We start from the raw sequence: 71,710 nt of genomic DNA, 5'->3' as shown, positions 1-71,710 counted from the left end.
TGGATGTTGTCAGCACATGTGTTCTGTGTATCTGGAATGCATTTATTGACAGCCTACCCAACCCACTGAGGAGTTGAGGGAAACTTTTTTTTCTAATTTTTCTGATAAAAAATATAGGGTTTATGCAATAAAATGGCCACATCTTTTTTTCGCGATATTTCCGCCAGAGCAGACCCTCCAATTATTGGTTCTTAGGGTCAAAGTTTACAGAAAAAGCACAAATAAAAAGTATGGCAGACCATGTCAGGTTCAACCCATTTTATTGAGCTTTTGAGACTTTGGCTCCCCGACTACTGGCTGTGTCCCAATTCCTAGGACGCATCCTTCGAAGGCTGCATTCGAAGGATGCGTCGACGCCGATTGCGTCACAGCGACGCGCCAAGTGCTGTCCCAATTCCAAGGGTCCTTCAAATGCGTCCTACGAATGCAGCCTTCTTTTCCCGGATTTGAAGGATGCATCGGCTGTATCCTTCACGGCCCAACGTATCCCAAGATCCTTCACGGCCCAACGTATCCCTCCCAAGATTCATTGCGCATTCAATCAAAACAATAAGAAACAATGGCGGAGAATGTAGATTTGAGTTTTGCATTTAAATGTAAGTATTTGGTTTCCAGTCACTCGATTATTTTACGATACAAATGTTAAAATACTAATTTGTATCGTTAAAAACACAAATAAGTTATCCTTAAAACTTATTTCATTAAAGTAATAGGCAATATAAGTAAGGTAACGTTACAGTTAGTGACGCTGTAACGGTAATCTAGAACACCCGTTAAGCCCTATAGTTTCACATTTAAGAGGTCAAAATGGTTATATTTACCGAAATTGGGGCGATTATATAGATAATTTGCTATTCTGTAACGTTAGATAACTGGACCAACGCGAACACAGGTTGTGGACCCTGGTTTCCAGACCCTAACGTTAGAGACGTTGGGATTGATTACGCAGCTAACTTGGTTATTTTGCTATTTAAGCTGCTTTTGTTTGTTAGTGTAGTAAAACTAATTCTAACATTTGATTTTGCTTTAGGGAGCCAGCAGCATACTGCTCAATTTATCAAACTGAGGGGGGAGAATGACGAGCTCTTCACCGGGGTGGAACATTCTGCGAGTGTGGCTTGGGGGTAAGGAAACAATCGTTTATTTATGTCGTAAGTTAGTTTATAAAAATTATTATAGGCCATTTATATATCTAAATTTGACCATCTTGTAAAGGTTAGTTAAATTAGCCCTCATTAAATAGCAGGACGGATACAACATCCCCAGAAATCGTTTACTACGATGTCCTATTTTGGGTTATTAAAGAAAGAAAGACAAAAAAGTCACAGCTCGCATCAGTACTAGACAGCACTAGAAAAACACAAAAAGAAAAGGGTGTTTTGACTTCTACTGGTTGTCTTATTATTATGGGCTTCATATAGGATGAGGGCTAATTTAAATGTAACCTTTACAAGATGGTCAAATGTATATATTATAAATGGCCTATTGTCAACATGGGCTATTAACATGATTGATAAATGTGTCTCTTGTTTTCTCTGATTAATAATGTCTCTGTGTTTAGGACAATTCTGGAGAAAATAGGCCTGCAGGGGAAGGTGACTCCCCTGCAGGCAAAGAAAAAATGGGATAATTTAAAAAATATATATAAAGTATGTACAGGTCATTTTAAATATACATTATTTGTTTTAACCATGCAAGTTAATAAACACTTTTGCTGAAATTTGTTTTGATACTGCTGTTGTTGTTAACTGCCATGATTGATTTCCTCTGCTTTAGGATTGCAAGTATCCAGGGTCAGGAGAGGGGGTAGGTGGGAAACCCACTGCTGCCACTTGGCCCTGGTTTGTCCTCATGGATGAGGTATTGGGACAGAGGCATTCCACCAACCCCCCTGTCCTAATTGCCTCCATCCATGAGAACACACCAGGGCCAAGTACAGCAGTGGTGGATCAGGAGGTGGAGGACCAGGATGAGGAGGAAAGACGGCGTCCAAGGTCCAGAAAGAGGGACAGAGAGGAAGAGATGTTCCAATTAATTAAAGAGTACATGAGGCTAAATAGGGAGGCAGAGGAGAGAAGAGCACAGGAGAGCCGGGAGAGAATGGATCGTTTGTTCTCAATTTTGGAGCGTTTGGTTGACAAATAATTTATGTTCTGTTATATTATATATACGTGTTTACATTTATTTATTTATTTATTTATTTATATATATGTATTTATTTATTTATTTATATTAATCCTCTATACATTTCTCTACATTTATCTTTTTTTTTCTATTTTTTACTACTTTTTTTAACTATTAAAATCCTGATTAACTTTTTTATATTAACTAATTTATTTGTATCAAACTTATAAAACAATAAAACTATTTACAACAAAAAACATTCATGTGACTATTTACAACAATTATTATAAAACATAATGATTCAGCAGAGCAGGGAGCCCCTGGTGGTGCTGCTGGATCCGGATGGGCTGCCACATTAAAGACCCTGGTGTCTCTCCTGTCAGTGGGACATCCAGGGGTGGTCTCCAGAGTGTGCTGGATATGCCTCTCGCCACTGTCCACCGCACCGAATGGGTTTGCAGGGCTGACTCAATCGACGGCTGCCATGTCACTAAAATATTTTTGGAAAAGGGCAAGAATAAGAGTGCATACTAAATACTACACAACCTTATTTTGACAAAAGAAATCTTGCCACAAATTATTTGTACGGGTAAAACTATTCTACAAAACATTTTAAATAAATAGAAATAGCTTTTCTCCAGGGGCCTCCTCCAGGGCAGACACCTCTGCAGACAGCTGGTCCCGCCAGGGAGCACCACTGGCTGCCTCCAAACCATCGCCCCCCTCCTCCTCTACATCTTCCTCAGGCTCATCCTCCTCCTCTGGGGCCATGATGTCATCGGCCCCAAGGCAGATGTTGTGGAGGATGGCACATGCTGTTATGACCTGAAATGGTAAAGAAAAGAAATGAAAAAATTATATATACCTCCTGAGAAAATAATACATGTTTTTTGATTTACTCTTAGTATTCTAAAAAATCCTGTTGAGTGATTACTTACGTGAGGTACGAAGGTGTGGTGCACCTCCAGCGCTTGCAGGAAGATGGCCCTGAACCTGGTCTTCATCATTCCAAAAGCACGCTCTATAATGGAGCGTGCCCTGGAATGATGCCAGTTGAAGCGCTGGGCTCCCACACCTCGCACTGGCCTCTTGTAGGGAGTGATGAGGGGTAGTGGGTGTTGGAGGCAAGGGTACCCGCCGTCTGCAAGGATGAAGTGCCCTGGAGGAGGGTAGAGTGAACTATACAGTGGGCTGTGGAGTCATGGACTGACCCAGGCCAGCCAACGTACGTATCAATGAAGCGGCCCTGATGGTCACAAACAGCCTGCAGAATTATGGAGGAAAACAGTTTCCTGTTCCTGTAGCAGTGACCATCAGGGCCGCTCGGTGGCTTGATACGGACATGGCAGCCGTCGATTGCTCCCGCTGCTTTCCCAAAAGCGCGGTGTCTTGCCAGCCCTGCAAACCCATGGGTCACTGCCGCCAGGTCTTCAGGGGTCTTCGGGAGGTGGATGACCTTAAGATAGGATAGGATAAGATCAACTTTATTATCCCACACAGGACATTTACTTGTTACAGCAACTCAAGAGTCAAAGATAGAGGAAATTTGTGATAAAATAAATATAAATATACTTTGTGGCGAATGGCCACCACCTCCTAAGTGACCCTGTGGACGATGCGGTGGACAGTGGAACGAGGCATCCCGAACACTCTGGAGACCACCCTGTATGATGTCCCACTAGCCAGCCAGAATAGAAACACCAGGGTCTCAATGGTGGCACCCCATCCATGGCTCCGCTCCGGGCCGAGAAGGTCCAGCAGCACTGCCAGGGCCTCCCTGCCCCATCTGAAATCAATTTTGGTGTCCTGGCCATTAAAATAACGGTCCAGGACAGGAACCGTTGGATTGATCCTGCAGTACACGGGTCTGGGCTGTTTAGGGAAAGAATGAGAAGAAAAACTGTTGAACAATAGCTGGATATTAAGTGTGGAGAGTTAAGATAGATAATGCTTAAATATATATATATATATCTATCGTTATCTATCTATGCAATAGTTATGTATCACTATATATATATATATATATATATTAGAGCTGTCAGTTAAACGCGTTATTAACGGCGTTAACGCAAACCAATTTTAACGGCGTTAAAAAAATTATCGCGCGATTAACGCAATTCTTTTATTTAAAAAAAAAATATATATATATATTTTTTTTTCCTTTGTCTCAAAACAAAGAAGCAGTAGCCTGACTGCTATGTTCAAATGACATTTGTTCAAAGCAGTCGTTTAATTGCACTATAGGCTCTTTTTTTGTATCGTCCTGTTTTGATCAGTACATGCCAATGTTGTTATCAATAAAAAATCATTTGCGCAAGGCAAGCCGATGCACTTCACCATGTTGATAAGAGAATTAAAATGAGAAGAATTATGGGACAAAGAAATCAAGGGATATTTAGCATGGAAAAATAATTTGCGATTAAACGCGATTAATCGTGAGTTAACTATGACATTAATGCGATTAATCACGATTAAATATTTTAATCGCTTGACAGCTCTAATATATATATATATAGTTAATAGTTATATATCAATCTAAGTTACTCAACCTTTATTTAGCAGATTAATGACAGAAACATTTTTTTATATTAATGTAAGGTTGAGACTATTTTAAATATGTAATTATATTGTCAAAGTTCAATGACATTTACGCTAGCCATATAACACGATAATGTTAACAATACTGCTGGTTAAAAGTAAGGTAACACAGCTTTACCAGTCTGTGGTCTTCTCTTTCTCGGAGCCGAAGATATATACCCCGTCGGCTCCGGCGGTGAGTATTCTCCAACTCCTCCAATAAAAGATAAAAGATAAAAAATAAAATTATAATTTCTGGCTCCATTTTTGTTAGTTTCTTTGTTGGTTTATTTGGTTTATTTGTTCTTTTTTCACCGCGCTGTCCGGTATAAATTCTGTTTACCGTCAGGGTTGCGGCGACAGGAGCAGCGCGTGGGGGTCACGCAAGGTAAAGGGCGGTAACGGTTTGTTACGTAAACCGGAAATGCTCCGTAGGCTAGACCGTCCCATTTCTTCGGTCTTCGGTCTTCGGAGTGTCCTTCGCGGTCTACGTAGACCGCATCCTTCGAAGGACGCGGTCTACGAAGGATGCGTCCTAGGAATTGGGACACAGCCTCTGTGTTCGTCAATCTACTTATCGAGTCTTAAAAACAAGATGGCGTCGCCGTTGAACTACTGATGGTATTGTGTGCATAAAATGTCCTTTTTAATAAACAATTTGTACACTTGCAAAGTAATCAATGCCTCGTTTTATATGTTAAGACCCTGATTATACTACCAAAGAAGTGTCAGGCTACTTCTAGCCTTTTAAATGGTTTAAAATAGCGATTTAGTTTTTACCATAACACATGCCCCTATCGTTCCAAGTTTATAGCGTTTTTGATATAATCTGCTAAAAAAAGCCAACTGAAGGCTTTTTGCTCCAAAACAAACAGTCCAACTCTTTATCATACCAACGATATCCCAAATCCATTTTATACTGGATTTCTCCTTTAAGGAGGAGAGTTAAGTTTGAGCAATAAAGTATAAAGACATTTCGGGAGGCTCGAGGAGGAAACAAACCCAAAGTGTAGTCTTGTGGTGGACTTTATAGACATAATTCACCATACTGTGTTATTGACAGGTTTTCGCTGTGTTATAGGGACACTGTCTCTATAAGATCACGTCACTTATGTGTTGATAAGCCAGTCGGCGCGATGTTTGAATTTAACGGTTTTTATATGACAAAATGAACGACCTGCCGTTGCTTGTCAAGGGGAGAAATTGTCTCTTCCCTTCTTTTATCGCAATTTCTACAGTCTATAGACAGAACGTCTGACCTGGGAGAATTTGTAGACGGCAGAGCCGTTATGTTTAAAAACTAGAGCTGTCAAGCGATTAAAATATTTAATCGTGATTAATCGCATTAATGTCATAGTTAACTCTAATTAATCGCGATTAATCGCAAATTATTTTTCTATGCTAAATATCCCTTGATTTTTTGTCCCATAATTCTTCTCATTTTAATTATCTTATCGACATGGTGAAGTGCATCGGCTTGCCTTGTGCGAATTATTTTTTATTGATAACAACATTGGCATATACACTGATCAAAACAGGACGATACAAAAAAAGAGCCTATAGTGCAATTAAATGACTGCTTTGAACAAATGTAATTTGAACATAGCAGTCAGGCTACTGCTTCTTTGTTTTGAGCCAAAGAAAAAAAAAAAATGTTTTTTTTTTTTTTTATATAAAATAATTGCGTTAATCGCGCGATAAAAAATTTAACGCCGTTAAATTTGGTTTGCGTTAACGCCGTTAATAACGCGTTTAACTGACAGCTCTATTAAAAACATAATGTCTTACATGGGCGAGTTTGTCGCTGCGGTGGGTCCGTTCGTGTCCGTACCTGGGCACGTGTGTCGATGGCTGAGCCGTTATGTATTAATACATGCCGTCTTACCTGGGCGAGTGTCGCTGCGGTGTGTGCGCCTGGGACCAACCGTCACACCAGTGGGCAAAGGAAACATCTGGCACAACACTGGCCCTTACCAAAGCTTTCTTTGTGGGCCCCTTCTTCCCTGGATCCATGGATCTCACACATCTTTACAAAAAATTCAAATAATTTGCTCATCCATTGTACAAATGGATCTGAAATGGATAGGCACTAATGACCTTTTCATACCACATTGAAAAAAGTTATAATATAAGAATATTAATAATAATTAATAATCTGTGATATGTGTTTGTGTAAGTCTGCACAGTTTGAACCCTCACCACATTTTAACCCTTTCTCAACATACTGTAGCATACAATTACTCTCATGGTCAATGAGGTTGGCTTGGAGCATCATGTTTATTTAAGTTTCAGTCTCAAGTGCTAAAAGTAATTGTTTTGTGGCAATTTCTTTTATTAGTTAGATCATAGGTCATTTTTGGTACAATGATCATCATTGTACCTGCCCCCCTCATCTTCCTCATCACACATCTTCCTCCTCTAACCGCATCCCTCATCTTCCTCATCCCACATCTTCCCTATCACTAATTTCATCATCGCTCATCATCATCTATCATCTTCCTCACCCCTCATCTTCCTCCTTTAACATCACCCCTCATCTTCCTCACCACTCATCTTCTTCTACCCTCATCTTCCTCCTCTAACCTCACCCCTCCTCTTCCTCCTCAGCCTACTCTTCGTTCCTTCATACGACGTCTGTGGAATGTTCTCTGGAATGAGGGCCGTATTTTCCATGTCTGGCTGCAAAACGCTTGGGACGGATTGTAACGAGCACTACTGCTGGATATTAACGAGCAGTAGTGGAAAAATTCAGAGAGCGAGTTCAGTAGTGAGAGCCTAGCCTTTCAGGAGCAGACCTCTAGGCAGGAGATGGATCCACTTTTCTTCCTTTCTGTCTTCATATCCATCTTATTTGTCCTTATTTTCCTTTCTCTTTGCTTGATTCCCGTCCCCCTTTCATCTTTGGTTTTGCAGGTTGTTTACTCAATGGAAATGGATCAATGTAAACTGTGGATAATGGGATGCAGATGCTGTCGTTGTCTGGGATTCACTTATTTTCTGTCTAAATGGACTCAGCTATTGTGTCTTAACTTGTTGCAGGACTTCAGTGTACGTCATTGGGGACATTATTAGTATAGCCTCTGATTACTTCCTTTAACGGTGAGTGATGCACAAGGTCTTATGAATGGGGCCAGAACAGGATTTGTGGAATATTCCACTCAACGGCGCCCCTCCATTGATTGGGAATGTATGACATCTGTGTTAGTCATGCACTGTGTTTTATTTTTCCTGGCAGTGCATTGCTTGACAGTATCATGGCGAACTCTCTGTGTCTTAAACCCCTCAACTAAAGCACCCACCCACACTGGGGACACCCACACACACTGAGGACACCCACACACAATGAAGACACCCACCCGCACTGGGGACACCCACACACAATGAAGACACCCACCCGCACTGGGGACACCCACACACAATGAAGACACCCACCCGCACTGGGGACACCCACACACAATGAAGACACCCACCCGCACTGGGGACACCCACACACAATGAAGACACCCACACACAGTGGGGACAACCCACATTGAGGACACCCCACACTGAGGACACCCCCCCACCCACACTGAGGACACCCCCCCACCCACACTGAGGACACCCCCCCACCCACATTGAGGACACCCCACACTGAGGACACCCCCCCACCCACATTGAGGACACCCCACATTGAGGACACCCCCCCACCAACACTAAGGACACCCCACATTGAGGACACCCCCCCACCCACACTGAGGACACCCCCCCACCCACACTGAGGACACCCCCCCACCCACACTGAGGACACCCCACCCTGAAGACACCCACCCACCCACACTGAGGACACCCACCCACACTGAGGACACCCCACACTGAGGACACCCCACACTGAGGACACCCACCCACACTGAGGACACCCACCCACACTGAGGACACCCACCCACACTGAGGACACCCCACACTGAGGACACCCCACACTGAGGACACCCCACACTGAGGACACCCCACACTGAGGACACCCACCCACACTGAGGACACCCGCCCACACTGAGGACACCCCCCCTATTCCCCGCTGACACACCCACAACCTCTGAGCACATGTGAGCCGAGATGTTTTGGAAGCCCTCTCTTGCCTGTAGGAGTTTAGTAGAACTAGAGTTTTTGCACTCAAACTCTAGTTGTAATTAATCCCATAGCAATAATGTGGAAACCCGATAATGTCGATAATGTAGAAAATTTCTGAGTGCATAATACAATAACATTTTGCCTATAATGTTAGAAGAACATATAACATTTGTTCACCACAAATGACTCTTAAAAGAAGTGCCAACATTTAAATATTTTTTAACCATTCTGCGAAAAAAAGGCAACAGGCTGATTATCATTTAGGAAGCCACTCATTGACATGCAGAAGGATCATCAACATGCCCACTCAAGTGGTCTGAGAAATACAGACTTTCTACTCTTCAATCAAATATAAGGTAGTTTACATTTCCTACGGAGAAAATACTACCTCAGGGGTAGTATTATTCAGGAGATTTTCAGGGTACAAATGTCAGGATATGTTGTTCACAAATACGGCCCCTCAGGAGAATATCAGGACTTACACGTGTGTCTGAAAGCAGCTAGTGTGTGAGCATTTGATTACATTATAAAATTAGTCAATTTATGATAACAGGGGTAATTGTTCAATGGAAAGTGTAGTATACTATGTATGCAAATCAATAGCTTTTACTGTTATTCAGGGCTGAAAAGTGCAGAGACATTTTTAAATGCAAGGCAACTACCATTGGTCCTATCGTTCCAAGTTTATAGCGTTTTGATAGAATCTGCTAAAAAAAGCCAACGGAAGAATGCGTCTGCATGCGTTTTTTTGCTCCAAAACGAACATTCCAATTCGTTATCATACGAAACATATCCCAAATCCATTTTACACCGGATTTCTCCTTTAAGGAGGAGAGCTAAGTTTGGGCAATAAAGTATAAAGACATTTCGGGAGGCTCAAGGAGGAGAATAATATTACATTTGAGCAACAAAGTGTAGTCTTGTGGTGGACTTTATAGACATAATTCACCAAACTGTGTTATTGAAAACACATATGTTTTCGTTCTGTGTTATAGGCACCCTTTCTCTATAAGGTCATGTCACTTATGTGTTGATATGCCGGTCGGTGGATGTTTGAATTTAACGGTTTTTATATGAAAAAATGAACAACCCGCCTTTGCTTGTTAAGGTGAGAAATTGTCTCTTCCCTTCTTTTATCGCAATTTCTACAGTCTATAGACAGAATGTGTTACATGGGAGAGTTTGTCAACGGCGGAGCCGTTATGTTTAAAAACATAACGTCTTACCTGGGCGAGTGTGTCGCTGCAGTGTGTGAGTATGTGTTCTTACCTGGGCGCGTGTGTCGATGGCGGAGCAATTATGTTTAAAAACATAACGTCTTACCTGGGCGAGTGTCGCTGCAGTGAGTGCGCGTGTGTGTGTTCTTACCTGCGCGTGTGTCGATGGCAGAGCCGTTATGTTTAAAACATAACGTTTTAAACATAACGGATCCTTGTTTAAGGGTGAGTGTCGCTGCGGTGTGTCTGCGTGCGTGTGTGTTCTTACCTGCGCGTGTGTCGATGGCGGAGGCGTTATTTTAAAAACATAACGTCTTACCTGGGCGAGTGTTGCTGCGGTGTGTGCGCTTGCGTGTGTGTTCTTACCTGTGGGTGTGTCAAAGGCGGAGCCGTTGTGTTTAAAAACATAGCGTCTTAGCTCGGCGAGTGTGTCGCTGCCTTTTTCTTGACGTTCGGTGTGTGCGTGTGCGTGTGTGTGCTTCCGTGTATGTGTCGCTGCCTTTGTCTTGACGTACCGTGTGTGCTTGTGCGTGTATGTGTGTGTGCGTGTCTGCAGTGTATGTATGCGTTCACGCTGCTGTGTGTGTGTGTGTGCGCTGCAGGCTGCTTGGCACATGCTCAAATGAGTAACTTGAGTAACTGGTGCGACAGGCCTGCTATTATAGTAGTAAGATGTTTGACAGCCCAGTGTTGTGCAATGGGTGCATATAGTGGGGTAGACTTTAGGAAGGTCTTCAAACTGACAGGGACAGTGTCTGTCCCTGTCAGTTTGAAGACAGGGACAGACACTGTCCCTGTCAGTTGTACAGAATTATTTTGATGAAAGAACTCAAGAGCCGAGGCATCAGAGCAGGAGCTGATGTGGGGTTATTCTGTTTAGTTATTTAGCAACGTTTTCTCTCCATAATTGAACCATATGGGCTGTGGGGGTCCGCTCGGCCTGCAGGCTTCTACCCATGACCAGCTGGGCGGGGGTCCAGCAGCCCTCCCCAGGGACAGAACGTTGTCATCTGGTCCAAACGCTACCTCACTGCCTGCGTCACATGAGGGATCAAGATACTGTGATCCCTTTTATCCACTTAAGGAGATTCATACAAACACTTGACTGGTTCAGCAGCTACATACACAAGGAGCAGTGGAACTCACTTAACGCGTTGAGCCATGACATCTCACTATAAAACCACAACATCATCGTTGGCTGCAAGTTAAGATTTATTTAAATTAAATTTGACACAAAAAAGGCTTTATAACAGCAGGACTGTTATAAAGACCAAGCAGACAACACTGCTAGAATCACAAGGTGTGTTCTCCTTGTAACACTGCTAGTACCACAAGGTGTGTTCCCCTTGTAATACTAGCAGTATTACAAGGGAAATACACCTAGTAATACTAGCAGCGTTACAAGGTGTGTTCCCCTTGTAATATACACTCCGTAATGAGATCCAGTTAATGACACTCAATACAACAAACTGATGTTTATTCTCTTTTTTGTTTTTACAACATATAATGTGCAGGTCTCGTTACTATCTGGGAACTTTCAACAAAACTCTTGAAACTAACAGCTTGAAATACAGTATTAAAGTCACAAAATACAACATCTGTCTCATAGCAGGTTGCAGTCCAGTAACCTACAGTAAAAAGAATATGCAATATAGTACGTTTTGTGTATAACTGCACATCAAGACACTCACAAAGTGAAGACTACCAATCACAACCCTGCATGCCCCCACGCACACACACACACACACACACACACACACACACACACACACACACACACACACACACACACACACACACACACACACACACACACACACACACACCCTCCTGTTCACATTAATCAAGAAGATCCAAAGATGGCATACTCATTTTAACAGCAACCATAATACAAAACTCACCCAAAAAATATATTTATATATATATATATTTGTACTCGTGAAGAGCTAGTTTTTTTTTCTTAGCAAATTTAAATATGAAGTGGAAAAAATCATCAATCAAATGTACACCAAAAAGGCATGTACTGTATATAATCAAGATATCACAAAACATTGCACAGAAAAATAGCTACTTACAGAAATTAAAAAACATGCTTGAAGAACAAAAGAAGGTGATGAAGACATCTAGGAATAAGGCCATGACAGAACATCAGGAAGGGGTTGCCCATGGAGGCAGCAGAACATGCTCTCCAATTCATAGAATCATATGAACATGCAACTTGACAATGGAAGGGCGTATTGGGAGAGAACCAGCTGTTTGCTAGATAAGCTTGATTTCACAGATTGATTGGGATCCTTGCCTCTTTTTCTTCAGCTTTCCTTAAGTCATTGATTTACACAAAATTACACTTTTTTCAAGCACAAAATATCCTTTTCGACACTTGTCAAATTATTGCACACTAGGTTCACAAAAATACTTTGGGCACTTTCGCTTTTTTTTGACAAAGAGCAGCATTTCATAATCAAAAAACATGTTTGAACACTGCACAAGACAACATTAAAAAAGTTCAGAACATTCAAATGGAGAACAGAAAGAAAATACTTCTTAAAAGTTTGACTGTGCAACTCGACTTGAATAGGTCCATTTTGTAAGGCTAGCCTCGTAAATGCACAATATCAGACAGTGTTAAGGGGCAATAAAAGCACAGCCCCTCTGCTAAGCAGCATGGACCTTATACACGATTATCTTTAATTGGTTATGTGCAATTACTGATTGCCGTGGCATCTTCTCGAATGAGGCGAGATCATTTGGTCCAAAATTCGGGAGTGGAGTGGGAGGAAGTTGATTTCAGCGCAATCGTCACGGGGAGTTGAACCTCCCAAAGAATCTGACAATATAGCATATGATGGGGATCTCTTTTCATTAAGACAGATGTCCATAGAAGTTATACCAATGACAGAATTTTCTGAAATACTTCCACACAGCTCGACTCCGTGTTCATCTTTAAAAGGGTAAACGCTCAAGCCTTTGTTTGAAGAGAAAGGAGACAGGAAAAAACGCAATTACAATCTATTTGACTGATTGGATGGAATTGTTGAAGACACCTAACTGGGCCAATTAGAAAAAAACACTGTAAACCATTATAGACCAGAGATCCTGCGTTTTTTTCGATTACATTTTTAACTTTTGCTCTTGAGCTGTGCTCGGGGGATGGGGCATATTAAAGATGAGCACCTCAATTTTCTAAAACCAGTAATACATATCAGTAGTATTCAAATGATGGAAATTACCACAGGTATCATTATCTTTACCAGACACAATAAAGACATAGTACAGAATGCCTACTACACCGACTACAAGAAATCAACCAAATGCTTCTGCCAGAACAAAAAAAGCAACAAAGGCCTTGTCAGAGCTCTGATTATCAACAGATGTTGATGAGTGGAAATACTGCCTCTTTAGCATAAATCATTGATAGTGATACACTCACAGTAAAAACATTCACACGCATAGCCGTGACTTTGCAAAGGTATGGTATAAGCTAGGCCTATATTGTTTTCTATGAACAGCTGTCATAATACATATTATAAAACAGTGGCTTTGCACAGAGGTCTGCCACAGATATGGCCACGTATTTCAATGTTGATCATATCAAACCTCAATGCTTCTGATAGATTTGGGTGGCAGCCGTAACAGGGATCCATGCATGTCCCAAAATGATTCCACAGAAAATTGGATTTGTAAAAACAAAAAAGGGTATAAATGAGACACCAACGCTAACCATAGGTGAGTGTGGTGGAAGAACTACCTTACTGCAAGTCTTTCAGCCATATAGAATCGCCATAGAAAACATTGCTGGTCATGACTACTGCTGTTCTCCATTTAGATCTGGTTGATCAATTACAAAGTTGAGAAAGTAGCTCAGATCAACTTCTGCTCAAGTAGACTTTTCTAAAATGCCTGACCATATTATGGACATATCAGGGTCCAATTCTTTTTTCAGAAGTTGTACAACTCTGTTAAAGGCCGTACATGGAGTCAATTCATATTTCTATACAAGCATCAATCAAATGTTGATCTTAATGAAAAGCTGAAAGGTTCCATACCTCCTCATATTGTCTTTACAAACTAAAATCCACATACATAAAAACACAACCACACACCTTACGACACCCAACAGACATAGCATTCAGATATAAAAATTACAGTACAAGCTCTTGCAACATTAACAATTAACAGTTTGCCTATAACGATGACCCTAGAGGAGAAGGTCTCTGTTCATACAAACTAGCATGGGAACTATAAATGCTGAACTATTATTTGCCCAAACAGACTTGATTAGTCAGCATTGGCAAGTGAAGACCTCTCTTCCCACTCTCTACAGTACTTCACAGAATCTCAGGCACTTTTTCTTTTTTTTCCAAAAGTAGGGTATAGGGGCTGGAAAAGGTTAGCGGCTAAAAGGGCGTAAGCGCAGGAAGAGTGTAGGGGCTGGAAGGGTGTAGGGGCTAGAAGGGTGTAGGGGCTGGAAGGGTGTAGGGGCTGGAAGGGTGTAGGGGCTAGAAGGGTGTAGGGGCTGTAAGGGGTAATGTGCTGGGGGATCCTCAATCTACGCTCATGGAGGCCAGCTCCTGGACTTGGGCGTGCTGCTGCAGCTCCTCCATGGAGACACCCCCTCCTCCGTCAGCCCCCTGCCCCGCCGCGGGGCCATTCACAAGGGCCACCATCCCACCGTCGACATCCGTCTCGATGGAGGGGGAGGGGGGCCCCGGCGGCTCCTGGGGCGGCTCGTGAGACAGGAAGCCCGGCGGGGAACCATCACAGGGCTGGGTGGAGGACGACACCTGGGAGATGACCGGCAGCTGGATGGAGGAGGAGCAGGAGGAGGTGGCAGCGGTGCCGGAGGCCGTAGTGGGAGAAGTGCTGTCGCTGGGATAGATTGGATTAAGGTGGTGGAGGTGGGGGGAGGGGTCCTCAAGCTGGTACTGGACCCCCAGTGCCACCGCTGCAGCCGCCTCCTCCTCCTCCTGCACTTTGCTCAGGTAGTCGGGCACGAGGAAATCACTGCATAGAGGGGGAGGGTGGGGAGGGGTAGGGCGGGGTGGGAGTGGGTTTGGAAATTAGGGAAGCGTCACCAGTCTGCTGTTAATAGAGTTAACAGTATAACAAAGTCAACAGTATAACAGAGTTAACAGTATAACAGATATATAAAAGTAATCAGTGTCAATAAGGTTGATAGCAATTTTTAAATAATAAAAGAATAATGAATAAGCCAACAAATAGAAGGTTGGAAAGGGGAGGTGTCACGGAGCTGATCAAATATTGGTACTGAAAAGACATCCGTACATTCAATGCAGTGTTTCTATATGAACTCTGAAGAAGGGGGCGAGAGTGTGTGGATGGGGTGAAGAAGCCTTTCCCCTGAGGTCTGACATCTGGACCGGCTACTGTGAACCTCCAGAAGGAGTGGTGCCCTGCTGTGAGGCTTGTGATGATTAAGAAGTGGAAAGGTGTGGGAGTAAGGAGCACCAGACTACTCTGGAAATACCAGCAGTGAGGCCTTCATACGCCTACAAATACAAACATCCTTACATACATACATGTGCAAGTTAGGAAATATATGTTGGTCTAAATGTACAGCTCGACTAACACACATTTATATTTAGCCAAGTCCTTAAACTGATGTCCCAGCTATAGTATCCTGTATATGAACAGTCTGAATGGCTGGATTATTCCACTATCTTTTTTGAAATGTACCTAAATGAGAAGTGCTTTACAAGTCACCTCATCATCCCCAAAAGTGATCAGAAAATAATGTATTTCATTAGGTCCGATATACAGACCCAACTTCATACATTTTCATACAGCAGGTACATCACATAACAGCCACAACCTAGGGGACAAGAAACCTTGTTCCACTGGGGTTAGCAGAGGTTAGAATCTGCCCCAGGTGTGATTTGAATACATGATGTGGGAGGGAGAGGTGGTGGTGGTGGTGGTGGTGGAAGGAAGGGATGGAGGAAAGGGGTGGGGGGGGAGGGGGTGTGCCTTGACACCCTCCAGGACTCCTCACCTGCTCTGGAAGTAGTTTGCTAGTTCGGACGCCTCATGGTTCAGACTCCGGAGGTGCACAATTAAATTGCCAGAGTTGGTGAACATGGCGCCGCACGTTTTGCACTCGTAAATCCGCGGCTTGCGGATTATGTGTCGGGAGACCCTCATGTGGTGCTTATATTCGCCGAAGGACGTGAATGTGGCGCTACAAATCTGGCACCGGAAACAGCGTTTACCTTCGTGCTTCAGCCGGTGCATCTTTAGGGAGTAGGCCCGCGTGAACTTTTTCCCACAGCGGTCACACTGGAAGGGCTTAATGCCTGCAGGGGGACACAGAGCCAGGCCTTAGGGGGAGACATTAGCACCCAGAGGAATCCACTGCTACTACTTTTGTCTCCAAGTGGTTCAAGGTCCACTCAGCGGTCCAACCTTAGCTCTAGCAGTGTTTAAAGGCCCACACCGGTCCAACCTTAGCTCTAGCAGTGTTTATAGGCCCACTCAGCGGTCCAACCTTAGCTCTAGCAGTGTTTAAAGGCCACTCAGCGGTCCAACCTTAACTCTAGCAGTGTTTAAAGGCCACTCAGCGGTCCAACCTTAGCTCTAGCAGTGTTTAAAGGCCACTCAGCGGTCCAACCTTAGCTCTAGCAGTGTTTAAAGGCCACTCAGCGGTCCAACCTTAGCTCTAGCAGTGTTTAAAGGCCACTCAGCGGTCCAACCTTAGCTCTAGCAGTGTTTAAAGGCCACTCAGCGGTCCAACCTTAGCTCTAGCAGTGTTTATCTGCTAGCAGTGATCGGCCGATATTATCGTGTATCGTATCGGCCGATATTTTTTTCAGTATCGGTCGATCATCATTGTCATTTTTATGATGTTAATTGAGGGAGGCATAGCCTGAAAATCCAGACCCACATCTAGAAGACTGTAGGGTCTGGCAACGATTAATGAAAATGGCCCAACTCGAGGGGCCGCACCAAGCATGCATTTGAAACTATCAGAAGAATACAAGGGGTGACGTATCCAGACCAGTGGAGCTAACCAATAGATAAGACTCTTGCCGTATCCGGTCGGTAAAAAAGCAACGCTTTTGGCCCGCCTATATTGATACATCGATGTGATTGATTAATGTTCTGGGCCAGGGGAGGCCCAGAATATACACGAGTATATTGCTCGTTCCCAGAGTGACTCGCTGAGCAAATTCAAATTGTGCTCTCGCGAGAACTCTGGATTTCCAGGGTATTATGGGCTCAAAATATCGGCTCCAGAAAATCGGTATCGGCGTATCGGTTATCGGCTAAGGCTGATGAAAAAATATCGGTATCGGCCCTAAAAGATCCATATCAGTCGATCCCTAGTTTAAAGGCCCACTCACCGGTCCAACCTTAGCTCTAGCAGTATTTAAAGGCCCACTCAGCTGTCCAACCTTAACTCTAGCAGTATTTATAGGCCCACTCAGCGGTCCAACCTTAGCTCTAGCAGTGTTTAAGGCATGACACATGATCGGGGTTCACCTTTCAGTTCGCCTTGCTTTAACACAATTGTCTCGGCCTTTCAGTTGTTTAGCGCTGTAACTTATTACCAACGATATGATGACCTCTTCGTCATAAGCATATTTCTTAATAATAGCATGCGTGTGATTAAAAAGGTCATATCTCTAAGTAGGCAGGGGCTAAAATACTCACTGATAACAAAAGCTGGTTGTTTCAGAAAACGTTTCCCAATGATTTTCAGCTAAATGTATTTGAAGACCAAAGGTCCAAAAGCCCCTACCCGAGTGTATGAGCATGTGCTGCTTCAGGTTCTGAATGCGCGTGAAGCGCACTCCGCACGTGGGGCACTGGAAGGGCCTGTCTGGGCCATTGGCCCCCGAGCGGGCCGAGGGGCTGATGTAGAGGTGGTAGGGGTACTGGATCCCATCCAGCCTTGATCCCAGGGCAGATTAAGGGCAAAAGACAAACAACCATAAATAAACTTATACAAATGTATGAATTCAAAAGTTAGGAAATGAGACATGATCCGTGCTCAGACGTCCTTCCTATTTCTTTCCCTGCAAAATCAGCAGGGATCAAATTTAATCTAAATTGACCCAGAGGTAGAGTCAAATGGTCGAAGATCTAATACTCCAAATGACAATCTATTCATATATTGAAAATTTAAAGCAATTCATGCATGAAAAATTCAACTACCATGTTCTAAGAAATCTTGTTTCTGTGGATATTCTAATAAATCCACATCCTTCAACTTTTCAATCTTACCTATAAACAAACACTTGCCCTGAATTTCAGATGTAAAGACTGACATTTTGATCTGTTTCAGTGAAGCCAGGAGACGGTTAGGGTGGTTTGATCAACGTACTGGAGGCCCTTTCCCATCACTTCACTAAAGCGTTTCCACACATATTCACAGAAACACCTCACCTTTCATCATCTTCGCCTCTAGAGTTCGACGTGCTCTGCATTGACGGCAAGGCTTCAGAGACACCCTCATCCATCGACCCTGTAATTAGACAAAGAATAAGGTGACGAACAAACCCAGAGCCTAATTTATGTTGCAGATGCTTGAGTTAGCATCATGTCTAGTAGGCAGGTTAGACATGATCACACCTAGGCTGTTTGAGTTAGCATCATGTCTACTAGGCAGTTTAGACATGAATCACACCGAGGCTTTTTGAGTTAGCGTCATATCTACTAGGCAGGGGAGACGTGAATCACACCTAGGCTGTTTGAGTTAGCGTCATGTCTACTAGGCAGGTTAGACATGATCACACCTAGGCTGTTTGAGTTAGCGTCATGTCTACTAGGCAGGAGAGACATGAATCAAAACTAGGCTGTGAGTTAGCATCATGTCTATTAGGCAGGGGAGACATGAATCAGACCTAGGCTGTTTGAGTTAGCGTCATGTCTACTAGGCAGAGAAGACATGACTCAAACCTAGCTTGAGTCATGTCAAGGTGATTTGCGACTTGTAAAATGTCACTTGACAATTAATAGGTTTGGAGTTAGTATAAGTTTATGTGTATGTGCGCTTGAAGGTCCTTCACAACTTTTAGTACTTTTTCATCATATTTAAATCAAGAATAGGTTCATGAAATCATGATGCACTTTCAAATATATGTGTCAATAGATTTATGGCCAGCATAATCAATGAAATCATGATGCACTTTCAAATAGATCCGTCAATAGATTTATGGCCAGCATAAGCAATATGGAGAATCCAGTCAAAGCACGCTTGATTTTATGAGGGAGAGGGAGACTCTTAGAGAGAGACCCTTCAGGTATTCTGCATGGTGTTCACAGGTAGCCCAGTAGGTAATAATCATAATAATACATTACATTTCTATAGCGCTTTCTCACACTCAAAGCACTTAACAAAGGAAACAAACAACAAGTAAGTAGATGGGGGCTGGTTTAGAAATAAGCAGAGGAGAAGAGATGGGTCTTGATGTGGGACTGGAAGATGATGAGGGACCGGGAATTGCGGATTTGGGGGAGGGAGTTACAGAGCTGGGACAGGTAGGCCGCCAAATACTGTACTTCGGATTGGACCGGCTATTACAGCCACACTTAGCCATAGAAACAGGCTTATTTTTCTTATTTTGAGAGCATTTGATTTATTGATTGATGACAGGATGTAAAGAGAATGCATCCAAATATGAAGAAGAAGTTGACTAACCTGGCCTTAATTCATATCAATGCAGACATTATTTATACTGCATTAAAGGGATCATAATGTGCATTTGGTCATAAGCCTATGGTTGACATGCTTTGATGTAATAAATACACCTTATTATCACATGTTTATTGCTGCGGAATCACTATCAGACTTTGTCAGATCCTTTGAATACCCCCCCCTCGGCCTCTCCTATTCGCTGAGGTCAGATGGTCCACTTTGTTGTGATTGGTCAACTTCAATTGTTACTTCCTTGAAATCTGCTGCAGTGATGCGGTCATGTTTCCTCATGAGTTATTTGCTCTTTATAAGGGGTAACTTTGTAAATCATTGTAATTTCCTTAATAGGTTGTAATATGAACCAGGATCCAGTCCCCCCCTCCAGCCAGGGTTCAACACCCACATCCAGGTCTAGAGCCACACTGAATCCCTGTACCCTGCAGAACTCAAACAATAATTATAGAGCTGACTAGGGCATTTGATGAGTAGAACAGAAGAGTCATTTTTCATATAATTTAATGCCACAACAAACTAAAATAAAATGAGAAATAAAGGTTTCCTCAAAATAATAGCTTATGTCAGCTGGAGCTACCTAGGAAGGTATGTCTGGGTGGTCATCTCTTCTTGTGTGGTACTCTGGAAATGCCAGGAGTATCCTGATCTGGACGGTTTGTTGGCTTCGATCGCCCCTGGATTATAAGGGACTTTGAGGGTCCCTTATACTAGGATGACAGGTCCTGGGATATGGGGATCATCTTAAACTCAACAAATGGCGATGGGTCCTAAAACACCTCATCAGCACCTCGACAAGCTCATGAGGTCGTGCACATTATCTGTAAAATATTGCCTTCAAATAGTAAATAATTTTTTTAAAGCGAGTATATTTCTGAAATCCACTTTCTTTATACACGTGTAAAGTATGCCCATAATCATGTATATTATTCTTTAAGTTATTATGTTAAGTACAAATATTTTACAAAATAATAGTGGGCCATTTTTTTTTGGCTTTGAGGTGCATTCAGCCTTCTTGGACTTTTTGGGGAAAAAAAACCTTGACCACACATACCCATGTAAACACATGTACACACACACCAACACAATATCCCTGCCCTTTCTGTTGAACTCGGCCTTTACATAACAGAAACAGCAAAAGTTAAAGTCAGGAAATGAACGGGGAACAGTGTCTCAGAAGGTAAATAACTGTATAGCGGCCAAAAAATTACAACTTGTATAATGATAAATCCAACTCCACACATCTGTCGGAAAACCAACAACATATTTCTACATCTTTGTAGGTAAAAGTGGGCCTTCAGCTGCAAAACTATTTGAACACAATAACTGTAGGTAGCAAGGTAGCCAAGGCTCACAGTTGACTAACCAAAACATGAGAACACCATTAGGTTAGCTAGCAAGTTAACCAGCCTCAGGCTGTCTAACCAAAACATTTGAACACAATGGCCTTCATTTTCCCACAGGTTGTAGAGAGCTCTGTTCCTACCAATGCCTCTGCACTTGACCAGTCGAAGCAGCTGCCTTTTTTGAAAAATCAAGATAAAGCATTGTTAGTGATCCTGAATCTACAGGATGCACAGCATTGAACTATGCCTGGCTCACGAAGGAGTCAAAATGTATTTTAACCACATATTATAAAAAGGGAATTTGCCTTCATACTGACGACAGCAGTGTCTTTGTGACATGGCGCTAACAGAACTCCACCTCTCTTAACAGGTGTTTGCCAAACCAGCCACAACCCGCGACTCTTGCATCTCCGGGATTTCTTGACGTAACAAAAGCACTAAGTAAATCTTACTGTAAACCAGCATTTCAGGAGAGATGCTTTATTTGGGAATGAGTAACCCCGCACTTCGTAGCCAAGCAGACCTTAATTATGGAAAAAAAAAAGCTATACAACACTACAGGAGAGGGAGAACCACAAAAGCAGAATACGATCACTTTAATCTTGCCCATACACAACCCAAATATAAGGTGTATTCTTTTATATTTCAAATGTACAAACATCATCCTCAACCCTAGAGTGCATAGTACAGGAGAAGTATTATGCCAGTCATGTGGAAAGCATCCCTCACCTATAGAGGAAGACTGTGGGCTGATGAGCAGTTCCTCTTGGACCTGCTCGCTCCCAGGCACCGTCTGCTGGTCGCTCAGCGACGCGCTGACGGGCTGAGAGGAACCCTCCTGGGCCTCCTCATCACTCAGCCTCTCCACCTTCACCCTCACGTCCTCCTCTTCCACCGCCATCAGCGACGACCCCGCCTTTGAGCTCTCGCACGTCAGGAAGTCGCTCAGCCGCCGGCCGACCACCTGCGCCTCCACCGAGGACACGCTCGCCGCCGTGGCGTGGTCCAGGCCTCGGGGGCTCTCTGGGAGCTTGGACTTGTCAGAGTGGAACCTGCGATCCATGCCGAAGGGGAAGGTCCAGGGGAAGGCCAGAGACGACTCCACGGGCTGGGCCGCGCTGTCCGAGAAGGACGGTGAGGGGTGGGGGATCTGAGGGGAGGTGGCAACTAGCTGCGTGGGGCATTTGAGGAGGCTCTCGGGCGAGGCCATGGCGACGCCGTAGGTCTTACGTTTGCGCCGCGACTCCCGGCACACAGGCACGTTGCGCTCCATCAAGCTGCAGTCAGACGACACGGGCGACAGGCTGCCGTCCAGGGGCGTCAGGACACAGTTCGACGACGCGCTCTCTGGCGCAGACTCCTGCAGCTTGTCTGCCCCTAAATTGTTGTTGCCGTTGTTTCCGGAGCTCCACAGTATGCTGGATTTCATGAACTCTGAACAGGTGCTTGCCACGGCAAACATCTGCATGTAGCTGGCGGCTGCCAGGACATCGATGATGTTCTCTGTGCTGATGGAGAGGGTGGAGGTGTAGGCGTACTCCAGGAGGGGGGTGAAGCCACTGACCGTGACGTGGTGGAGGTCCAGCACAAACTTGTCTTCCTCTTCTGAGCGGCCGACCAGCTTGGTGCGGAAGAAGTCGCTGCAGCAGGCCAGGACCACCTTGTGGGCCAGGAACAGCTTGTCCTGGACACGGATGGTGACGTCACAGAGGTGGCCCTCGCTGCGGAGAGCGTTGAGCTTATCCAGCATCTCCTGGCTGTGGGAGGGTGAACTATGGGTGAAGGTTTTGACCCCCATCTTCTAAGTTGCACAGTACTGCTCTTTGGTTTAATTGGGGGACGATGTCCTTCTGTAGAAAGAGGAACCACAATGTAACAATAACGTAATCACGGCTAATAAAGGCAATCATAGATCATCGGGAAAGAAGATAGAAACGTAACATACGGCAAAGTGAAAGGCTTCTATTTTCTATTATCTTTGAACAAATAAACATATTGACATCTCTCACAGAAATGAGAAAGAGCAAATGTGAAAACCATCTTTGATTCAAGAACATTGCTGTCATTTATTGTGGATGGTTAATTATATTCAACAAAACCTAACTAAACAAACCAGGAGGTAAATGAGCTGTCAAACAATAGCATATCAGCAGTGACCCTGGCCTGCTGCAATGCTAATCAATAATATGGAGGGGGGGAATTAATATCCAACTGTCTAAGACCCGTAGCTCTTGCAGGAAACAAGGGGCTTGACGAGCAGGACTGTAAGTGAGTGAGGGGTGGTTGGTGTTCCTGTTCTTAGATAATAATAAATAAAAAAAACAGACAGTAGGCTAGACGGTACCAAAATCCAAATGCCAAGTTACATAACGACAATCAAAGCAGATGCGCAGTGATGGGAGCCAGACTAGGCAGAGGCCAGCGGAGCGCTACGGGATGCTGAGCAGCTGTCTGCAGACATGTGCACTCTCTGAGGCATGAGACTTTCCATCCAAGAGCTCCAGCTACGGGGCCTTTCGCAGGGGGAGCCAGGGACGACCAGGACCAAATAACAGACTGAAGCGTTTGCTCAGCCACACTACTCCAGACCGGGGACAATATAGAGCAGAGTCAATGCAGAGCCACCTCACACCTGGATTTATAGTGCAGCCTGATTGTCTTTTCAACAAGTAATAGCAAACGACTAGGTAATAGCTGGAATGCAGTTTGTCAGCCAGCCTTCGCTGGAATTTGCCAAACTCAGCCAGGTATTGATCCAACCCATTAAGGGTGTGTTGCCCTAGTTTTTCATACAGTCTTTCAAATCTGGATTCAATAATATCGCATGATAAAGGATCTGTTCTTTTATACAGTGTAAACACACGTTAAAAATAGCAGGGAGACTAGGCTGCTGTTAAACCACATTAGTTAATATTTAAAATATGTGAGTGAGTACTATTAAAACCAAACCCGCATCTTGACTTGATCATCTCTAAGCTAACAGCAAACGATGTGATCTCAATAATGATCTTAAACTTAATACCTCACTGAAACTAGATTTATCGACCTCATCATATCATATAAACATGTCATGTTTCTGTGAGCTTTATACTATTACATCAGGTGGCAACAGGCGCAAACAGCTGGCTGCAGTGATGTTTCCGTGAGCCATATAATATTACATCAGGTAGCAACAGGAGCAAACAGCTGGCTGTCAGTTGCTTTCCATTGGTGAGCTTTAACCACTGCCTCCCGTTTTTCTGATCAATTGTTAATTGTCATTTTATCCCATATTGCACAGATTTCGGACTATAGAAAACATTAGAAAGAAAAAGTACCTCCGAATCAAGGGATGGCTCCAACCAACCCAAAAGATGCGAGCGCTAATGTTGGAGCAGAAGGGGGCGTGGCCCGTCCTCCAGCGCTCTGTTTACTCCGACGCGCTCGCGGTGACAACACGTACACAACGTGGGACATTATACCTGTCAATCAACCCGCTAACGCCTCATAATGTACTAACGACGTGGACATTTATCAGTCCACACACACAGTGTATATGAGGCAGACAATGACTGCGCCACAAAATGCTATTCAGCTAGCTTACGTTTCTGTGCTACTCGGCTAACAAAGTTAGCTGCTAATGCTAGCTGACTCAACACAAAACTACCTAGCCTATAACGAGGTAAAAGTAGCGCCGCTTCATCCACACAGGACGTCAACCTTCGGGTAATCGTTGGGCAGTAGGGCGCTGTTTACCTCACGGAGCAGGGCTTCGGTCCTCGGCCTCCGGTCCTCGGCCTCGGGTTGGAGAGACCTCCGACCGACTGGGGTGAGAAGCACAACACACGGCGACACTTTACCCGCTGCTCCCGCTCCTCAATCACATCCCTCCAGCTTCAACTAGACTATTTAACTGGACTCCTGCAGCAACAACAGCAGTTTCATTAATATAAGAGTAGACATTCCACTAACTTACTATTAAAAGTTCATAAGGTGCCTCTATCGTTCCTTTGTGCTCCCCGTTTTCCTAAATGCGCTTTATTTATGTCCCAGAATGCAACGCGTCTCCACCCTCTGTTGAAGCTTCCACACAGACCAGAAAACCATGTAGACATGGATCAATCAAACGATGTACTAGTTAAGACTTAATTAATGAACCTTTCACATGGATCAATCAAACCATGTACTAGTTAGGACCTAATTAATTACCCTTTTACATGGATTAGTCAACCCTTGTACTAGTTATGACTTAATTAATGAATCTTCACATGGATCATTCAAATGTAGGCTACTAGTTAAGACTTAATTAATGAACCTTCACATGGATCAAAAAAACCTTGTACTAGTTAAGACTTGATTAATAAACATTGATCAATCAAACCATGTACTAGCCTTAATTCATAAACATGGATAAATCAAACCATCTACTAGCTAAGACTTAATTAGTGAACCTATCACATGGATCAATCAATACTTTGGTGATTTTGTGCGAATGCTAATAGCGTTGGTTGCATTTTAAAACCAATCAATAAAAGTTAATATCTTAAGTTACATTTACAAATCCAACCTTGATTCACTGGAACCTGGTGACATATATGAGGCATATATATAATTTATTGTTTTTATATATATATATATATATATATATATATATATATATATATATATATATATATATATACATATATTGTTAATATTTGTATATGTGTAGATGTATGTATGTAAAATATAGATACAGATTCACACAGTGTGAATACAAAATAATAAACAACACAAACACTAAATAAGTTGTGCAATTATTGGTTTGAATTAGTTTATTTTACTAGGTAAAAAACTCAAATAAAGCAGCATCTGAAATGTAAATCAACAACCAAAGTAAAAACTTTACAAAAATAAATATCTTGAAAGGAAGCTGTAATAATGATATTGTATGGTCCTTCACTGAAGGGATATAGGCCTGATTCTTTGTCTCTCATGCCTTATAACATACTGTGATTTACCAAACTGGAATAAAGAATCATGAATAAACAGTGTGCATTTGAATATTTCATTTACATATATATTTTTTAAAGAAAATACATATTATTATGATCCTTAAACACAGGAACATAAAATGCTTATGGCTATCCTAACAGTAACACCTATGCAGAAAATGTATTATAGTTCACAGAGCATAGACTACACACTACAGATCAGAATAAGGTTTCCTGTGTCTGGTGTATGGTGCTTCTTGATTAGGATGCTTCCCAGTCATTAACTATGCTTAGAATGATTTAACATCTTTAGTTTAAACACATCCATTCTTATAGGTCAGTTTATCTAAAAAAAGAGTGTCAATGAATATTGACCTGCCATTATACCTTAAATAATAGTCTTCATTAAGGCTTTATATTGGACTGAGTTCTGTGGATACAAATTTGAGGGATATTGATACTATACTGTTGTTGACAGCAGAGTTCATGCAAAAAAAACAAAATAGCTAATTCCAATTGCCTCAAAGTAATGACGCAATTAATTAATAAAATGACTCTCCATCTATATAGGCTAGAAACGTATCCGTTTCTGGAGAGAAACCCACAGTACCGTCATTTAGTATTGACACACAAAACATATACATCCTGAGGTAGATTTAATGACAAGATTTCAATAGTGGTTCTAGAATGTCAAGGGGGTTGCACAGTGACCAAGTAGAAGGCTCTAACGCGACTGGCTGGTTACCATGGTCAACATCTTCCCTCTGAAGGCGGGCCTCGTCAACCACCTTTTTGGGCTACAAACGATTCACTTTCCAAATGTCCACTCTTTTCCTTCATGCACAGTCTCGGTCGAGACATTCCCCGGACACTGGCTCAGGCATCTTTTTGGGGTCACACTTAGCCACCTCCACGATGTTCCCGGTGTACTCGGTGCAGAAGACGCTGCGCCGCCGCGCCCCTGCACCACAAGTTCGTGAGCATGCGGACCAAGGTCCCATCTGCCACATGGGGCAGGGCACGTCCCCACAGGGACGGATGTCGACGGGCTTCAGGTCCCGGTCACACTGCCCGGAGTGGAACCCGGCGCTGTCCAGGCAGTCCACGTTCCTCCTGGACCATCCCGAGCCACAGCTCTTGGAGCACTGGGACCACTCTCCCAGAACCCACTGTGGCTGGCCCAGCGGGTGGAGCATGTGCGGGGAGAGGGCGGCGCCCGGCCGCTCCTCGGCTGGCCTACTGCTGAAGGTGGTGTCCCTGGGGATGAAAAAGGTGTACTTGACCTTGGGAGGGATGGACTGGCCCCCCAGGACGAGGAGCTGGATGGTGAGGGCCTCCCTGAGCTGCCTGAAGCCCTGGATCCGCTCCAGGGTGGTGGAGGAGCCGCTGTACTTGAGAGTAGCGCCCTGAACAGGGATATCCTGCTCCAGCGTGGACACGGAGAAGTTACCGTTGAGGACGTAGCTGCCTTTTGCTCTCTTGACGGCCAGGTAGTGGCCGTCGTGTCTGACCCCACGGTGGCTGCGTTGTTTGATGTCGATGTTGGTCGCACCGACTGGAATAGTCACAATGTCGCTGTATCCATATCTGGGGGGAAAAGACACAGGAATATATGAATACACCTGGCTTTGAACTCACCTACTTCTGTATGTATTTTCATAGGCTGCAGTTTTTTCGTGCAAAATGATTCAAATTTTAACTTTGAGCATGGGACACTGACTTTGGCGTATGTCTTTTTGGGTTAATGGCACCCTACTGTGATACAGTTACAGCTTTAAGTTGATACCTCGAAAACCCTCTTCCTATCATAAATATGCACACTCTTGGTATGTATATTGTGATCAAGTGAATATATTAACTTGGCAATCAAGTTTTTATTTATATGTATACATATATATATATATATATATATATATATATATATATATATATATATATATATATATATAAATATATATAAGTAGAGAATTTGACCACTTGAAGTGAAGGCTGTTGAAGATGTCCATCCATCATTCCTCTTAATCCCTATATCAGCCATAGTGCGTACCTGGCTTTGCTGTAGGAACCTGTGATCTTCATGCAGGTGAGCTCGTGTGTGGCGGCTTCTCTGCACACTCCGCACTTATCAAACTTCTTGTTGGATCCAATCAACTGGTCACAACCAGCCTTCACACACTGGCCTTGGACACACACCGAGGTGGTGTCAGGCCCACAGGTGGTGCCGTCAATTACCTGTTGACATACCAAAAGTGTTGAAATATCTAATATATAACTATAGCTCCATAACTGTTGCCATATGGTTCAATTTATAGATACTGTGTTCCCATTTTTGCACAAACTCGTCTAATCCTGAAGGACACCAATCACCCTGCTTCCATTTTTTCTGCTCTCCCAGCACAAGCAGAGTTGTTGCCATGGCGATAGCATGATGGCCTACAGAGCAGACATACCTTAGCTTGGAACACCTTGAACTCGCTGCTGTCCCGCGTGATGCAGAAGAGCTTGCAGCGGTCCCTAGGGGACACGCCCGCATACTTGGGGATCCACTCTTTCATGTGACCGTTGAAATCCAGGTAGTGTGGGCTGTTGTACTTCTCACACTGCTGTTCTCGGAAACTCTTTCCTGAGAGAGAAGGAACGGAAGAGGAAAAGAGAAAAGCCATGAAATGACGTGTCAATTTTATCGATGGGGTCTTATTCCCCAGATTTATATTGTACGAAATAAAGAAATGAATCTAAATATATCCAAACACTATATTCCATAAGATGAGGCAGCTTGGTCCAGGGCGGCTTGCCCTGCGAGCCACAGGGTCAAACCTCCTCTCAGCAGTAACTGGTCTGGGATCCACCCCAGACTGAGCCATGGGGTCAACCCTCCTCTCAGCATTAACTGGTCTGGGATCCAACCCACACTGAGCCATGGGGTCAAACCTCCTCACAGCAGTAACTGGTCTGGGATCCACCCCAGACTGAGCCATGGGGTCAAACCTCCTCTCAGCAGTAACTGGTCTGGGATCCATCCCAGACTGAGCCATGGGGTCAAACCTCCTCTCAGCAGTAACTGGTCTGGGATCCACCTCAGACTGAGCCATGGGGTCAAACCTCCTCTCAGCAGTAACTGGTCTGGGATCCACCTCAGACTGAGCCATGGGGTCAAACCTCCTCTCAGCAGTAACTGGTCTGGGATCCACCCCACACTGAGCCACGGGGCCACACCTCCTCTCAGCATTAACTGGTCTGGGATCCACCCCACACTGATGGTGTATTCGAGATGCATCGTATACAACCCGCACGAGTTGCAAAGAAGGAAATCTCCCAGCTTTCTTGCGGCATTTTAGCTGAGGCACGTCCCTTTTGGTCGTAATATCTCAGGATTCTGAGAGTCCAACGAGTTCAGTAAGGTTGACCGTATGACTCGACAAACAAAAATGGCTGAGCCCATAGCCTCTCGGCTCTTCATGGTATAAAAAAAAGAAAAAAGCATTTCTCTGCCGTCTTTCTTATTTTTTTTACTTATATTTTCTTTGTATTTGTGCCACGTTGGTCGTTTTAATATTGATTTTTAATATTGATTTCTGCTCTTACACACTTGATAACATTGCTGCTTTAATCCGGTCACCAATTAATGCATTGCACGGTCTTGCTGTGGGAGCAATACAATGTAAAGTTTTTGTGGTTTTTTTTTTCCGATATGGCTTGCTAAAGAGGCTAATGTAGCTAACAATGACAAACAAATAGCCAATGAGCCAATGAATAGCCTGTTCTTCCCCGAAGAGCAACTCGTGCGGGTGGTGTATGATACATCTACAACACACCATGAGCCATGGGGTCACACAGCAGTAACTGGCAGTTACTGCTGGCACAGCAGTAACTGGTCTGGGATCAACCCAGCACTGGAAACATGACTCCAGGATAAAATACTTGAACTCCCATACATGTGAGATTGAAAGAAGTGAGACGTAATGCTCACAAAGGCGACTCAGGGTCTGTGGTTCTGCCAGCAAACGTCCACAGAACCCTTCAGACCCAGCATGTTTGTAACAGAAAATAGAACAGTGTTATATACAATCGATAAGGTTCTGTCTGGGTCAAAACATTTATTCAACTTGGTAGGCCTAACTGGCTATGTCACGTGACTTATAGTTCTGATGGTAACCGAAATGGGACTTGATAAATGCAGTACATAGTTTGGCTTGCATCTTCCAAATGCAAGACGTAGCTGAAATATAATTCATAATTTCTAAATGACCAATGTATTCTCAACTCACGACTCTCAACTCATTCAGCACACAAATACAAATAATCAATCAAATATGGAGCAACACAAATCCTCCATAGGGATGGTTTCCATCTCTACATGTCTTACCATCACTGTCCTCACAGGGCTGTGGGTTACAGGAGCGGTACTGCACCCTTTGGCCCTCGCAGTACCGCCCCCCGTTCTGGGGTACAGGGTCCTGGCATTCTCTATAGGAGAACTCCACTCCGCCCCCGCAGGTCCTGGAACACTCCCGCCACGACCCCCACAGGCCCCAGCCCCCGTCTACCACCACCTGAGGAGACCAGGAGGAAAGGTCTGGTTAGAGCCGGGCACACTGGGGCCGCTCTGGGCCTGCTGAGAGCGGGCCCAGAGCGGCCTTGTGCCTCAGCACACACAAGACCTGGTTAAGGGCTTCATTAACGGGAATACAGTTCAGATGCGTAGCATGTATGTTGTCCATGTCGACATACATTTTGTGTGTGTGTGTGTGTGCGTGTGTGTGTGTGTGTGTGTGTATGTGTGTGTGTGTGTGTGTGCGTGTGTGTGTGGTGTGTGTGTGTGTGTGTGTGTGTGTGTGTGCGTGTGTGTGTGTTGTTTCCAGACTTTACATGATTTGGAGCAGCTATTTGCCTTACTGTAAGGACGTCTACAAACAGACGTGCAGATTTTCACACATAGAATATACAAAGAGGATTTCAGAGCAACTGAGCCAAACTAATGAATACAAATGATAAACTTCATTTATCAGGCAACAGATTGTGTAAATGTGAGCAGATATGGGAAAGGGGCAGAGAGGATGTTTGAACAAAGAAAGAAGGCTTATAGAAGAAAACGATCCTAGTGGGGATGTTATTTTAGATGAGTACTCTTGATTAGATTTATTTGGGTAGCAACATTATCGTAAAAGTGATGAGTCTGAAGGTCTGTCAGGATATAGAGTAACACAGGGGATAACTGGACAATGAAGTGTGGACTACGTAATGAATATGGAACAAAGTCCAAAATATGAAATTTAATAAATGAGAATAGGATATAGGGTATCATCATAAAATATTTATATAGAATCAGGTGACCAAGCGGATGCATCTGTATATATAATAAAATAGGTATCCATTTGATTAATGCTGTTGGTTCACTATCCAACATGACTCTCACCCGTGGCTGCAGGACCTCCTGGGTGGCCCGGCACATCCCATGAAGACATGTTCCGTTGGGGCAGGCGGTGCCGTCGGCCCAGGGCAAGCTGCCGTTCTTGGTGGTGCAGTGGTGGCCGCCCTCCTCGTGGCACCAGAGCTGGGAGCAGGGCTCGCTGTCCGACGTGTTGGGGCAGCGGAGGAACTCCTCTCCGAAGATCTGTTGGCACTGGCGGTCCAGGCTGAAGGTGCGGCCGGGCAGCCCCCGGGGCAGCGGCATGGCCGTCTCCGGGGCGTCCAGCAGGCAGTCTCCTGAGAGGGGTCAGGGGTTAATGAGTGGACAGACTTCAGTCCAACACGGTCACGCATGGGGCCTTTACTATTCCTACCAGTATTCTATATAGTGACTAACAGACGAGTCAAATAGTTGCTGCTATTGTTTTTTTCTTTATAGTGTATTTTTTCTTTGATACGTTTGGATGTTGGATATTGTTGAAAGAAATGGCTAAGACACTTTTTCACCTAAACCCTGAAGAGATAAATAATAAACCCAATCCTACATGCGAGTCAAAACACTGTACTCCTTTTAAGTTATCAGAAAGCATTCAAATTGAATCCAGCTTCTTCTTTCCTTTCAATATTTATTGTTTTTTAATGAACTTATATTGCATTGAATAGGGACATTGTCCACAGTTGTGTGGCTGACGTATCGCGTGAGGAATGATTCTTCACATTAGTCTTCTGTGGAGACATTTTCCAACTGATAAAGAACATATTTAGCTGATGACAGCTGTTGCCTTGGCGCAGGGAGTCTGCAGCAGGAAAAAGTCAGTAGTATGAGTCAGTGGAAAAGTAGGTTCTGGGACCGTGGTCGTCCCCTAATGCAAAACAATCCAGAAAGGCCCACACAGTGCTGAGCACTGAGCTGAGAGAAGGAGAGCAGGAGAGACTGATATTAGAAACCAAAAGAGCTACTCTAAACTACTTCTCAAACCTGTCATTTTGTGGTTGTCAAAACATGTTTTAACGGGAGAGAAATTGTGAATGAGTATAGGCGAGAGATGGTGTGAGAAACTACAGCATGCTTTGTTGATCCCTGGAGTGAACCCTGGCCCAACGTAGTAACACTCTCAAACCACAACGGCAATCCTACACTTCCTTTTTGGGCAATGAGATGAACTGCTTGTGACATGTGGTGATTCAGACTTCCTCGCAATACTCTGACTAGACATGATTACTCTAGCTCAGTAAATGATTGTGATTGTGATAAATCTATTTTCGCTTTCCTATAATTTCATCTTAATCCTTTTTCCTAAGAGACAACGACTTCAAAGTACGATGTGCAAACAACTGCATGCGGTCAGCAATTGCATCTACTGAATCTACTGTAAACGTGACCTGTCATCCTTCTACCGGCCTCTGACTTCACCCACCGTGTCCGTTGTCGAAGAACTCTGTGACGTAGAGGGCACTGCAGGGCGACCAGGGGGCGGTCCTGCTGAGGTTCAGGATCACTGGGGCCATGAGGTGCTGGCCCCCCAGGGCCCCAAACAGCCTCTCACAGGTCTTGGAGTCATCATGGGGCATACTCAACACATGGCCTGCACCAGAACATCACTGATCAATAATCAACCTCCCATAAAGACTGCTTTGATAAATGGTGCTTTGAGGCAAACACATGATTTCAATCGCCCCTTCTGTCTATAACACTGTGGCGTGAGTGGGCGTGGCTTGGCGTCGGCTGCAGACAAGGGGGCGGGGCAGCCTGGTTGCAGGGACAGACGCAACTGTGGTTGGTGAGCTTAATGAGGGAAACTATAAATACTCATGTGTGTTGGGCTCTCCCCCTCAATGAGGGGCCACTCACACTAGGGCCGTGGCCCTGTGCCCAAGCTCATTTGCATACTAAAGTCTCGAACGTTTGGCTAGTGTGACCACGCCATCCGTACTCAAGCACGGAACAGCCCCTTGGCCACGGCACACTTGGGAGAGGTGTGCCGTGGCCAAAGTACAGATGCTAATGAGATGACACGCGCGGATACGCAACATGAGCGGGATGACGTAGTCCTTGCGTGACCCTTCTTTCTTTATAGGTCCATGCCCTTTTTCCCCACAACAATAATTTTAAACAATGCCGGCAAGCGGTTCACGAGTGGGTTTACGTTGGTGCGATAGTGAAGTGAGTGTTTACTTGAAATTTGGGCCGACGACAGCATTCAGTCGCAGCTGGACACCACGCTTGGTGATGACGTATTTATCGCATTACGACGTGATGACGTATGTATAAAGGAGCAATCGTGCCCAGGCCATGGCCTTTGGGAGCAGTGTGACCCCGGGCCAGCGGGGGGAGTGGGGAGGGGGGGAATCGTGCTGAATCTTCCTGCAGCACGGAACAGGCAAACGGCCCTAGTGTGATTGGCCCCTGAGACTGGGTTTAGACCAGTGAGGCCAAGGGCGGACAGCATTCAACGCCAGCCGAGAAGTTATTGCTTATGTGTATGTGTCTATATACGTGTGTGTGGTGTGTGTGTGTGTGTGTGTGTGTGTGTGTGTGTGTGTATGTGTGTGGGTGTATGTGTGTGTGTGTGTCTCTGTACATGTGCATGTTATTGTACATTTTTGTGGGTGTGCATCCTGTTAGTCCTCCTTTTTGAAGATCCCTTCCGTGGCAACAAACATTGATGCAAATATATAACTGTGGGGGGACGTGCGACGTCTGGGCAGGTTGGGAGCGCACCGGATTGGCTGGGGGGGGGAGGTTGGACCTGAGTGCGAGCAGGTGTCAGCACTCAGGCCAATCAGGGAGTGTTTGTATTTATGTGCCTGCTTTGTTGTTAGTAGGAACCAGACTTGGGAGCAGAGAGAGATTCAACGCCATCCCCACCAGAGATCGCAGGTCGCAGAGCACTGAACGCGAGGACTCTCCCGGACGTTAATTAATAGTTTCAAGTCTGTGTTTTGTTTGCTACCATTTGAAATAAAGAAGCTCCCAGTGAGGGAAGATGAAATGTGGTCTCCGCGCGCTCTCTGACCTGCTACAGCGGAGCCCAATACGGGGCGGGAGCAGACATGGACCAGTCACCGCTGGGAAGCGTGCTCGGGCATTTGGCCCAGATGGCGGAACGGCAGGGCCAGCTCCAGCAGACTCAAAGCGAGGTGCTCACAGAGCTGGCCCAGTCCTTGGCGGCCGATTGGGCCGTCATACGGGAGCTCCTCCCGTGGGAAGCGGCGAGGGACCCAGGGGAGCAGGACCCGTGGCCAACATCCACGTCCCAAAGATGGGGGAGGCGGACGATGCGGAGGCCTTCCTGGAGACTTTTCAGGTGGTGGCCGAGGTCTCCGGGTGGCCTCATCAGGAGTGGGCTCATTGTCTCCTGCCGCTCCTGATGCGGGAGGCCCAGCTTGCGGCCCACAGTCTGCCGGCCGGGGCCCAGCAGGACTATGGTACCATCGCCAGGACCATCCGGGACCGGCTTGGCCTCTACCCGGAAGAACATCGTCGCCGGTCCGGACGCTGGCGTTCACTGAGGGGGACCGTCCCTTCGCCTTTGCCCAGCAGCTGCAAGACCAGGCGAGGAGGTGGCTGGTTCCAGACCAGAACTCGGCAGAGGACGTGGTGGAGCAGGTGGCCCTGGAGAGGTTTGTTGAGAGGCTTCCGGCCAGGACCTCCGCCTGGGTCCGGTACCACATGCCCGAGAGCTTCTCCGCTGCGGTCGACCTGGCGGAGAGCCAGCTGCAGCCCCCACCGACGGCCCAGCGACCACCAACACCGGTCCCACGCACCGGTGCAGCTGCCCTACGACGGGACAGGCCAAGCCCGGCGCCGAGGGTGAGAGGGGGGGTCCCCGTTCCGGAGCGGGCACGTGAATCATCTCCCACCCCCACTCCGCAGACGGGCGCTCAGACGGCAGGGGAAGGGTGTTGGAGGTGCGGGCGGCCTGGTCACTTCCGGCGGGATTGCCCTCTAATGGAGGTGGGCCAGGTCGTCCGCGTCACCGGTGCCCCGTCTCCTCCCCACGGTCCTGCCGAGGTGTACCGTATCCCGGTGAAGATACAGCGGGTACGCACCAGGCACTGCTGGACTCAGGCTGTTAGGGAGACTATGGGGGTGCGGACACGACCGGTAGGGACATGTAAGTCGTGTGCTGTGTTCTGCGCCGAGGCGGGGGCGGACGACGCTGCTCAGGGATCGGGGGAGGCGGGGGATTCCCAACCCAAGGTCCCAGCGCCGAGGTTCCCACCGGTGGAGGATTTCCCCCTCGAGCAGTCTCGTGACTCCACACTGAGCTCAGCCTACGACCAGGTGATAGCTATTGATGGGAGTAAGGTCCGGCCAGACGCAGCGCTGACCTACCCACACTTTATAGTGGTTAGGGATAGGCTTTATCGGGTGAGTCGTGACACCCAGAGTGAGGAGGTTGTCACCCAGTTGCTGGTACCCAGGAGCCGCCGGGAAATGGTTTTCCAGGCGGCGCATTATAGCCCAATGGCGGGCCATTTGGGGTACGATAAAACACCTAACTGGATAATAGCCCGATTCTATTGGCCGGGAATTCGGGCGGAGGTGCGCAGGTGGTGCGCATCCTGCTCCGAGTGCCAGTTGGTGAATCCCCCGGACGTCCCCAGGGCTCCCTTACGGCCCCTTCCCCTGGTGGAAACCCCCTTCGACCCCGTTGGCATGGACATTATCGAGCCATTAAAATGTTCCGCACACGGGTATCGATTTGTGTTAGTCCTGATCGACTGCGCAACCTGATACCCGGAAGCAATTCCGTTGTGCAACATCTCCGCGAAGAGTGTTGCGCAGGCGTTGTTTCATGTCATATCGCGGGCGGGAATCCCGAAAGAGATTCTTGCTGACCAGGGCACTAATTTCATGTCACGCACGATTAGGGAACTTTACGGGTTGTTGAAGGTCAAGGCCATCCGCACAAGCGTCTATCACCCAGCCACGGACGGCTTGTGTGAGAGCTTTAACCGGACGTTAAAGTCCATGATCCGTAAGTTCGTACACGAGGATGCTCGAAATTGGCATCAATGGCTAGACCCTCTGTTGTTTGCAGTGCGGGAAGTGCCCCTGGCTTCCACAGGGTTTTCCCCATTTGAGTTGCTTAATGGGCGCAAGCCCAGGGGCGTCCTGGACCTCATTAAAGAAAACTGGGAGGAGGGGTCCAGTGACAGCAAGAACGAAATCCAGTACGTCATGGACTTGAGTGCAAAGCTTCACTCACTAGGGGTATTGTCACTTGAGCACTTCACCGGGCCCAGGTGAGTCAGAGACGCCTGTGCGACAGAGGGACTAGATTACGCGATCTCACCCCGGGGGATAAGGGTCCTTGAACTATTGCCACCTCTAGCACCAAATTACTCGCGAAGTGGCAAGGGCCCTTTGTGGTCACACGGCGGGTCGGGGATGTGGATTAGGGGTAGCGCGTTCGGAAAGGGGCGAAAACAAGCAGGTCTACCACATCAACCTCCTAAAGAGGTGGAACGATGCGGTCCCTGTCGCATTTGCGTCGACGTTACCGGAGAGGGAAGAGCTCGGGCAATATGTCCCTAGTCCAGGCCCCACCCCCCCGTTCGGTCAGGGCGAGGGTCTTCAGGGGTCCTGTTGCTCCTAACTTTGATCTTCCCTTTCTCCTGGGGAGTATGGGCAGGTTGGGAGCGCACACGGATTGGCTGGGAGGGGGTTGGACCTGAGTGCGAGCAGGTGTCAGCACTCAGGCCAATCAGGGAGTGTTTGTATTTATGTGCCTGCTTTGTTGTTAGTAGGAACCAGACCGGGGAGCAGAAAGAGATACAACGCAATCCCCACCAGAGATCGCAGGTCGCGGAGCGCTGAACGCGAGGACTTTCCTGGACCTTAATTCATAGTTTCAAGTCTCTGTTTTGTTTGCTACCATTTTAAATAAAAAAGCTCCCAGTGAGGGAAGTCGAACTGTGGTCTCCGCACGCTCTCTGACCTGCTACAATAACTTATATAATATATAATATTGATATGAACTTGGATTTGCAATAGAAGACCAGATATTAAACAAATCTGCTCTCCTTTTTGTTGACATTCCGAATAAAGTTATTCGCCAGCTCAAGAATTGTTTGTCTCACAATCAGCTGTAAAATAACAAACACACTTTGTATGAAGGGTGTATTACAGTAATATTACAGTGATACCAACCAGACACTTGCAAGGTGTAATTCAGTGGTGCCTACTTGGCATGTGCAAGGTGTATTACAGTGATAACTCCTGGGCATGTGAAGGTGTATTACAGTGATACCTACTGGGCATGTGCAAGGTGTATTACAGTGAACCTACTGGGCATCAAAGTTTTCTAAAAACCTAGGAGGGACTCACCCAGTTCGTGGGCAACGGTGAACGCTGCTTGCAAGCCATCGTCCTCGACGACGAAGCAGCTTCTCTTGGGATCACACATGGTGCCTACGTCTGCCACGCCCACCGTCTCACAGCTCTGGTATCCACAGATGTCCTAAGACACAAACAAGAATATCAAAAACAAAAGACAGGTCAAACCCCATGTCTCTCTGGAGAAAAGGTTTGGACGAGAACAGTCACTCAGTAACCGAGGCATTTCAGAATGATAATGGAAAGCTTCTTTGTTTTGTAAACCCGTGCAATGAGCAAACTTGAGATGTGTTTGGTTGCTGCCTGTGCAGTCTTCATTTTTCCAAAGCATTTAAAAACATGTCTAATGTTTCCATCATAAAATGTGAGTGAATAAATCTTCTTGGCCCATGGGCACATAGAAGGCCATAATGTGGTCAAATGAACAGCATGCTTGTATCAGAAGTTGGGCTTGTAAATAGGAACCAGCATACAGTCTTTCCTCCTCTTTGGATGCAATTCAGCTCTGTTTGATTGAAATGGATGCATGCTGGACTATGGCCACAAGCTGGCTTTTACAAACCACAAGAAATAGCCCTCCTTGATTTAAAACACATCTGGATTTGCATCTGCAGCTCAGCTTCAGCGTCTGTGCACCTTGAAAATGAGGCTGGATCATCGTTACCATGGGCACAAACACCAACACAGGTATGGCAGATTCATTAAGAATTGCATCTGAGGTTGGTTGCAAAACATTAAGAAAGCACTTGTTAAAAGACCGAAACACACACAGACACAGGCACAGTAAAATGAAACCCCAAATGACGTGTATCATTGTGTTAATTTCCACCGCATTCAAAAGTCTGGTTTGAGTTAAAATTCAAAACAGCAGTCAGCGTGAATAGCTTGAAGGGTCAAGTCTGGATGCAGTGTGGGTTAGAAAGACCCCGGAAATTTCAGTCATGTCATCTTGTGAGGTCTGTTGAGTTCTCGGCGCTTAGGTAGTTCATGCAGCAGGAGCCATCTGCACTCTTATCTTGGAAACAACCAAAGAGATTGGCTACCATTAATTGAATCTTAAGTTATCCAACTGAATAAACCCTTCCATCCATCCTATTCAGCTCTTGCTAATTGCTCAACACTTAGTGCATCACCATGCAGATTGGATGCTTAACCTGACATAAGAATCCACTGCAACAGGATGACTTTTTAAGTAAATCTTATCGTCTGGGTGAACGTTAACTTTTTTCCGTTTCATATTTTTTTCGACCATTCATGTTGCTGGAGGCGGGGAGCTGTAGGCGCGATTGACAAACACTCACCAAACTTCATCCTTCACATGCATTTAAATACTTCATTTAAAATTACGTTTAGTTCGTCTTTGGCGACGCCTATGGCGATAAGCAATGCCTGCAGGCTTTTTTCTGGACCACTCATCCCAAAGATCCAAACATTGTCACCTGTGATCTGACATTTGGCAGCTTGCAGCACAAGCAGAGAAAAAAACGGGAAAGAAATGTCCGCCGCTTCATACAGAACGAGTTGGATGGAGTTTGTTACATTAGCTCAGAGGATCGGCCGACTATGTTCCATCACCCGTCCACAGCGGTGGGTTGAAATACGTCACACACTGTGCGCTGCATGTGATTTCTCATAATCATAATAGTGCAAATGAAAGGGCTTTCATAGATAGTGACTTCACAGACATTTATTTACATGCAAATCTTTGAGATTGTTGCTTTAATTTAACCATACTCCTTTCCCCGACTCATAAAAGATCTTAGAATTTATTCCTAATCCTATGTTGGTAGTGGTACCCTTGGTGGCAGGTACTTCAACGGCCAAAATAAGGACTTCCTAAGTGGACCACTCGATGGAAAAGGGTGTTCACATCCTCAGTAGCGCTAGAACGCCAGAATGCATCTTGGGATTTATTTTTGCAGATACTCAGCCATTTTGAGAGAACTCAAGAGGCTGGTAGTAATGTAAAACCCTAAATAAAGGTAAATATACCGTATCCTAGGCTAACTTTGCTTTGCCTCACAGGAGAACCACTTACAAACGCCATGACTACCACTAGCATTCCTCTGCTCCTCTACTCCCCCAATGGAACTGCTAGGCAGCCTGGACGGCCGCGATGGAAGGAGGCCTCACCTCTCGGGTGAAGAGCAGTGCCGTGTCGTAGTGCTCCGGGTGCCTGTGGCTAGGCGGGTTGAACTGCTGCTGCCAGGAGCAGAAGTTGAGCAGGGTAAGGCCTCCATTGCTGGAGACAGCGGGGCCCACCTCTTCATCCTCCACGACCAGCATTTTCACCACCACCATGTGCACAGAGTTCTTAATGCTGGGATGCTGATACAGCTGCGCTGCCATGGAAACCAGGGTCAGGATGTAGTGCTGGGAGGCGGAAACAAGAGATAGGAGAGGAGGATGAAGAGGAGGGAGGGAGGAGAGGAGAAGAGCGGAGATCAGGGGAGAGGCCAGAGACCAGAGGAGACGGGGGGAGGAGAGGTGGATGAAGTGGAGGGAGGGGGGAGGAGAAGAGCGGAGATCAGGGGAGAGGCCAGAGACCAGAGGAGACGGGGGGAGGAGAGGTGGATGAAGTGGAGAGGCGAAGAGAGGAGAGAAGGGGAGAGAGGAGATCAGGGGAGAGAGGAGATCAGGGGAGAGGCCAGAGACCAGAGGAGACGGGGGGAGGAGAGGTGGATGAAGTGGAGGGAGGGAGGAGAGGAGAAGAGCGGAGAGAAGGGGAGAGCGGAGATCAGGGGAGAGGCCAGAGACCAGAGGAGACGGGGGGAGGAGAGGTGGATGAAGTGGAGAGGCGAAGAGAGGAGAGAAGGGGAGAGAGGAGATCAGAGGGGGGGGGGGGGGGGGGGGTGAAGGGGGGACAGGCGGAGAACAGAAATGACAGGAGATAGGAGAGGGAGAGGGGAGGAGTGGAGGAGGAAAGAGAGGAGGAGGAGAGAGGATTATTATTGTGGAACTGGCAGTGTGGCCTATATGCAAAATGAGAATTGCACTCTCGTATATAAAAGGTATTTGAACAATGGTCTTTCTTACACTGAGATATGAAAAATATGGGGAGGTAAATAAATGGGAAATAGGATGCAGTCAAGAATCGGGGTGGGTTGTTTTGGAAAGTATTTTATAAACATCCCATGAGTGGGATGGAAATGGAAAAAATGCACAATGGTTTTACTTTTCCTCTATTTTTTACTAGAGCGTTTGTGTATTAAACAGCCTCTGGTATGAATTGTTCATCCAACGTCTTCTTTCGATACGCTCCACTATCGGTGGAGGGATGTGTGAGTGGGTTTGAGGCCAAATAATGACCAAGTCTTAAAGTATGTGGAGTAACATTTTTGGCATTTTGGTACTATTACCTCGATTGGTTCCCTGAAATATACGATGCACCACGCATCTTTTTTAGAAAACATGAATGTATCGCAACTCTTAAATCCTACTAGTAGGCGTATTTAGTAATTGATGTCATAATAATGATTCATTAGTATTATTATTTCATTCTGAAAAGGCTAGTGTTGATGAAACACGTGTTGGGCTGGGTTATAGCCTACCTTGATTTCATCTCCATAGAACTGGGTCATGGATGCGTCTGCAACCACTAAGGTTTCGATAAATCGTGGCGCGGACACAAAACGTTTCTGGCGAGGTTTCCTCTGTGCGTCATGCAGTCCGCGCGTAAAAAGGTCCTTGTCCCACTCCGTTGGACTTTCCTCACTGTGATGACCAGGTGACAGCGGGCCACTGTGAACTGTATTGTTGTGAATTCTTCTTTTGATGACATGCAGCTGTTCGATAGCCCCGAGTCCTAGGCCGAACTGCTTTGGCTCAATCACATATTCCTTTCCCTCGTTAATGAATGACCCGAAGATTCCGTTACACAAGCTGACAGCAACGACTGAGTCCTGATTGTAGTCCACGTTCCCCGAGTAGAAACAGCCTCTGAGTTGGTGTATCGAGTCATGGAGTACATCTGGTCGTTGGGCACCCGGAGCGCTTTGTAAAACCTCGACATGTTTGGCTGTGACGCGCTGGACTGTGAACGAAGGCGCGATAAAGCTGGTGTCTGGCGTCAGATTTAACGTGAAATCTTCGCCAAAGGCATTGAGAGTGAATCTCGGCTGTTCCTCGCTCCTTTTCCAGAAGCGCCCTCTGCCTCTTCCATTTATCCTGACCGGTACAATATCCTCTGATTCAAAGACCATAGAAAGCACGACGTTGATTACGCACAGGTACAGAAATATACAACGAAGTGTCAACCACATTGTGCAATGGAAACCGCACTCTAGAATAATACACAAATTATGCTCATTGACCAACTCTTCTGTTGTGTTCGCTGGACGCTCTGGTCTAACGGGTCGGGAGGGACAAGTCAGAGATGGTTTCTCCAGCCGGAGTGGATCCGTCAAAGGGTTGGATCGGCTAAGGTCCTTTTCTGCTAGTCTAGAACTTGAGAATCTCTTTCTCTTACCTAGTGTTGGTTCAACCACTCACCTATGGTCCATAGAGATCTGGTACAGCAGGGGTATTTATACCTTCTGCTCTTCTCCCGACACCAGGGGGTTATTTTGGATATCCAGTACGTTGCTGGAAATACTCCTCCCACTCCTACTTGATGAGAACCGTTCGCATAAAACGGATCGGAAGTGGAGCGACACCCCCCCCTTCTGCAGCAGTTTGACCACCGCGCTCCTGTTATTAACCCAGCGGGGCCCCTCCAACTCCTTTCCTCCCCTCACATCATCGATAGCAATCACAAGGTGTCCAACATTTACTAAAGCTCGTCTTCTTCCCCCACAGCAGTGAAATAATAGAAATGATCAAACTCATAAATCCACAGATGTAATATATTCGTAGATAAAAATACGTCGATGAGTAATAAAGGATAACAAATTAAATATTTCCTATTCCTTTGCTTCCTATTCTGAAGTGATTTGCCTCCACTCTGTAATGATCAGAGTCCCCTGCAGAGGGAGCCATTGGACTGCAGACACGCGTGATGAGCGGAGGCTCTACAAATAGCAATACGAAATCAAAAACGAAACTGAGCATCAAACCAAACTCTGAGTATCCAACCAAACTCTAATTATCAAACCAAACTCTAGGAGCATCAAACCAAACTCTAGGAGTATCAAACCAACCTCTAGGAGTATCAAACCAAACTATGAGAAGATCAGGGTCCGATGGGGAACTTACAACCTGGGGGTCTTTCGGAGCTGCGTTGATCTTCACTGCAACGTTGTGTTCCTATTAATATTATATGTTAGAAGAGCATGTCGGTCATGAAAAAGCTCTATTTGGATCATTATTCATATATCTGTGAGGAGCCGCGCTTTGCATCCCGAGTCGTCCTCCATCTGGGGGTGAGGCGCGGGGGGGGGGGGGGGGGGGGGCATACCCACACATCCTGCACCGCAACATCTGTGGAGGCAACTGCTGCCTTGGGTTCCAGTATAAACACAGAGACATGGCCAATAAGCTCGCTATAAACGCACCGCCTTATTTCGGATGATATTACTTCTTCCAGTAGTTTCCTGGTTTCTAATCTCATTAAAGGGCGTGTGAAGAGCAGAGGAGCCGGAGGAACCACCCCTGGCCAGGACGCATCCCGGGCAAGGAAGCACCACGGGTCAGGACGCACAAGATGCGGGAGGCAGAGAGCGATCACCAGGTCCTCTGACCGCCGTACGGCCGCGGTCTATCTGGCAAACTTGGAGCAAAGATGGTTCCACTTCGTAGGTCGTGGATCATTCTGATGGATATTTTAATATATACCAAACTGAACCTTTGCATGGAAGTCGATTTTTGCACACCGGTTGAGCTCGACGAGCGAATTGCAATGAGGGAACTCCTTGGGCGCACGGATAGCACGGCTGAAAACCATGTAGTGTTCAAACTCAATGCTTTCAGAAAAGTATTTTACCTACACCTTTCCCCCGATTCTAATTTCCTTGGCCCGTTAAGTGTAGAGCTCCGTGCCCCTGCCTCTGCAGGTGGAGCATCGAGGCAGTGCTTCTATTCCGGCGACGTGAACGCGGACCCGCGCTCCTTCGCGGCTGTCAGTCTCTGCAAGGGGCTCCAAGGAATTTTCGCGCATAACGGAACGGAGTATTTTATAAGCCTGTTTGGGGGTGAAGAAAGTCCGGAGGCTGGGAGGAATTTTGACAGGACGCATGTCATCCGTCGCCGGACGCGGGCTCACTTTAGTGATGGAAGCGATGGAAGCGGTCCCTTCGCCAGCAGGTGCGGAGTGGCACACACTAACGCCAAGTTCAACCTTTCCTCGGATACTCTGCAAAAGTACGAGTTCATGAAGGAATTCGAGATGGATGGTGCGACCGAAACCGTCATGAGATCGTTGGGAAGATCGAAACGCTTCGCATCTATCCCCAGGTTTGTGGAGGTGCTGGTGGTCGCGGACAACTCAATGGTCAAATTCCACGGCGATGACCTCAAGCATTACCTCCTGACCTTGATGTCGGTGGCCGCCAGGCTTTACAAACATCCCAGTATTCTGAACTCCATAAACATAGTGGTGGTAGGCTTAATGGCGATACACGAAGAAGACAAGGGGCCTAAAGTGTCCAGCAACGCAGCTCTTACGCTGCGTAATTTCTGCTCCTGGCAGAAAAAGTTGAATAAATACAACGACAAACATCCCGCCTACTGGGACACAGCCATACTTTTCACCAAGCAGGTAAGAAGTCGAGACATTGTGTCACTTCAATTGGTACGTTAATCCTGACATCAAGATGGAGAGAGCATGAGATCAGAGAAGGTGGTGGAGAATAATAGAGCAGAATTCTTGAGAAAGGTAGAGCATTTGATTTGAGCATGAGATTGAGATAAGATTAGAATGATAGGAAGGATGTTGATGAGGTTGAGAACGATGGTGAGCAGGAGATTGAGAAGGCTAGAGAGAATTACGTTGAGAAGGCTCTGGGGTGTAATGTAACGATACACAAAAGTCAGGATTCGGTACGTAGTTCGGTTTTTAAGTCAAAGTTCGGTAGGTTTTTCGGTACAGCAGGGTTAAAAGAAACCAAACATACATTTATTTTCATTATTAAACTGTGGTTTCCTGAAGAAACTATGTCAACAATGAATACCAAAAGGTATGTCATTACTGCAATTACACAATTTACTGACTGAATTTTTTTTATTTTATTTTATTTTTATTTGATTTATTAAATTGTATCAAACAAATGCCTTACACACATGAAAATACATCAAATACAATTGAGGATAAAAATACAATAAAGTCCAGGACCTATTTCCATTGTGGTCCTCAACACAAAACATCAGGACAAGACAGGAGAAGACACTCACAAAGTGTGTGATAATCAATAAAAAAAAGAAAAAAATCGTGAAGATAAAATAATTATTTATACTAGAGAGCATGAGTTTGAGAATGCTAGAGCATAACCTTGAGAAGGAAAGAGCATGACAATAAGAAGGGTGATAGAGCATCCCATTAGAGAATGAGAATGAGAGGAAAAGAGCATGGGGATTTCTGATCTGATCTTCTGCAGTGACCAAATGAGTATTATAGTAATTAAAGTATATAAATACATCTGTCACCTTTAAATATGGGAGTGATACAGAGGCTAATGCCAATTACTGATAGCCCACGCTATGTATGCTCACAGCCAGTGAATGCTGAAATACAGCTTAGTTGGACCTGGGTCACGACGTTCCTTGTAAGGTTCAAACAGACGCCTCACATGCAGTGATAGGATGAGAATGGCCTCAAGGTCATATCCACTCCGGGTCATTAGGAAAGAAGATAAGAACAGAAAAAGACTAATGATAATTCTCTCGTGATACGTATGATTTTTAAAAGTCAGAGTATTGAGAGGATTTGACCACAGAGGGTTGTGGCAAAAGGCTCTTCATTATTACATAAAACAACAACACAAAAAAATCTGTCACGGATAACAATCAGTGGGTACGTAGTAAGAGCACTAATCATACAGCCTCAACCACTTTGACATTGAAAAAAGTTGTTGATAAAACGACTATTGGTGTTTAGACACCGACCCCAGGTCCTATTTACCTATATGCTTAAATAGACTTCATTGTCTTTTAAATAAGTCACTGCTGTCTGCACAGGCTATTTTGCTACGTTCCCCAGAATACTCCTTCCATCAGACCTCCCTCAAAATCCACCAAACCCGTGACTAACTCGCAAGCTTTATCATTTGGTCTGCTTGACATTGTGAAAGTCTCAGGGTGGAGTCATGCGTGTTGAGTGCACAGGCAGAGTCTATGCATGTACCAGGTAGCTATGTAGGTACGGGCTTACGCCTATTACAGGCCTGCAACTGCCTCAGAGCATTTTATTTATTGATTTGCTGTTAAGATAATTCAATTTATATTATACGGTAGTATTAACTACCATATTTATATAACCTAGTTAACAGAGAAATCCAATTTGATCTCCTGTGATCCAGGACCTTTGTGGGGCCAAAACCTGCGACACTCTGGGGATGGCTGATGTGGGGACCATCTGCGACCCCAAGAGGAGCTGCTCTGTCATTGAGGATGACGGCCTACCCTCGGCCTTCACCACAGCTCATGAACTAGGTGAGTGATACCACCCCTCTCTCATTGGTCACACACCCCTCTCATTGGTCACACCCCTCTCTCATTTGTAACCCCTCTCTCATTTGTAACTCTTCTCTCATTGGTCACACCCCTCTCATTGGTCATATCCCTCTCTCAATGGTCACACCCCTCTCTCATTGGTCACACCCCTCTCTCATTGGTCACACCCTCTCTCATTTGTACCTCTTCTCTCATTGATCACACCCCTCTCATTGGTCACAGCCCTTCTTTCAATGGTCACACCCCTCTCTCATTGGTCACAACCCTCTCATTGGTCACACCCCTCTCTCATTGGTCACACCCTCTTTCATTGGTCACACCCCTCTCTCATTGGTCACACCCCTCTCACATTGGTCACCCCTCTCTTATTGGTCACACTCCTCTCTCATTGGTCTCACCCCTCTCTCATTGGTCACACCCTCTCTCATTGGTCACACCCCTCTCTCATTGGTCACACCCCTCTCTCATTAGTCTTGACCAAAAAAAAAGGTTGTGTGTGTGTTGATGCGGCTTGAGTGTTAAATATTACTGTAAGAGGTCATTTACACAGATTAAACAGATTTGAGAGTCTGTTGACTTACATTTGTTGAGACATAATAATGACTAATAACTAACTATCGTTTTTATCAAGTGTCTTTATATCAACCCTGGTTGGGTGGGATGGGGGGTATGTATGCCTGCCTGAAACCAGATGTGCGAGTATTGCCAGATGTCTCAAGGTCCCAACAGAGGCATTGGTTTACAGGGCCTACTCATATGTAGTCATTGTAGAATTCCCCTTCCAAAGTCAACATCAGATTGTAAAGACGCCCATTGTGAGTGTTACTTCTCTCCTTTGTTTTATATTACATGAGTATGGTAGAACATGGTTTGAACCACATTTTCCCTTTCAAGCTGATGAACATCAGCGCATGAACGCATGCTATATGTATTGTTACCAAGCACTGCTGCCTCATCATCTGCTTTCAAAACCCGGTCAAATCAGCCATATCAGATTTGACTGTGATTTCGAATATACATGGGGACAATTCCAATGAAATTCTAATTTTCTTTTACTGATCTCTCTCTCCGCTTCTCTCAGGCCACGTCTTCAACATGCCCCATGACAATGTGAAGGCCTGTGAAGCGGTGTTTGGGAAGCTGAGGAACAACCAAATGATGTCTCCTACGCTGATTCAGATTGACAGGAGCCGGCCCTGGTCTGTGTGCAGCGCTGCCATCATCACAGAGTTCCTGGACAGAGGTCATGGTGAGCACCGATGCCCTTCAACTAGGGAGTAGAACAAGAGGCAGGGAGTACTGTGAGTGGAATCATGGTGCAGGATAGCCTAGTAGTGCATAATTCCATACGTCATTCCCAATGAAATCACAAGCATTGTTACTGCCGGCTTCGAGAACCAGCCAGTAACAAGGGGCTCTTCCCTACTCCGCTTTCAAAGACCATATCTAGAAAGTACATGGAAACCAGAAACAGAGCGGTCTGTTGCCTGAACAGCAGGGCCAGCTGTGCTGGGAACTCCCTGAAACGTTGTTTCCTGAAACGTTGTTCCCTGAAACTGAGTGTAACGAAGGTACTGAGCATTTCAGCAGCATTCCTTTAAAGGTGAGACATGTAACATTTCCGAATTCAAATATCTAGAATCGACATGACCTTGGTCATATATTTTGTTGAGTTCTGTACATCTTCCCAAATATTTCCAGCAATGTTCAACCCAGAAAAACTCTTAGTCAACTTTGATTAAACTTTGATGGGTTCCGCAATGGTTACAAAAGAAAAAAAAAAGGGTGTCGTTCACGAGCTGTGCATGTTTACTCTATGTCTAATGATCAGTAATAAATGTATCTTATCCGGGGTAAGAATGAGACAATCCGCGGTCCAAGTCTAGCGGTGATAACTGAAAAAGGAAAGACAGAAACAATGGCGTTGTATATGAAGAGACATGACGAGCTGATCCACAGTCACTTAGCCCCGCTGGACCCACGGAGACTTTGACCCCTGTCCTCCCCGCTTCAGATGGCTTACTACAGAGCGCCTATTGTGGACTTGGGGCGCTTTGAGGGCATTAGCATACACAGAAAAACATAAATCACAACATGCAGGGTTTACATTCACACGGGACACCCAATGAATGAGCAGGAAACACTGTGTGGAAAAGGGCGTCAATGAGACCAGCCTTCCTGGCAGCTGCTTACTGAGACAGATAGACCATTACCAAACCATCAACACATCTAAACCTACTTTATTTTCTTAACCACAAATAAAGTGGCTTAAATACTGGTAAGCTATATTGGATTCATTGAAACAATTATGCATACAAATATGCTTCATCATAGCATCCAATAGGCCAACATATTGGATGGCCTGTGCTGGTATGTGGATTCCAGCAGTGCAGTAGAGTCAGTGTCCACCTGGCTTAGGCATGCAGCCGCTACCTCTAGGAGAGTGCTTTTCATGCTCTTGATTCCCTGGTCGGTGCTGTGCTCACCAAAGAAAACAAGTTTAAGGGCCGTCATGGCGGTGCCATGCCGTAATTCCGACGCCTCATTGTTCCGACGTCTCAATGTTCCGAAATATTTCCCATTAGATCGACGTGTCACTATTCCGACGGTTCAATGTTCCGAAAACGAAACCCATTGGTCCGAAGGCCCGTTAGTCCGACTTTTCGAAAAGGAGGCGCATTAGGCCGACGGTTCAATATGCCGAATAGGAAAAATAGTTTTATACCTCGCTCGCTCCCCTCTCCCTCTCTCTCTCAATCTCACTCTCACTCTCTCTCTGTCTCCAAAATACAACCTAGGCCTACATATCACGTTCACGATGAATTTTGGAGGGCAAAAAGACAACGCTTCACTTCATTTCGACACGGTGTTGCAGCACCATGGACAGAGAGCGGAGGTCTAATTCTCAACACGGGCACGAACACACACACACGCACACGCACACACACACACACACACACACACACACACACACACACACACACACACACACACACACACACACACACACACACACACACACACACAGGGGCTTCTGTGTGTGTATCTTCTCCCTTAGGGTCCGCTGGTTGTCCGTCAGCGTAGCTGGAGGGTTGTGGGGGGGCTGTATAGACACTGAAAGGCCGATCTGCATCATGTAGTAAGCGCTGTTCCAACATGCACTTGTTGCTGTAGGCGCTTGGCTGGCATTTTCATATCAATGTGGATATCTTCCAGGCATGCGTAAGCCTGTGGGGAATGCTTAAATGGCCTCCGCTTTTCCTTGTGTTAGCAGTGTGTCTGTGAAGATGTGCTGAGTAAGCAGACCCTCTTGTCCAACCAGTTGAAGCGTGTGATGCAGCCCATGCTTGGAGACAAATATCATCCATCGCTTTTCCCTATTTCGGGACGGGGCAAACCCGTTCCCTATGTTTAGTCTTACAAGTTCTACTCCATAAAATGTTAGTTAATGTAATATCAATAAATGTTGTTTTTGTTTTTGTTGATCGAGAGACCCCTAGCGGCAGGATGTAATATAATGCCTTTAAACCTCATGTTCCTCATCTTATAGCAATAATAGTAATACTAGTGACTTTCAAATTCCCAAATCATAATTGTCAGCAAGTCCCATTGACCAAGAGGGTGATACTGTATTCAGGCTGTCATGGTTATCACTGGTGGTGGTGAGTTAGGTCCCCCCTTCACTGTAAGTTTCTTTGGGTCATTGAAAAGCGCTATATAAATATAATGAATTATTTTTAATTATTATTGATATGGCTAACCCAAATTTTAAAAGGACCACAAAACTCTTAACACAATGAGGTTTTGATAGACCTGCTGGTTCTGTTTGGCTTCTGTTAGGAGAATGTTTGCTGGACCAGCCCCAGAACCAGCTGACTCTCCCAGAGACCCTTCCTGGCTCTAGCTACAGCCTCCACCGCCAGTGTGAGCTGGCCTTCGGGAGCGGCTCCAGGCCCTGCCCCTACATGCATCCCTGCACCAAGCTGTGGTGCACGGGGAAGGCCCGTGGGCAGCTGGTGTGCCAGACCAGACATTTCCCATGGGCAGACGGCACCAGCTGCGGAACCAGCAGAGTCTGCTACCGAGGGGGATGCGTGGACAAAAACAACACTGTGCACATCAAGGTCAGTGTAAGGCGCTGGGAGAATCCTCATGCCCATGAGGAAATGGGAGGTTCTTCCCAACATTTTGAGTCATCAGAGATAAAGCACAAATACACCAACAATACATGGTGCCAGCTGGCATAGTGCACTAAGGGAAGTCATGCTCAGACCCTTTTCGCTCTGTCCACTGTGCACCACCATCTTGAAATGTCAACAACTGATCATGCCACAGCTGACTACAGATGGTTATCATGAAGATGTTATTGAGTAGTCGATAATGTAATGCAGCGGTAAATAGAATTCACATTCACGTCTAGAAATTGTATTTTTTGTTCATTGTAATCGTTTAATTCAATGCGAAGCTAGTTCTGCCTTAACCACCACTCCTGATTGTCTTCCCCAGGTGGATGGCAAGTGGGGAAAGTGGGGTACGTTTGGGGCCTGCTCTCGGACCTGCGGTGGGGGGGTCCAACTGGCCAAGAGGGAATGCAACAATCCTGTGCCAGATAACGGCGGAAAATATTGCTATGGCCTCCGCATTAAATACCGCTCCTGCAACTTCAGTACTTGTCCTGAAACAGGTAAATAATAGCATGACATAATGATATGAAGCATGAGCATCATCGAGGCAATGGAGATGTTAAGAGCAGAACAGATGGGTTGAAACCTCTTGTTCTAAAGGTGGAGGTTAAAACCTCTTGTTTTAAAGGTGGGTTTGAATCCTCTTGTTCTAGACACAGGGTCAACCCTCTTTGTTCTAAAGAGTGCTGTTGTTGTCGTGCAGGTAAGAGTTACCGCGAGGAGCAGTGCGAGGCGTTCAATGGCTTCAACCTGAAAACCAACCGCCTCAGCTCCTCCGTGGGCTGGGTCCCCAAGTACTCAGGATCTCTCCCAAGGACAAATGTAAACTAATCTGCCGAGCCAACGGAACTGGATACTTTTACGTGCTTGCTCCGAAGGTATGTATCATCCAAATCAAAATGTTTTCAAACACTTGGGCAAAGCGCACACGTGATTCGATTTTATACTTTGCAATAAACCAAACATGAATTAGTCTGTTTGTAAAAGAGATGAAGGCATTTGAATGACCTGCAGCAAAATTGTATTCAACACGAGGAACTGCAGTCACAGGTGTTTCCAGTCAATGTTGTGAACAGTCAACAGTGAGGCAGGGAATAGGAGCAGCAGCTGGCAGGACAAGGAGTCCTCCTTGCTGTCTGAGAGGGAGGGAGAGAGGGGAAGCATGTCAGGACAGTATCACTTCACAGCTGCGGCCTGTGAGCAAGTATTTATGCAAACGGCAAATAAACAAGCATGTGATGGCAACCTAAGCCAAGGCCTGCTGATTCCAGTTCTACTATATACAAGCCATGGCCATCGGTGCTACCTCTTTCACCACCTTCAATGTAAACAGACATGACTTGTAAAGTGGGCGTCCTGATGGATGTCCCTGCTCAGGTGGTGGATGGGACCCCCTGCTCCCCGGACACCTCGGCTGTGTGCGTGCAGGGGAGGTGCATCAAGGCTGGCTGCGACCACAGGCTCAACTCAAACAGCAAGTTTGACAAGTGTGGTGTGTGTGGTGGAGACAACCAGGCCTGCAAGAAGGTGTCGGGACATTTCATGAAACCCATGTAAGTACAGGATTAATAAGAACAATCGACTTCCGTCCTTGGCATTTGCATCGTAAGCTTCAATAAATGTGAATGTTATTAGCTTAGAATTAGCACGACCCATTTGTTTTTCATCCTGCGGTACATTACACCCATGACACACTCATTCCACCAATTCATTTCAGACATGGCTACAATCTGGTGTTAACCCTGCCGGTCGGGGCCTCCAACGTGGACATCCGCCAGCGGGGGTACCGGGGCCTGGTGGGAGACGAGAACTACCTGGCGGTGAAGAACCAGCACGGCCGCTACCTCCTGAACGGGGACTACGTGGTGTCGGCGGCCGAGCGGGACCTGCTGGTGAGGGGCAGCCTGCTGCGCTACAGCGGCACCTCCACGGCCGTGGAGACCCTGCTGGCCACCAGACCCCTCCAGGAGCCCCTCACCGTGGAGGTGCTGTCCGTGGGGAGGATGACCCCTCCCAGGGTGCGCTACTCCTTCTACGTCCGCAGGGAGGAGGAGCCCCTGAAGGAGGAGGAGCGCCTAAAGGAGGAGGAGCCCCTGAAGAAGGAGGAGCCCCTGAAGAAGGAGGAGCCCCTGACGAAGGAGGAGCCCCGGAACAAAGAGCAGCCCCTGAACAAGGAAGCGCCCCCACGCAAGAAGGAGCCCCGGAACAAGAAGGAGCCCAGGAACAAGAAGGAGCCCCAGAACAAGAAGGAGCCCCAGAATAAGGAGGAACCTCTGAAAAAGGAGAAGCCCCTGAAGGAGGAGAAGCCCCTGAAGGAGGAGGAGCCCCTGAAGGAGGAGGAGCCCCTGAAGGAGGAGAAGCTCCTGAAGGAGGAGGAGCCCCTGAAGGAGGAGAAGCCCCTGAAGGAGGAGGAGCCCCGGAACAAAGAGGAGCCCCGGAACAAGGAGGTGCCCCTGAAGAAGGAGGAGCATGGGCGTGAGGGGGAGCCCCTGAAGGAGGAGGAACGCGACAAGAACAGCGTGCTGGCTTACAGCAACAAGGTGGAGGCTGAGGAGCCGGCGCTGGGCTCCAGCCGCCCAAGCCAGTGGGTGGCGGGCGAGTGGGACAGGTGCACGGTGACGTGCGGCCACGGGCTCCAGAAGAGGCCGGTGGGGTGCCGGGGTGCGGAGGGTCGCCCCGCGGGGGATTGTCACATGGGCGGGAGGCCGGCGGCTATGAGGGTGTGCGGGGCCCCCTGCCCCCTGTGGGACATGGGGCCCTGGGCACATTGCTCTAAGTCCTGTGGGCGGGGCTACAAGCGGCGTCCACTGAGGTGTGTGAGCCACAACAGTTTGACTTTACCCAGAGATCAGTGCTCTGGCAGGAAAAAGCCTCAGGAATTGGACCTCTGTAATTTGAGGCCATGTTAAATAGAGACAAATAAAAACAATGGAACATTTTACCTTGGCAGAGAAAGGAGGATTCAAAACTAATGTTAATACTAATCCCTCCTCAATTGAAGACACCATTTCATTCAGGGACAAGACTGCACCATCAAACACACTCTCGCTATGATGGCTGGCTCTACCGGGCTTTAATGGAGAACAACACCAGAGATGCTCCTGTTTCCTACTTTGAATGGACATGAACAGACTAAAAGTCTAGCCCTCATCTTCTCTATTGGTTGACAGCCTCTGGCAGTGGCTTTTAGAGAGTCTACCTCTAGTTAGACATGTGAGACTAGTTAGACAGAGTAAAAATAGGCAGACAGAGAGTATTGGACTTTTGTTGAGTCACCAACCATGAATTTATATTCAAATAAATTGAACATCATACACAAACACATACAATGTAAGCATTTAATTAATCAAATCTAATAAGAATAAATATGATTGGAGGGTGATTAATGCTGCATGATAAAGAAGGGTGAAAGGCCAGTTTAGGAAAAATTTAATATTGGTTGAATTTTTTAATCATTCAAAGAAATCACTGAACTTTTATCAGACCTACATATGTTACCTGTGAATTAAAAGTTGCAGATTGAAATCAGCCCTCCCTTTATAACAACTACAGTGTCCTGTTCTGCCCTGTGTTGTATAAGGTGTCCTGTACTGGACTGTGTAGTGTAAGGTGTCCTGTACTGGCCTGTATTTTGTAAGCTGTCCTGTACTGGCCTGTGTTCGGTAAGGTGTCCTGTACTGGCCTGTGTTTTGTAGGGTGTCCTGTACTGGCCTGTGTTGTGAAGGGTGTCCTGTACTGGCCTCTGGGGTGTGGGTTGTCCTGTACTGGCCTGTGCTGTATAAGGTGTCCTGTACTTGCCTGTATTTTGTAAGGTGTTCTGTACTGGCCAGTGTTGTGTAAGGTGGCCTGTACAGGCCAATTTTGTGTAAGGTGCCAGTAGGGACAGCATCTAGTAGCCAGGTGTCAAGTGATGAGGTTCTTTGATAGATTTATAAATTGTGTTTAGTTAAGCCTCTCAATGGAAGACTATAGGTCATAGCTTACAAGTAATGGTAATTTTAAATTGAACACTATTATTAGTTGCGCTTTTTTATGTCGATATAACAATTATAGATCATGGAGCTGAATGGGACTCTACACAAACGGCACAATTTTGATTTTGCGAAAAAGGAACATTAGCTTTTATCGCATTAAGGTAGATTGTTCTCATGGCTTTTAGCCATTAGAACATATAAATCAGTTAAACCAATTACAATCGGGTATCTTTGTCATAGTCACCATGGAGACACCATTGGACAAGGCGGAGGCAACAGCCTATTTAGGTTCTCAACACACAGTGTTCTAACTGCATAGTTGTAAACTACCATCATATACCTATACTTATCCTATCTGTTACATGTATTAATCATCCATAGTGGTAAAGTACCATCAGAGATCTATAAATATCCCTATCTTTTATATGTATTGATCAGTCATCCACAATGGTAAACTACCTTCATATATCACTATCTGTTATATGTTTTGATCATCCATACTAGTAAACAACCATGATAGACCTATAATTATCCTATCCGTTACATATATTGATACTCCATTGTGGTAAACTACCATCACATAAATATTATTACCACTATGTGTTACATGTATTGATCATCCATCTCAATAGCAGTTGGCGATAAAAAAACATATTTGAGAATATAGGTTGCCTTTGATAATATGTATGATGATGTATTCATTTCGGATACCAACTTTCTCAGAATGAGCGAGAGCCCACTTTAGTTATCGGACAGGGAATACTACCTCGAAACTAACGTTTCAAAAACATGGATCCTCGAACTGCCATTCTCTAAACTATTTTACCCTACTTGCAGCAGTGGATGTCCACGTCTGAGAGAGGGTTAAGCTTTTAGACGCTAATAGCCCTTTCACACATTTTCTGTATAATACCTGGAGGGGCTGTATGCTTAAATGCAAATGTGCGAACCCGCACCTCTAGAGTCTACCCAGTATTTACCCAGAGTTTACCCATAATTTACCCAGAGTTTAACCAGAGTTTACCCAGAGTTTACCCAGTTTAGCCAGAGTTTACCCGAGTCTACCCAGAGTTTACCCAGAATTTACTCAGAGTTTACCCAGAGTTTACCCAGAGGTTACCCAGAGTTTATCCGGCCAGGACCCTGGTGTAAAGTCTGGAGTATCGACGAGCTGGAGAATTCCCAGTGAGCAAGTGAGCATGTTGCTGACGCGTTGTTGTTGTGGTGATGATGTTTCTATCATGCTACTGGCCAAAACTGAGAGCGCAGAGGGTAGCTGCTTCGTACTTTTCTCTTCTTGCCTGTATTTTGCGTTCCAACTTCTGTTTGCTCTCCGCTCTTCTGTCGATATTGTGGATACGTCTATATAAATGCAGTACTAAAGGAGAAATCCGGTGTAAAATGGATCTGGGATATGTTGGATAACGAATTGGAATCTTCGTTTGGGAGCAAAAAAGCGCATATAGACACATTCTTAATTTGACTGTTTGTAGCCGATTCTACCAGAACCGTTGACGGGTGAACTACTGATGGTATTGTGTGTATAAAATGTCCTTTTTAATAATCAATCTGTACGCTTGCAAAATTATCAATGCCTCATTTTATATGTTAAGACCCATATTATACTACCAAAGAAGTGTCAGACTACTTCTAGCCTTTTAAGTGGTTTAATATAGCTATTTAGTTTTTACCATGAGACCCTATCGTTCCAAGTTTATAGCGTTTCGGTAGAATCGGCTAAAAACAGCCAACTGAAGAATGCGTCTATAGACACTTTTTTGCTCCCAAACGAACATTCCAACTCGTTATCATACTAAACATATCCCAGATCCATTTTACAATGGATTTTTTCCTTTAATATCACCGCTAGAAGAGTCAGCATTACGGAGTTTGTTCCTCAGCCGATATCTTCAACGTGTTATAAACAAAACCATGATTAACGCTGCATTCTTTCTGCATCACGCCCTCCTCCAACACCTACTCCTCCTCCTCTCTCCACCTCTTGCCACCTCCCACTCCCTCCTCCTCCTACACGGCCTCCTCCTCCTCTCTCCACATCCTTCTCCTCCTCTCGCCACCTCCCACTCCCTCCTCCTCCTCTCTCCACATCCTCCTCCTCCTCTCTCCACCTCCTCCTACACGTCCTCCTCCACCTACTCTCACCTCCTACACATCCTCCTCCTACATGTCCTCCTCCTACACCTCCTCGTAATGCTGCGTTGATTCATGGGATTTAGGTCAATTTAAATAAATGTTGAGTCAAAGAAAAGTAGCGTCAGTATTTGTTATTCCCCATGTGAGCCAGCCAGTATCATATGACCTGAGATGAACCAAGTAACGGTATGCAGAGTTCAGGCCTGCATGAGGACAGGGAAATGACCAACGGCTTCCTCTGTAGGACAGCAATACTAACACGGGAATCAGAAACACAGAACGCTGGTCCGTCAAAGCCCACAGCACCCACCCTTAACCGTTTGGCTCATGGTGCATCTGAATTGTGTAAATGTAAAGTTGTTTGCAATGGCGCTATTTTGTTTTACATCATTTTTTTTATTGTTTCTTGTTAGCTGTTTTTGTATACTATGTATACATCCATTCACGCAAAAGACGTATATATGAATATAAACATTTGTTGATTTATGACTTGATTTGTGTGTGTTATTTGATATGATACATTATATTCCTGAATAACAAACCACTAAAAACCAGACTCAGATAACCAGCAGGAAGGAAGCAGCGTCATGGCTCGCTGGGCTCTCCCCGCTCTGCATGCAGGGGGAAACTCACTGCTGCCGTAGGGCTGAGTGACAGGAGGGAGCTTTAGTTTCTTTGTGAGGGGGATGGGTGTGCAGGCCCCCAGTGGGGATACGAGCAGGGAGACCAGGGGACAACGATTGGTTTGTGACAGAGAGACAGCGTTACAGATGCAATAAAAATTGACATTATAATTTTCGTAGTCTTGTTATTCACCTTTCCAATTATCACCTTCCAACCTCAAAGAGAGGAAAATCCAATGTACCTAACTTTCTCCACAACCCGTAGCATCAGCATTTTATTCCCACCCTCACAGAAAGCATTCAATGGGCCACTACACAGCTGCTGGTTAACCTCCGCTCAGATTAGGGTTCAGCTGGTTAATGTCCTTCTCTCAGATCAGGGGTCAGCTGGTTAACATCCTCTTTCACTGGTTAACGTCCTCCACTGGAGTCAGCTGGTTAACGCCCTCCACTCAGATCAGGAATCCGCTGGTTAACTTCTTCTTCCACTGGTTAACGTCCTCCTCTCAGATCAGGAGTCAGCTGTTTAACGTCCTCCTCTCAGATCAGGAGTCAACTGGTTAACATCCTCTTCAACTGGTTTACGTCCTCCACTCAGATCAGGAGTCAACTGGATAACTTCCTCTTCTACTGGTTAACCTCCTCCTCTCAGATCAGGGGTCAGCTGGTTTAACGTCCCTTCCACTGGTAAACGTCCTCCACTCTGATCAGGGGTCAGCTGGTTAACGTCCTCCTCTCAGATCAGGGGCCAGCTGGTTAACGTCCTCCTCTCAGATCAGGGGTCAGCTGGTTAACGTCCTCGTCTCAGATCAGGGGTCAGCTGGTTAACGTCCTCCTCTCAGATCAGGGGTCAGCTGGTTAACGTCCTCCTCTCTGATCAGGGGTCAGCTGGTTAACGTCCTCCTCTCAGATCAGGGGTCAGCTGGTTAACGTCCTCCTCTCAGATCAGGGGTCAGCTGGTTAACGTCCTCCTCTCAGATCATGGGTCAGCTGGTTAACGTCCTCCTCTCTGATCAGGGGTCAGCTGGTTAACGTCCTCCTCTCAGATCAGGGGTCAGCTGGTTAACGTCCTCCTCTCAGATCAGGGGTCAGCTGGTTAACGTCCTCCTCTCAGATCAGGGGTCAGCTGGTTAACGTCCTCCTCTCTGATCAGGGGTCAGCTGGTTAACCTCCTCCTCTCAGATCAGGGGTCCGGTTTGGCAGACAGGGGCTTGAGGGGACTCTTCTTTTTTTTTGTATTTGCTCTCTCGCTTCAAATATTTAAGCTAAAATAAATCTCTTCTGCTAAAGGTTCTAGGTGACCCTGAGCACCTGTTGAAAGTACACTATAATAACGAGTGTGTTTTCATTGGAATCCTTTATACAGAAGCAGTCACTGAGCTACACTGAGTCTATTCTGGCTGTGAATGGAGCCCACGAGGTCAAATACACTCCTCTACACATGTCCACATTGTATTATTATTGAGTAATTTACTCTGCATTTTTCATCATTCATCAACATCCCTTACTTTTTAAACGACTTACTATTTGAACAGTAGACAGCAGAAAATCCAACTATGCCTCAGCTAAATCACTTGGAATGATGATTTATTTAATTAATAATTCTAGTACAACCTTGTCTGAAACAGAGGATCTACTTAATCATCTAAAGGTCTTGGTTCGGCATAATTATATGAAGCAAAGTTTGTGGAGAGAAATATACATCACGTTCTTGGAGTGCTTTAGCCATCATTTAAAAAGTTGTATTCACTCAAAAGTGAGAAACACCAGTACAACTTTAACATTTGTCCCCAACTACATTGTCAGTCTTAGGTAGAGTGGAACTGGTACTGTGTTCACCAACAACATACCGCAAAGTCTTGGTCTTCATAGACCTATAGTATGCCTATAGAGCACTGATGGATGGGCTCCCACCACAACAGGCCTCAGGTCCAGGACCTTGCCTTTATGTGTGTCCAGGAAATCGCCCAGTTGGACTTCTCCCTTTAAAAGAGTGTTACCCCATAGTGAGCCAGCAAGGCCAAGTTCCGTGAAAGGGAATTCCTGTCCGGAAATCCCATTACATGCTTTGGAGCTACGGAACAACACACCGGGTTGACACTGGCCTTGGCTGAGAGGAGAATAGACTTTCTGTACTTTTGTCCCCTTAAGTAGAGACCTACGCCCCCTCCTTCCTACCAGGCTGATGACCACCAAGGGTTAATGGGAAGCCACCAAAGGGATTTATGATTGCCCTTTCTTTTAGAATTGACTAAACCTCAACCTTTGAACTCAAAATGACAAGGTTGCGGAATGAGATATATAGAGAAGCATCAACCAGTGGCTGGGAAGCCTATCCACAGGAGGCCAAGGTATCCACCTCCATGGAGGAACCTTGTACTTCATGTGCTGGTGGTTTATCACGTAGTTTCTCATAGAGTACGATGTGTCACACCTATGGAATGATATAAACATCAGCAGCAGGAGATGTCATGGTACCACTATGATGTTGTATACGAAAGTCGAATTAAAATGTGCTGAAGGAGTCTGACCCTGGATATAGTAATGGACTATAAAAGATAAATCATTCAAGGCTGTGGGAGAGAGGGAGCGGTTTGACAACAGAACTCCAGAATGGACGGCAAATGGTCAAGATGGGAGTAACAAGATGTATCAAAAGACTACAAATGAAGAGAGAAGCAGCAGCTGTGCAGCAGATTATATAAAATGCAGTCCGGGTAGAATATTCCCAACTTCTGGATAATCAGATCACGCGTAAAAGAAAGAATTTCACACAGGCAACAACACAAAGTGTCTAAAACGGGCGTGAAAGCACTTTCTGAAACCACCCAGTGTCTGGGGGTCCTCTGAAGTACAACCGATTTCAGACTCCCAGCTTTCTAGTGCGTTTGTAAGGGTGTCACAAAATACGAGGCAGACCGTTTTTATGTTTCATAAATTATATATATATAGACACAAATCCATTGACCCAGAGTAGCTTTATTATTTTCTCGCGTCAGTGCTTTGTACTATAAGCCTCTATGCCGGATGCTGCCTGACGGCTGGCCAATCACAGCATGCAGCCCCCCCATCTCCCCACGCTGCGCTATGATTGGATTAGTAACTTCATCAGCCTATTAGCCTACAGACAACAATTCCTGTTAACCATTCATGCAGATTAAAGTGGCAGGGCGAAAAATCAATGAATTGTTGACACAGTAGAAAAGACGCAAGGAATTTAAAGTCTAACACAGCAATATATGCGGTGTATTATTACAGCATAATTGTATGGGGTCTTGTGAGGGTATAACTGTGTTTGTTAACTGTCTAATAAAAAACATATTATTTCTATATTTGTGTCTAATTTTTAACAAAGTACCGCTTATTTGGTCTCATTAGTGTATGGTAAATACATTTGGACCATAGTATTTATAATGTTCAACAATGCACAGCACAAAGGAGTTGGCTGTTTTCCAGTCGTGTCATTTGAATCTTTCCTAATCTATTAACTTTTTCCGTCTAACATCCCCGCCCTAAATAATGTGGGGCTTTCCTGGCCCTAAATAGGTGCTACTGTTACCACGGCAACCCTGCAAAATAAGGGTAGGGCTCGGTTTACTGTAACTTCTATAACAACTGCTGATGTTTCATTGAACATCTTGGCTGTAATGAAAAATGGTTGTAAAAAAAGAGAAAATAGGGTAGAGAAGAGCGATGTCAACAGTTTGACCAGCGTTTCCATGGGAGTACCTCAACTGAACACTCAGTTCAACATCTTTCCGAAGTAACTTTGACATGACCTTCGCAATTGTGTGGGTGGGCATGGGCAATGGTGATGCGGTTCTAATGCTGTGTTCTAAACACAATATTAAGAGAACTTTTCAGATACAATGCTGAGATAAAGTAAAATGAGGCCTGGCTGACGACAAGATGTCCGCTGAGTCCCCACAGTGAACCCTCAAACACCAAGCCGAGCAGCAGATGAAAAGGAAAGACTTTTTGGTGAATAATATATAGACTCATTAAGCATATCATTGGGCAAGGACTGTACATCCAAGGTGCAAATGTGGACCTTTGGATCTCTACACCATATGTGTGTGTCTGTGTGTGTCTGTGTGTGTGTGTTGTGTGTGTGTGTGTGTGTGTGGTTGTGGTGTGTGTGTGTGTGTGTGTGTGTGTGTGTGTGTTCTTGCATGTTTTGTGTTAGAGATCCATGTCAATGAGTAGAGTGCGTCATAGTCAACACTGTGTACAAAAAGAAGCATGCAGTGAATTGGTAACAGTTTGCAAAACTAGATTTATTCATTTATGAATACAGGTGTTTTCATGCAAACATGTTTAAATGGGTGTAATTAGTAAACAAGAGGGTTTCAGAGAGGGTCACGTATGGATTTCGACTGAAGCAAGGCTGTTTGGAATCACATAAAGCAGATTTCAAAGTGATTGTGTGTGTGTGGTGTGTGTGTGTGTGTGTTGTGTGGGTGGTGTTGTGTGTGTGTGTGTGTGTGTGTGGTGTGTGTGTGTGTGTATCAGAAGCATCTGCAAAAGCTGAACATCCATGATTCCAAGGTCAGACTTCTGCAGTATGGTAGAGTACACTTCCTGCTAATCTTTTCTTTAATGATGCTTCATTTGATTTATGTCTGTGTTCAGCTTGGGAGTATTCCCAAATGCTCTCATTTCTTTCGGAAAACCCTCCAAGACTTCCAAATTGAGCCAAGCCTCAGGCCCTGGAAACACAACGGCCTGCTTTTATGATAGCGTTGTCCTTCCTAAAGGCCCCTGGCTCTGGCTCGTCCTCAAAGCCTTTTCTACAACAGCACAGTTCATGAACACAACACCAGATTTGGCGAGCCTTAAAGTTTGCGGTGCGTCTTGCGGTGTGTGCATTTAAAAACGTTTTTAAACTTGAGAAACATCCTCTTCATTGTTTTCTAATAAGGCTTTTGTTCAGGGCAGGGGACGTTGTAATTCCCTGTGGAGTGTGTGTGATGATGACAGGTTTAAGTAGCCTCACCTGGCCGATTCTGATATGACTCTGGGGCTGAGGGAGGCTGCACACCTGGGCTGCGTCTCAATTCAGGGGACGCATCCTTCGAAGGGTGCATTCGAAGGGCGATTGCGTCACTGCGACGCGCCAAGGCTGTCCCAGTTCGAAGGCTCCTTCAATTGCGGCCGACAAATGCAGCCTTCTTTTCCCGGATTTGAAGGATACACCGGATGTATCCTTCACGGCCCAACTTATCCCAAGATTCATTGCGAGTTGGATTTTTTTCAGAAATGGGGTCAGAGAGAGCGGAAGCGGCAGTTGCACCAAATTACATTCAATGACAAAACTATTAAAATAAAGTTGGGACTATTTTAAATTTGTAACTTTATTGTCAAAGTTCAATTAAATTAACACGAGCCATAAAATGTTAAACTATTTAACGTTATATTTTAGATAATTATTATATAACCGAGTCTGAATCCGAATCAGAAAACTTTATTGATCCCCACGGGGAAATTGTTTCGTTCCAGGTGCTCCGTACAAATAGAAATTACAAGCATAGAAGATAAGATTATAAATTAAATAGAATAAGAATAAAGTAGGAAGTGGACATCTAAGTGAAAGTGGACATCTCGTGGGTTATATAAAACTGCTCCATTTCTCCTCCGCCGTCCGGTTTGAACCACAGCTGTCAGGGTTGCGAGGTGACAGGAGCGGCGCGTCATCACGCAAGGTAAAGGGTGTTAACGGCTTGTAACGCAAACTTGAAATGCTCCGTAGGGCAGACCGTCTCATTTAAAAACGTTTGTTCGGCCTTCGGCCTGGCCTTCACGGTCTACGAAGGTCCACACCTTCATAGACCGCGTCCTTCGAAGGATGCGTCCCCTGAATTGAGACACAGCCCTGCTGTGCCTCAATTGGACAGGTAAACGATAGTTACAATATTATAACTCTAGTTCTATGATTGTAGGCGTAGCCATCTAGGCTTCGCATTATGGGCTTGTCCCGTGCACCTGCTCGCACCCAATGAAAATTTCAACCATGCACCAATCAACGTGGGCACCGCCCACATTTCCAACGGCACTGTGTATATAAGGCAGCGCATACCGCCACTCATCCTCCACGCTATTCTTTGGAGGGTACAGCAGGTGGGAAACTAGATGGCTACAATCATAGAGCTAGAGTTATAATATCATAACAATCGTTCTATTTCATGTAGGCTACACCGTCTAGGTTTCGCCTTATGGGCTAAGGCGAAGCTGTGAGTGGAGCCCAAACAATGTACTCCTGCTGGACCCCAGTCAAAAAAAAGTCACCAGGGCACATCAGACTCAAAAAAGCTGAGGATGTGCAAAACACAACAGCTTGATGAAAAATAATTCCTCCTAGATCAAGTAAGGCGATGATCAAGAGAAAAATTTAGTCTGTAAAAACTCTGTCTCAATCCGTGCTTCATGGAATCCATGAAAAGGAAAAGAAAAACCAGAGTAATACAGTTTCTATTAAGTGTCGGCTACCACCGGGGGCGGAGCTATGGAGTCCAACTCACCAATAAGGAACTTCTCTCTTCCGTTTCTTATTTGAAAAAACGGCAGGAGGGCTATACTGGCAGACGAATCCAACTCGTCAACTGGCGAGCCAATAGGAAACCCCTCTAGTCCGTTTCTCATGAAAAAGGGTGGGAGAGAAATACTGGCACTCAAATCCTCTCGCCAGCCGGCGAGAGGATATTACGACGCCACTTAAAATAACATACCTATATTCTTAAGCCGTAGAAGGGGCTCCAACACAGAGTGGCCGAGTGAACCCCTGGTGCTGGGGGCAGACCAAGACGCAGCCGCGCAGATGTCTTCCTCCGAAACGCCTCCGAAACGAGTAGAGCCGTTGAAGCAGCCGCGCCCCGAGTCGAGTGAGCTGTAATGCCCATCGGTGGTGCTAAGCCCTGCCGAGAGTAGGCTAAGCAAACACCCTCACATATCCAGCGAGAAAAACGCTGTTTAGAAAGAGTGCGGCCCCTACCAGCTTCGCTAAAACACAGGAATGCAGGATTAGGTCTGAGCAGCGCAAAGAAGCTGTCCTCGTTAAGCAACAAGCAGCTCGGGCTGACAGAGCGGTCAATTCACCGGCCCGCTTGGCAGAAACCAAAGCCAATAAGAGCGTTGTCTTAAAGGACGGGGTATCCAAGGGGGCCTGAGACAGAGGCTCGAAAGGATCCCTGGACAATCCGCGCAACACGGTGGGGAGATTCCAGCGTGGTGTAAGCACGCACGAAACAGGCCTAACCCGTCTAGCCCCACGCAAGAATCTCTTGACCAGTGGATGGCTGAAGACCGGTCTACCAACACAGCCTGCATGGCCAGCCGAAACGGCTGCCGCATAAACCTTGATAGTGGAAAAGGCCAAACCATTTTCCAATAAGTACTGCAGAAACGCAAGCTTGCTTCCCACCTCGCGTAGAGATGGAACAGCGTGGTTCCTGTCACACCAATTAGAGAAAGCGCCCCACTTCGCCACATAGAGGAAAGAAGTAGAAGGTGCACGAGCACTCTGGATAGTGTTGATAACCGCTTCAGGCAAACCTTTGCCCAGCAGGATCAACCTCTCAGGAGACAAACCAACAGCCGTCCCGATACATCGGGCGGGTGGTGCACTGTCCCGTGGGCCTGTGAAAGCGCATCCGATCTGAACAGTACCGGCCACGGCGCCGTCGGTGAGAGCGCCGCTAGCTCTGGAAATCACAGAGCTGAGCGGTTCTCCGGAGCCACTATAATGAGGGAGCCCGCGGCCAAGTTGTGTGTGCCAACGCTTCCAACCCTAACGGGGGAAGATCCCGAGGGTTGAGAGAGAACCTCCACCTGCAGTGTGTGTTCTCCCTGGACGCGAACAGGTCCACCTGAGTCGCCCCGAACCTCTGCAAGATCAGTTTGACAATGTTGGGATGTAACCGCCACTCATCTGGGCGGGGACCGCCGAGAGACATGAGGTCCGCCCCGAAGTTCTGGGCGCCCGCGATATGCAGGGCTCTCAGACCGAGGAGATACTGATGAGCCCAAAGCCAGAGCTCGAGCGCCTTTCGGTGGAGAGCAGAGGAACGCACTCCCCCCTGTCTGGTAATGTAAGCTGCCGCTGACACGCTTTCTGTCCTGATCAGAATGTGGCGGCCACTTACCAGGTGAAAGAGATGCAGCACTTTCCTCACAGTGGCGAGTTCCAACACATTTATGTGTGCTGTGGGGGGCGTAAGCCACTCGCCTCCGACTGAGTGGGAGAGGCACGTTCCTCCCCAACCCGTCAACGAGGCGTCCGTGAAGCCCACTACGTAGGACTCTGCCCAGGGGAACAATCCTGAGAAGGGTAGGGGGGTTTTCCCAATATTCCAGGTCTGGTTACACCGAACGGGGTAAGAGGAGCACCCTGAGCATGTGTTGCATGGGGTCAAACCTTTGGCGAGCAAACCACCGCTGGAGTCTGCGCATAAAGAGCAGACCCAGGGGAACCACGGGTTGGGCGGCTGCCTTCAGCCCTAACAGGCACATGGTGGACAGTGTGGTCACGTTTCTGCGAACGCAAAAGCGGGAGAGTGCCAACAGGACGCCGTCTCGTCGAGGAGGCGAGAGCATCGCTGTCATGGTGGCTGAGTCCCTGCAAAGCCCCAAGTAGACTATCTGCCGGCTGGGGAGCTCTTTTCTCAGTTGATGACAAAACCCAGGAAAGAGAGATTCTATCACCGTTATGGTGTCCCTTCTCGCCGCTTCCTCTGAGTTGCTCAGAATAAGTAGGTCATCGAGGTAGAAGAGAACCCTCTTTCCCTGATGCCTTAGCAACGCCGTCTCCACACACTTTGAGAAGGTGCGCAGGGAGTAGCCGAATACACCCCATAAAGGCATAGCGGAGAAACTTCCTGTGCGCCTGCCGGACAGGGACGTGGAAGTAAGCATTCTTGAAATCCAGGGATGTGAACCAGTCGCCCTCTCTTAAACATCGGAGCAGTGCTCTAGTAGTGAGTATTCTGAATTTCCTCGTGGCTACACTCTAAGATCCAGAATAGGTCTCTTCTCCCCTGACTTCTTGGAAACTAGGAAGTAGCGGGAGTAAAACTCTAGATGTGACTCGTGGGAGGGAACGGTAGTGATGGCGCCCTTCTCTAAGAGACGAGCCACCTCTGCTACCAGAGCCGTGCTTGCCGCCGGGTCCCATAGCCTGGTCTCCACCAAACCCATAAAGGGTGGGGGACAGCGCTTGAACTGTATGGGATGGCCCCATCTCAACCTGTTCTTCCAACCGCGATGGAAGAACGCGCCGCTTTTGCCAACACTCATAGCGGTCAGAGAGAGGGCGAGCTGACAGCTGAGGAATGCTGTCCAAGAATAATCCGTATTCCTCTGCCCCTACCGCCTCCACCCTGTGTGTGAACCAAGGGGGGCATCCCATGAAAGGGAGGGGGTTCAGGGAGCACGGTAGACGTTACAGAGTCAGTCGCTGTACAAACAGCGAGCTGACACCGCGCTAGTGTCCGTTGAACAGGCAGCGAGCTGTCTAGCCGCTGCACTCGTGCCCGATGAACGAGCAACGAGTTGTCTAGCCGCCACGCTAGGATCGCCGCGTTGTCCGCTTGCTTCATCTTCGACCTCGATGAGGTCGTCGTCTTCGACGTCTGGAATTCTGGCTTCAAAAATTGTCGATGGCCACCGACGATGAAAAGAAAAGGTGCCTGGAGAGGAGCCCCTCTTCAGGCAGTGAGCGGCAGGCGGTGCAGGAGGCGGGGATAGACAAGGCAGCCGCTGCGTGTTCCGCGCCGAGGCACCTGAAACACGCCTGCCGAATGCCATTTTTCAGGCTTCGAATACTCGTTGGTTTTCCCGAGCGAATATTCGAATACTCGTTCCAGAAAAAAACACCATCAAAAACAACATTAATAATCCCTATATACTCCCTGGAACCGATTTTGACAGTATCTGCATATTTTGTTGAAGATTTAATAGCTTTTGAACGTTAATTAGTAGGCCTAAGTAGGTTGAAGTTCCTTAGTTTTTCCCCGTGAAAGCGAACAGCTGTTGCTCCGTTCCAAATCAGCTGTTCTCTGCCATCTCAGCCCTTACGGGAGCTTTTCAATTCATCCTGGAACGTGCATCTTTTCAGGGAATTTGTACAATAAATCCATAACAAATACCGAATATTGATTGTCTTATGTGTCCATATTATATCCATTATATTGACCGGTTTTTCCAAGACGCTCACGCTCTGCAGCAAGCCAGGCGCGGCGCTGTACAGCGAACGTAAACAAACAACTAAGCTAAGGTTTTCAGTATTACTTTTCCTCCAGAGATCCCGCTAATGTTGTGTTAGAAAGTAAAGGGAAACAAGATATATATTCTTCCTCCACCTCTCTCGCTTCTCTGCTTGGTGTCGCTGACGCTTATAGTTTGCCTCCCTCACTCTGGTAACGTCCCGTACGTGAAAAAAAAAAAAAACGAAGCTCCGAATACTGATTTATGCTTCGAATACTAATTTTCCAAACGAGTATTAGAATATTCGAATAATTCGGGCCAGCCCTAATAAAAGCTATTTAATAATTGTTACATATATCATGCATAGTATACTACACTTTCCATTGAACAATTACCTCTGTTACCATAAGTTGACTTATTTTATAATGTAATCAAATGCTCACACACAAGCTGCTCTCAGACACATGTGCAAGTCCTAATATACTCCTGATGGGCCATATGTGTGAACAACATATCCTGACATTTGTACCTTGAAAATCTCCTGAATAATACTGCCCCTAACGGGGTATTTTCTAGGAAATGTAAATTACCTTATATGTGAAAGAGGAGTAGAAAGTTGATATTTCTCATACCACTTCAGCGGCCGTGTTTATGACACTTCTGCATGTCATTGAGTGGCCCCCTAAATGATAATCAGCCTGTTGCCTTCTGTTCGCTGAATGGTTAAAAGATATTTAAAAATTGGCACTGCTTTTAAGAGTCATTTGTGGTGAACGAATGTTTGACGTTGTACAAAGCAAAATGTTATTATATTATGCACTCAGAAATTTGTAAAATTATCGACTGGGGTTTCTACATTATTGCTATGGGTTTAATAACAACTAGAGGTTGAGCGCGCGCAACGCACGTGTGTAAACTCTAGTAGTCATCATGATAGAATCAAAACTAATTGTAACGACACTTTTAATATCCAGGATTCAATGATGGATAATGAGTCATGCGGCCAATTAATACTCACTTCATCAAGGTCGATTTATAATTACACTATGGCTCCATGGCAGAGAGCAGAGTTAATATGCTGCAGAGCCTCTCACATAAACACACATCTTTCTCCATCTCCAATCAGGCCTGTGCAGCGCTCGAGGGAATAAAGACCATGATTCAGAGAGAGAGAGAGAGAGAGAGAGAGAGAGAGAGAGAGAGAGAGAGAGAGAGAGAGAGAGAGAGAGAGAGAGAGAGAGAGAGAGAGAGAGAGAGAGAGAGAGAGAGAGAGAGAGAGAGAGAGAGAGAGAGAGAGAGAGAGAGAGAGAGAGAGAGAGAGAGAGAGAGAGAGAGAGAGAGAGAGAGAGAGAGAGAGAGAGAGAGAGAGAGAGAGAGAGAGAGAGAGAGACCCTATCCATCATCAGGTCAAACATTCTGCAGAAGGTACCAGCATAACGCTGACTGCTCCACCTAGCAGGTCAGCATCTTGACGGTGTGCTGGGCTTGATGTCAGAACTTGTCATGCCATGTTAATGTCTGACATCATGTTGGTTATGTAATGCTGTGGTGTGATTGAACGGGGCAACACAACAGTGTCGCTCCTGTTAATGCGGTGCAGGGCACTCTCTGAGACGGACACCACCGTCATGGAGATGCTTGGCTTATAATGTGTCCATCATATTTGTCATTTATGACATAATATATTTGATGCTATCATGCTTCCCTTTGTTTATAGGATGTTGTATTTATTTCCTGTTAATGAGGTTTCCATGCAACACCCTACCAGAGCAACAGAGGTGGAGTGGACTTTGTGAACTAACATTCACAGAGGGAACTTAGTTGAGCAAAGTAAATGGAAAAGGTTCTGATTGTAATTCTGTCACTTAGACAAAAGTAGTATTATGCTTGTTTTTTAATGTAATGCCTTCTAAGTGGTGTTTCAATGCTAACAATACTAATTCGATACGCTTTGTCCTCAAATGCCCCCTTCTCCAGTACCTGCAACTTCATTGAACAGAAATCTTCCCTTATGAATAGCCAACCAAATCAAATGAAAGCTTCCTTTGTTATCTCAGCCCAATGCCCTTGCCAGGATTACAACTTAGCCTAGTATCGGGATGGTAGCTTGGGTCCATTTTGAGGAAAGCAAACCAGGCTCAACGTGCACCCAGCATTATTGGCTTTATGCAAAACCAAGTAGTGAAAAATAGGTTCAAACAACCTCATAGAGAACAGGGATCCAAGCAGAGACGCTGAGGAATGAAGGATATCATGCATGTTGAAAGGAAAGGAAAGGGGAACAGAACTTGTGGTATTAAAAAATATGACACAATGTACTCAAGGCTAAAAGGAGGTCCGGGTTATCTTCTAATCCATCTTGACATAGCCTAGCCCCTCCAGCTACACTTGGAAGGTCTGAAGATGTACAGTAGAGGGGCTGGGACGCATTAGCGAGCTGAAGGCGCCCCATGCACACAACTCCAGAGGCCCAACACACAGCAGAACGCCACGTTGCCTCTGAGATACGTGGGAACATGTGCTGCCAATTTCAGTCGTCAATTGTTGGCCCAGTGTTCTTATCAAAGCACAAAGTCCACTGCCTCCAAATGATGCACTGGTGTTCTCCGTGACTTGATGATAAATCACTATACTCTATTGCCAAGGAGCCTTAGCCTTGTGAAATGCTAATGAGCAAGGGCGAGGCTAGCACCTTTTTAGGGGTGCTGAAGCACCCCTAAAAGGGGGCTCAGCACCCCTAAAACTTGGACTAAGAAATGTTGTTATTCTAAAAAATGTGTTAGTCTTTGACAATGTCCAAAACATACTCCGTAGTTTGTTGTTTAAAATGTATATGTTAAGGACGAAAATGCCAACAGCCCGGCTTAGTAAATGGTATTGTAGCTACCCTGGGACATTTAAAGAGTTTGTGTATTATGTGTTGCTTTGTATTTAGTGGGTGGGGGCTTGTGTTGAAGGGACCGGGTTGGGGGTCGGGCGTTGCCCGGGTAACCGGTTGTTGTTGGTGTGGATTTTTGCCGTTGGTTATGGGTTTTCAGTAGCCAGGTTTGTGACATTAAAGTTCCTACAGGTACTTGTATGACTGGACATTGTTATGTCACTGGCGAGGTCGCTACAGTATCATCCTCTTTTCACAGGCTCCTCCTCCTCTGTACCTGCACCGCTCCGCAACCCGACCATCGTCCAGCACGACTCACGCAGAGTGAGATCCGTTTAGTTGTAATGTTGCGAATCAACTAAGTAACTTGCTCCAAAGCTGTGTCTCACACTTCTTTCCTTTTACCTAGAATTGTTTTGATTCCGATACCATATCGTGAGTGCTGGAGTCCAGGCACCGTTTACCAGTTAGCTCCGTTAGCCCGGTTAGCTCCATTAGCACCGCTACAGTCGAACTGGAGCGATCCGTTTATTCAGCACAAACAGCAGAGCCACAAGTACCTGTGTAGTGCGTACGTATGTCTCTGTTGTTAAAGTTTATCGTTACTTTGAGACTCATTTTAACAATAGGGAGTCATGTCAACATGACGTCACGTGCGTCTTTTCTGGTCCGTCGTCATTGAAACATGAAGCCCTGCCAGTGGTGCGGCGTTTGGACCAGAGTGAATAATAACGTGTGTACGAGCTGAAAAACTAAACGAGATATAGCCCCAGTATGTGTGAAAACACTCACTGTGGCATTTTAAATTAATTGTTATTTTTTTCCTAGATTTCTGTTATTTTTCAGTTGTGTCTGACTATAGACAATAAAAGAAAGTTAAATGTTTTTTATTTTGCTGTATTCATTCATGTTTTACAGAGGATTTAACCTGAACCAGGCTTTGCAACAATAATAATCACATCACATTTATGCAGCCGTAGTACCACACACACACACACACACACACACACACACACACACACACACACACACACACACACACACACACACACACACACACACACACACAGCAGGTCTATATATATAGGCCATTTATAACACACAGGTATGAGGTATGTGAAAGATAACTCCTTGCCCTACAGTCGCAGTGATCGCAGTGATCTGACCGAATGATCTGTGAACTTGAGAGGCATTTTTCTGGTGTGAATGAGGAGGTACTCAATGGAACTCAGGCATGCAGTCCAACCCCAGGCCACTTCTTGTCTGAGCCTCATCTGACAGCACTGGCTCTGCATTACCATATTGAACTTAAGTCAGAGGAAGTGATAGTTGCAAAAAACTTTCTGAAGCG

At 45.9% G+C, this 71,710-nt stretch overlaps 3 protein-coding genes and 2 long non-coding RNA genes across 7 annotated transcripts; 3 read left to right on the top strand and 2 right to left on the bottom strand.

The window, feature by feature from the left end:
* Positions 1–396: 396 nt before the first annotated feature.
* Positions 397–1,631, top strand: LOC115561416 (uncharacterized). Of its 2 annotated transcripts, XR_003979919.1 has the most exons (3): positions 409–596; positions 1,031–1,124; positions 1,562–1,631. It is a non-coding gene; the product is annotated as an uncharacterized LOC115561416 (long non-coding RNA). The 2 variants fall into 2 exon arrangements; XR_003979918.1 differs by lacking the exon at positions 1,562–1,631 and having other exon boundaries at positions 397–596; positions 1,031–1,321.
* Positions 1,632–11,482: 9,851 nt separating this feature from the next.
* Positions 11,483–25,079, bottom strand: zbtb44 (zinc finger and BTB domain containing 44). 2 transcript variants are annotated; one of them, XM_030380723.1, is made up of 6 exons: positions 24,774–25,079; positions 21,768–22,888; positions 18,429–18,507; positions 17,782–17,933; positions 16,036–16,336; positions 11,483–15,026 (listed from the first exon to the last, which is right to left on the bottom strand). In XM_030380723.1, the coding sequence occupies exons 2-6, from the start codon at positions 22,834–22,836 to the stop codon at positions 14,567–14,569; spliced, it is 2,061 nt and encodes a 686-aa protein (XP_030236583.1). In that variant the 5' UTR covers positions 22,837–22,888; positions 24,774–25,079; the 3' UTR covers positions 11,483–14,566. The 2 variants fall into 2 exon arrangements, with proteins under 2 accessions (XP_030236583.1, XP_030236584.1); XM_030380724.1 differs by having other exon boundaries at positions 14,727–15,026; positions 16,253–16,336.
* Positions 24,418–31,692, top strand: LOC115560986 (uncharacterized). Its single transcript, XR_003979869.1, has 3 exons — positions 24,418–24,846; positions 30,374–30,564; positions 31,419–31,692. It is a non-coding gene; the product is annotated as an uncharacterized LOC115560986 (long non-coding RNA).
* LOC115560984 (A disintegrin and metalloproteinase with thrombospondin motifs 8) lies at positions 25,802–42,483 on the bottom strand. Its single transcript, XM_030380721.1, has 9 exons — positions 41,297–42,483; positions 39,879–40,118; positions 37,737–37,869; positions 32,818–32,985; positions 31,407–31,696; positions 30,357–30,543; positions 28,441–28,613; positions 28,038–28,222; positions 25,802–27,577 (listed from the first exon to the last, which is right to left on the bottom strand). The coding sequence occupies exons 1-9, from the start codon at positions 42,005–42,007 to the stop codon at positions 26,827–26,829; spliced, it is 2,838 nt and encodes a 945-aa protein (XP_030236581.1). The 5' UTR covers positions 42,008–42,483; the 3' UTR covers positions 25,802–26,826.
* Positions 42,484–43,162: 679 nt separating this feature from the next.
* LOC115560983 (A disintegrin and metalloproteinase with thrombospondin motifs 15-like) lies at positions 43,163–57,155 on the top strand. Its single transcript, XM_030380720.1, is given in 9 exon segments — positions 43,163–44,439; positions 46,196–46,328; positions 47,431–47,598; positions 50,190–50,473; positions 50,856–51,033; positions 51,237–51,335; positions 51,338–51,411; positions 51,911–52,086; positions 52,251–57,155. Coding segments are annotated over 9 exon segments (3,279 nt in total). The 5' UTR covers positions 43,163–43,464; the 3' UTR covers positions 53,443–57,155.
* Positions 57,156–71,710: the final 14,555 nt, after the last annotated feature.

This window comes from Gadus morhua, chromosome 16 (genome assembly GCF_902167405.1).
Source record: "Gadus morhua chromosome 16, gadMor3.0, whole genome shotgun sequence".
In the NCBI taxonomy this organism is placed as follows: Eukaryota; Metazoa; Chordata; class Actinopteri; order Gadiformes; family Gadidae; genus Gadus; species Gadus morhua.
This window is presented reverse-complemented; position numbering and strand designations above follow the sequence as displayed.

Coding starts and splice junctions, on each gene's coding strand:
- zbtb44 (XM_030380723.1), bottom strand. CDS start 22,836: ATGGGGGTCAAAACCTTCACCCATAGTTCACCCTCCCACAGCCAGGAG. Junction 17,934..18,428: donor AGAGGCGAAGATGATGAAAG/GTGAGGTGTTTC, acceptor CCTGGGATCAAG/GCTGGATGGGATCCAGTACC. Junction 16,337..17,781: donor GCACATGCTCATACACTCGG/GTAGGGGCTTTT, acceptor GTCCCCCTGCAG/GCATTAAGCCCTTCCAGTGT.
- LOC115560984 (XM_030380721.1), bottom strand. CDS start 42,007: ATGTGGTTGACACTTCGTTGTATATTTCTGTACCTGTGCGTAATCAAC. Junction 28,223..28,440: donor TCAAGGTGTTCCAAGCTAAG/GTATGTCTGCTC, acceptor GTATGTCAACAG/GTAATTGACGGCACCACCTG. Junction 27,578..28,037: donor GGTTCCTACAGCAAAGCCAG/GTACGCACTATG, acceptor TTTTCCCCCCAG/ATATGGATACAGCGACATTG.